Source organism: Ranitomeya imitator, chromosome 2 (genome assembly GCF_032444005.1).
Source record: "Ranitomeya imitator isolate aRanImi1 chromosome 2, aRanImi1.pri, whole genome shotgun sequence".
Lineage (NCBI taxonomy): Eukaryota > Metazoa > Chordata > Amphibia > Anura > Dendrobatidae > Ranitomeya > Ranitomeya imitator.
The window spans coordinates 363,863,035-363,935,123 of record NC_091283.1 but is presented as its reverse complement, the minus strand read 5'-3'; the positions used below and the strand labels follow the sequence as shown (position 1 = coordinate 363,935,123).

Below are 72,089 nucleotides of genomic sequence, written 5' to 3'. Positions count from 1 at the left end.
AATGTATTTATTTCCATTTTCCCGTTAGCGCTAGGGTTAGGGTTAGGGCTAGGGTTAAGGCTACAGTTAGGGTTAAGGCTACAGTTAGGGTTGGGGCTAAAGTTACGGTTTGGATTACATTTGCAGTTGGGAATAGGGTTGGGATTAGGGTTAGGGGTGTGTCTGGGTTAGAGGTGTGGTTAGGGTTACCGTTGGAATTAAGGTTAGGGGTGTGTTTGGATTAGGGTTTCAGTTATAATTGGGGGGTTTCCACTGTTTAGACACATCAGGGGCTCTCCAAACGCGACATGGCGTCCGATCTCAATTCCAGCCAATTCTGCGTTGAAAAAGTAAAACTGCTCCTTCCCTTCCGAGCTCTCCCGTGTGTCCAAACAGGAGTTTACCCCAACATATGGGGTATCAGCGTACTCAGGACAAATTGGACAACTTTTGGGGTCCAATTTCTCCTGTTACCCTTGGGAAAATACAAAACTGGGGGCTAAAAAATAATTTTTGTGGAAAAAAAAGATTTTTTATTTTCACGGCTCTGCGTTATAAACTGTAGTGAAACACTTGGAGGCTCAAAGTTCTCACAACACATCCAGATAAGTTCGTGGGGGGGTCTAGTTTCCAATATGGGGTCACTTGTGGGGGGTTTCTACTGTTTAGTTACATTAGGGGCTCTGCAAACGCAATGTGACGCCTGCAGACCATTCCATCTAAGTCTATATTCCAAATGGCGCTCCTTCCCTTCCGAGCCCTCCCATGCGCCCAAATGGTGGTTCCCCCCACATATGGGGTATCAGCGCACTCAGGACAAATTGCACAACAACTTTTGGGGTCCAATTTCTCCTGTTACCCTTGGGAAAATACAAAACTGGGGACTAAAAGATAATTTTTGTCGGAAAAAATTTTTGTTTTATTTTTACGGTTCTGCATTATAAACTTCTGTGAAGCACTTGGTGGGTCAAAGTGCTCACCACACCTCTAGATAAGTTCCTTAGGGGGTCTACTTTCCAAAATGGTGTCACTTGTGGGGGGTTTCAATGTTTAGGCACATCAGTGGCTCTTCAAACGCAACATGGCGTCCCATCTCAATTCCAGTCAATTTTGCATTAAAAAGTCAAATGGCGCTCCTTCGCTTCCAAGCTCTGTTATGCGCCCAAACAGTGGTTTACCTCCACTTATGGGGTATCGGCGTACTCAGGACAAATTGTACAACAAGGTTTGGGGTCCATTTTCTCCTGTAACCCTTGGTAAAATAAAACAAATTGGAGCTGAAGTAAATTTTTTGTGAAAAAAAGTTAAATGTTAATTTTTATTTAAACATTCCAAAAATTCCTGTGAAACACCTGAAGGGTTAATAAACTTCTTGAATGTGGTTTTGAGAACCTTGAGGGGTGCAGTTTTTAGAATGGTGTCACACTTGGGTATTTTCTATCATATAGACCCCTCAAAATGACTTCAAATGAGATGTGGTCCCTAAAATAAAATGGTGTTGTAAAAATGAGAAATTGCTGGTCAACTTTTAACCCTTATAACTCCCTAACAAAAAAAAATTTTGGTTCCAAAATTGTGCTGATGTAAAGTAGACATGTGGGAAATGTTACTTATTAAGTATTTTGTGTGACATATCTCTGTGATTTAATTGCATAAAAAGTCAAAGTTGGAAAATTGCGAAATTTTAAAAATTTTCGCCATATTTCCGTTTTTTTCACAAATAAACGCAGGTAATATCAAATAAATTTTACCACTATCATGAAGTACAATATGTCACGAGAAAACAATGTCAGAATCACCGGGATCCGTTGAAGCGTTCCAGAGTTATAACCTCATAAAGGGACAGTGGTCAGAATTGTAAAAATTGGCCCGGTCCATAACGTGCAAACCACCCTTGGGGGTAAAGGGGTTAATAGCCAGTAAAGGCTACGCAGACAGCTGCGGGCTGATATTCATAGCCTGGGAGGGGCCATTGGTATTAACCCCTTCCCAGGCTACAAATATTGGCTCCCGGCTGTCGGCTTTCCCCTGTGGTGCAGAAAATTGCCATTTTTTTTTTCCAGTTTTTTTCTTTGTTCATTAATCAACATCGGCCTATCTATGGATAGATATATCTACAGATATATCTATAGATACATAGATGTTTCTATCCATATATCTATCTGGCTAATTTCACACATCAGGTTTTTGCTGTCAGGCACAATCCGGCGAGTTTTGAAAAAAAAAGATCCGTTTTTTTTCTGCTGGATCCGTTTTTTCTCATAGACTTGTATTAGCGCCGGATTGCACCTGATGGCCACACATTTCATCAGTTTTTTGCCGGATAGGTCAAAAAAGCTGTTTCCGCTGATCGGAAAACACATACAGAGGAACGGTTTTTTAGCCGGCGAAAAAACGCACAGCGACGGATCCGGCGAAAAACGTATGAAACTGAGATGTGAAATGATGAATCCGGCCTCCAAATCCGTTTTTTCATGCATGTTTCCATTCAAATAATGCACATTTTCCATTTATTTATTTATTTCCAAAAACTGCATCAAAACCGCGCAAAAACCGCACTAAAAACTGCATCAAAATTGCACCAAAACTGCATCAAAAACGCATCAAAACTGCACCAAAAACTGCATCAAAAACGCATAAAACAGTGCACCAAAACTGCATCAAAATCGCACCACAAACTGCATCAAAAACGGCATCAAAACTGCACCACAAACTGCATCAAAAACGCATTAAAAACTGCACCAAAACCACACCAATATCTGCACCAAAACTGCATCATAACTGCACTAAAAACTGCACCAAAACTGCATCAAAAACGCATCAAAAAGGCACCAAAAACGGCACCAAAACTGCATCAAAAAGGCACCAAAAAATGCACCAAAACCCGCATCAAAAACTGCATCATAACTGCACCAAAAACTGCATCAAAACTGCACCAAATGTATGTATGTAGTATGTTATGTTTGTATTGTATGAATGTACTGTATGTATGCATTTAGTATGTATGTTGTATATACTGTCATATGTTGTATGTACTGTCATATGTTGTATGTTCTGTCATATGTTGTATGTACTGTCATTTGTTGTATACAAAATACACTTAGTACACATTTCGCTGCCTAAGCATGCACCAGGTATAACAATACTAATAGTGTACATACATAGTTCACGACCCTGGAAGAAGCCTGGTGCGAAACGTGCGTTGGGGTGAGGTGGAGTGCCGGGCTATCTGCAGGTAGATATGACCTTATGAACTTTGTATGTACACTGTTAGTATTGTTATACCTGGGGCATGCTTGGGCAGCGAAATGTGTACTAAGTCTATATAATGGTTTAAGAACACTACCGTGGAAATGATGTACTATAATGATATACTGCACATAGCCTCCACCTTGTGTTTAGGTGCTTGGGCATTTTTATGCATTTTAATAGTTTTTCAATAAAGCCTCTATTCATATTTATCTGGATCTCTTCGTTATGGTTCCCCTTTGGGAGACTTATGGGTGTTTATAGTTTATTGGAAGTGCCAGCTTTGTTACTTTTTGGACATTGGTGATTATGGACTGTCATATGTTGTATGTTGTAGTATTTTCTGTCATATGTTATATGTTGTATGTTCTTTTTTTTTTTTTTTTACATTCAACACATTAGCCGGATGATGGGACTACTACTGTCCGGTTTCCGGTATCGGAATCGGCGATATCCGATATTTTTTTGGGTATCGGTCCGATCCAATCCGATCCGATATTTCCCGGTATCGGAAGGTATGGCTCAACACTAGTTATGACTGAATATGCCTGTACAGATGATGGGATTCTGTTTGCTAATTTTCATCTGGTTCGGACAGCATCACATGAAAATATGATCCATCGTTTATATATATACTGTACTAGCTTCTCGTCTTTTATAACTTACAACAGTCTTGCCCCTGCTCTGCTTTTGGGCTTTATACGAAGAAAAGTGTTGAGTCAGCAGGTAGTGGAGTGAGTTCTCCTTATTAAACCTGTGGGTGGCAGCCGTCAGCTCTCCGAAAGCTTAATCAAGTAGGGAATAGTGATGAGCGAGTGTACTCGTTGCTCGGGTTTTCCCCGAGCATGCTCGGGTGACCTCCGAGTAATTATGACTGCTCGGAGATTTAGTTTTCATCGCGGCAGCTGAATGATTTACAGCTACTAACCTGCTTGATTACATGTGGGGATTCCCTAGCAACCAGGCAACCCCCACATGTACTCTGCCTGGCTAGTAGCTGTAAATCATTCAGCTGCCGTGATGAAAACTAAATCTCCAAGCAGTTACAAATACTCGGAGCTCACCCGAGCAACGAGTACACTCGCTCATCACTAGTAGGGAACACAGCTTATCTTGGTAAAAAGCAAATTCACCCTCCACAAAAAAATCAGTAATAATTTCGACAAAAATTTTGAATTTTAAAGAAGAAAATTTAATTGTGGAATTACAAGCATTTTTTATTTACAACTTGCAACAATATTTCCCTTTGTGCCCTGCCCTTTCCCCGGCAGCACCCTGCGCAGGATTGGGTCTCTGCTTAAGTTGCTACCAGGAAAAGTTCCTCTAGATGAGAGCTTCATAAGTTTCCATTTCACCAAAAATTCTGAAACATATTTAACATTTGGTGCCACAAGATCAATTTTGTTTTGGTAAAAATGTTGCCTTTCGTGCCAAAACATGGTAGGCATGTTTTTTGTTTTTTTTTCATAAAATAATAGCAGCATGAAGACAGAAGTAGCATGGTAGAAAAGGAAATATGCGGTATTACGATATCCAAAACACATATAGCATATTTGGGTATCAAGCTGGGTAGAAAACCAGAGTCAATATATAATTTAAACTTTCCTTCAGTCATCTCCAAAATCCAACAGGAATTAGAGAGGTGGCAAAATTTGCCTTTGAGTCTTTTGGGCGGGATTCACCTTTTGAAAATTATAAGTTTCTCAAAACTTGTGTGTCCATCACAGACCATCCCTGTTCTCCTAACACAGATGGACGTGGGAAAAGTATACTTGGCTTTTAGGAAATTAATCTGGAGAGGTCGAAGACGCTGTATAAAACTGAGTACACTGATCGCATCCAAGGAAAGGGAGGGTAAACTTGCCAGACATAAGAGGCTATAATCTAGCGTGTATTTCCCATCACATGGTAGATTGGTGTAAAGACACTTATGGGTTTTCTGATACAGCCTTAGAAAAATCGAATGCATACCTGTGGAACTTAGTTGCCTTATTACACACGCCACAAAACCTAATGAATAAAAAAAATTAAAAATTCAATAGTGTACCGAGACACAATAGCCAGATAGAAGGAACTTAGGAGAAACTTCAAATTATCATGGAAGATCTCGAGAGATTAACCCATATGGGGAAACCCAGGGTTACAACAAATAGCAGAGAACAAACTATTTCCGGAATGGAGGGTGAAAGGAATCCACAAAATTGCTAATCTACTTCATGAAGAAGAAAATAGGTGGCTGACTAGGGAAGACATAATATCAAAATTCACGCTAAGTGAACAACAATTCCAAAAATTTTGACAAATAAAAGGAACAATTATGACACATTTGATAAATGTGAGGGAAGAAACGAGAAGGCATGCAATGGATAATCTATTATTTGACCGAGTAGGCACTCATAATATATCTACAATATACAAAGGTTTAAAAGACAACCTTGGGAAAATGGACATAGAGCAAACATTTAGATCCTGGGCTAAACAAATAGAAGGTGAGGAAATTGGGGAAAAAATACCAGCATGTTGGCAGGCAGTAAGGAAGTGAAGTTTGGAGAGACACACAATTTAGGATTATGCACAAAGCTATACTAGCCTTTAACATACCAGTATCTAGAACAATGAGGGATCGCCTGATACATTGTCCAAAATGCAAACTTATAGAGCCCAATTTATTACACTGACTTTGGGGATGCCCTAAAGTACAAGAATTCTGGAAAGACATCAAACATATGATGGAAAATATAAGCATTGGGAATACATCATTGCACCCATTACCGTTCCTTTTCCATTACTGGAAAGGAGATGGAGCCACACAACAAATAGGGAAGGAAACATGTCCAAACATGCCCTGCACTCTCCCTGTATAGTCCGTCCCGACGCGTTTCATCCAAGCCAAATCTTCAGGGGACTTGCTTGGCAAGACAGCATTGAGGGTGGCAGGACTTTTTGTCCCTCCTTTTTAGCATACAGGCACTCTATCTCCATGCACAAGCAAGTCCCCTGAAGATTTGGTTTGGATGAAACGCGTCGGGACGGACTATACAGGGAGAGTGCAGGGCATGTTTGGACAGGGGTAGCTGTGGACTGCCATTGTAAGGGCAGGAGCTTTGGGGATAGTCTATCGATAGCCCCATAGGGACTGACATAGGGACTGTCGTCTCCGCTACTATTCCGGATTACCTTCTGACCAGAAACTTTCCGGCGCTCCTGGGCCCTCATCTTGGAACCGGTGAGATTGTTCCTTTTTTATGTTATCTATAGCCATCAGTGGCACTGTCTATATGCGACTTTTGATGGTTTTTATTGTTCGTTCATGTAACTAGTCTGACGTCAGGTGCTGTTGATGTTATTCTACTCCAGCCCCATATGTCATTATCTAGTCTTCATGATATCTCCAATACGCTGTGGAGGATATCATCTTGTCCTTTCTGGGGATAACTAGTCTCTGTGGTCACCATACCATTTGTCTGAGACTTTGCCCCAGTGTTTTTATTCACTTGGGTATAAAGGCACAGATGATTGGCCTCGGGGAGACCAAAACATCCAACACTGCGGAGACACCATCACGTGTTTCTCAACGCAGTGATTCCAGAACACTGCCCCCATCCCTTATGGGAAATATGCAGATGCATGTCAAGAAGCTGCGGAGACACCATCACGTGTTTCTCGATGCAAGCAGTGAATAGCCAGGCCTTTCCCCGGGAAGGAACAACCACGGGAAGGGCAGCATCCTATGAAGGAAAGCCACCTATGCCAAGCATGGTATCCATCCACAGACAGCTGTTTCGGGGTTTTGCCCCTCATCAGTGTGGAGTAGGAATCTGGCTATTAGGAGCAGTGCCTAGTAAAAAGGCTATAAAGGCACAGATGATTGGCCTCGGGGAGACCAAAACATCCAACACTGCGGAGACACCATCACGTGTTTCTCAACGCAGTGATTCCAGAACACTGCCCCCATCCCTTATGGGAAATATGCAGATGCATGTAAAGAAGCTGCGGAGACACCATCACGTGTTTCTCGACGCAAGAAGTGAATAGCCAGGCCTTTCCCCGGGAAGGAACAACCACGGGAAGGGCAGCATCCTATGAAGGAAAGCCACCTATGCCAAGCATGGTATCCATCCACAGACAGCTGTTTCGGGGTTTTGCCCCTCATCAGTGTGGAGTAGGAATCTGGCTATTAGGAGCAGTGCCTAGTAAAAAGGCTATAAAGGCACAGATGATTGGCCTCGGGGAGACCAAAACATCCAACACTGCGGAGACACCATCACGTGTTTCTCAACGCAGTGATTCCAGAACACTGCCCCCATCCCTTATGGGAAATATGCAGATGCATGTAAAGAAGCTGCGGAGACACCATCACGTGTTTCTCGACGCAAGAAGTGAATAGCCAGGCCTTTCCCCGGGAAGGAACAACCACGGGAAGGGCAGCATCCTATGAAGGAAAGCCACCTATGCCAAGCATGGTATCCATCCACAGACAGCTGTTTCGGGGTTTTGCCCCTCATCAGTGTGGAGTAGGAATCTGGCTATTAGGAGCAGTGCCTAGTAAAAAGGCTATAAAGGCACAGATGATTGGCCTCGGGGAGACCAAAACATCCAACACTGCGGAGACACCATCACGTGTTTCTCAACGCAGTGATTCCAGAACACTGCCCCCATCCCTTGTGGGAAATATGCAGATGCATGTGTCTCCGCAGCTTCTTTACATGCATCTGCTAATAGCCAGATTCCTACTCCACACTGATGAGGGGCAAAACCCCGAAACAGCTGTCTGTGGATGGATACCATGCTTGGCATAGGTGGCTTTCCTTCATAGGATGCTGTCCTTCCCGTGGTTGTTCCTTCCCGGGGAAAGGCCTGGCTATTCACTGCTTGCGTCGAGAAACACGTGATGGTGTCTCCGCAGCTTCTTTACATGCATCTGCATATTTCCCATAAGGGATGGGGGCAGTGTTCTGGAATCACTGCGTTGAGAAACACGTGATGGTGTCTCCGCAGTGTTGGATGTTTTGGTCTCCCCGAGGCCAATCATCTGTGCCTTTATAGCCTGCTCCTAATAGCCAGATTCCTACTCCACACTGATGAGGGGCAAAACCCCGAAACAGCTGTCTGTGGATGGATACCATGCTTGGCATAGGTGGCTTTCCTTCATAGGATGCTGCCCTTCCCGTGGTTGTTCCTTCCCGGGGAAAGGCCTGGCTATTCACTGCTTGCGTCGAGAAACACGTGATGGTGTCTCCGCAGCTTCTTTACATGCATCTGCATATTTCCCATAAGGGATGGGGGCAGTGTTCTGGAATCACTGCGTTGAGAAACCCGTGATGGTGTCTCCGCAGTGTTGGATGTTTTGGTCTCCCCGAGGCCAATCATCTGTGCCTTTATAGCCTTTTTACTAGGCACTGCTCCTAATAGCCAGATTCCTACTCCACACTGATGAGGGGCAAAACCCCGAAACAGCTGTCTGTGGATGGATACCATGCTTGGCATAGGTGGCTTTCCTTCATAGGATGCTGCCCTTCCCGTGGTTGTTCCTTCCCGGGGAAAGGCCTGGCTATTCACTGCTTGCGTCGAGAAACACGTGATGGTGTCTCCGCAGCTTCTTTACATGCATCTGCATATTTCCCATAAGGGATGGGGGCAGTGTTCTGGAATCACTGCGTTGAGAAACACGTGATGGTGTCTCCGCAGTGTTGGATGTTTTGGTCTCCCCGAGGCCAATCATCTGTGCCTTTATAGCCTTTTTACTAGGCACTGCTCCTAATAGCCAGATTCCTACTCCACACTGATGAGGGGCAAAACCCCGAAACAGCTGTCTGTGGATGGATACCATGCTTGGCATAGGTGGCTTTCCTTCATAGGATGCTGCCCTTCCCGTGGTTGTTCCTTCCCGGGGAAAGGCCTGGCTATTCACTGCTTGCGTCGAGAAACACGTGATGGTGTCTCCGCAGCTTCTTTACATGCATCTGCATATTTCCCATAAGGGATGGGGGCAGTGTTCTGGAATCACTGCGTTGAGAAACACGTGATGGTGTCTCCGCAGTGTTGGATGTTTTGGTCTCCCCGAGGCCAATCATCTGTGCCTTTATAGCCTTTTTACTAGGCACTGCTCCTAATAGCCAGATTCCTACTCCACACTGATGAGGGGCAAAACCCCGAAACAGCTGTCTGTGGATGGATACCATGCTTGGCATAGGTGGCTTTCCTTCATAGGATGCTGCCCTTCCCGTGGTTGTTCCTTCCCGGGGAAAGGCCTGGCTATTCACTGCTTGCGTCGAGAAACACGTGATGGTGTCTCCGCAGCTTCTTTACATGCATCTGCATATTTCCCATAAGGGATGGGGGCAGTGTTCTGGAATCACTGCGTTGAGAAACACGTGATGGTGTCTCCGCAGTGTTGGATGTTTTGGTCTCCCCGAGGCCAATCATCTGTGCCTTTATAGCCTTTTTACTAGGCACTGCTCCTAATAGCCAGATTCCTACTCCACACTGATGAGGGGCAAAACCCCGAAACAGCTGTCTGTGGATGGATACCATGCTTGGCATAGGTGGCTTTCCTTCATAGGATGCTGCCCTTCCCGTGGTTGTTCCTTCCCGGGGAAAGGCCTGGCTATTCACTGCTTGCGTCGAGAAACACGTGATGGTGTCTCCGCAGCTTCTTTACATGCATCTGCATATTTCCCATAAGGGATGGGGGCAGTGTTCTGGAATCACTGCGTTGAGAAACACGTGATGGTGTCTCCGCAGTGTTGGATGTTTTGGTCTCCCCGAGGCCAATCATCTGTGCCTTTATAGCCTTTTTACTAGGCACTGCTCCTAATAGCCAGATTCCTACTCCACACTGATGAGGGGCAAAACCCCGAAACAGCTGTCTGTGGATGGATACCATGCTTGGCATAGGTGGCTTTCCTTCATAGGATGCTGCCCTTCCCGTGGTTGTTCCTTCCCGGGGAAAGGCCTGGCTATTCACTGCTTGCGTCGAGAAACACGTGATGGTGTCTCCGCAGCTTCTTTACATTTATTCACTTGGGTGTTCGGTTAAAGTTTTTTGTGTGGCTTTAGTTATAATAAAAGTTACGTTTTTTTTTTTTCCACTTATGCTTTGTTAGATATATGATTTATAGTGGTACCGTCTACGTGACCTACAGTCATTATATAGACTCTGCTTTGTTTCCATTATTCTGGCCATTGCAGAGCCAGTAACATGTCTTTCTGTCAGAATCATGTCCTTCATCTCCTCCAGCCCCATGTCATCTAAATACGAAAGCTGACTGTTCATCTCTTCTAATAAATCAACTGGAAGTTGATTCTATTGTAGCATCTTCCTAAGCTCTTGGTGTGCTGTTGGATAGAGGACTATGAAGCAAAACAGTAACAGGTGTCATTAACGGATTGGAAATTCTGCTATGTACAACAATAAGTTCCCCATTAATGAAAACTGGCGTTGACACAAGTCTTGATCAGAAGCACTTGATTCAGACGTGACTTAAAGTCGTACACCTCTAAGCACTTTGCCACATATCTTACTGCAGTTAAGGACTGTAGTAAGTCCTCCTGCCCATAAATGACCATAATTGTACTACAACTGATTGTCCGCCACCAGCAGGCGAACCCTCCCAAAAACTATGCACAACAGAGCGCACGTTCGCTGTGTTGGCACCATTACAGTCTATGGCCCGCCGGCGCCTAATCCTGAATACTATTTAGCAGGGGGTCACCTGTCACCCTTGTGACTGAAACTGGAATGCTGTCGAGGGGAATACAGTTGACTTTTACCAAAGGGTTCAGTTACATGTGGGCACTGGCCAGCTTAATAATGCTATTAACCTGCAGATAAACACCATATTTGCAGGTTAATAACATGTTCTCTAGTGACAGGTAAGTGGTATGGCAGACAACGCCACCAACAACTTGGCCAACTGGATGACTAGATGCGTATTATTGTTTTCTGGCCACCCAATCAGGTATTGATAAAGAGGAACAGGAAAGAAGGAGTACAATAAGCAATATATAATGATGATACAAATGATGATGAAGACCAGATACTACTAAGATGTGTATGCAGCCTGGTTGCTATAAAGATGATGACTGAGACTATAGACTGAGATGACCTCTTTTCTATGTTGTCAGAGGACCATAGTCACTACCACGGCCACATCAACAAAACAGGTATTTCAGGCACTTTGAGCATACTACACTAGCAGTGGCTGTAACTTCACCACATGCTCACCAATTGACCTAAGTGGAAGCAGTATCGCTCTTGGAAAATGTAAATCTTTTGGATGAACATTAGCTAATTTCTTCATTGCCGATGCACCAACTCTCCTTCATCTTCACCCTGACTTGGCTCCCAAGTCCTGTCCACCACACAATTTTCATCATATTAATTAAAATAACTGAGATAACTGGCAGGAATGATATGTCCTGATTCCCACCTCTAGTATTTCCCTTGATTCTGAGTGACAATACCAACTTGGATGCCAATGCGCCTACCACCTTCACACGGTTCACACCTGTCAAATATTCCTATTAGCAATAGAGCTAAGAAATTGATTCATATTGTTCTGCACCTCCTCTGCTTTATTTCAGTCCAAGTGCTAACTATTCAATCCAATGCATAACCTGGAATAATCTGTTGTGAAATATTTTCCTTAGCACCTCTCTAGGAGACAAGGCACCTTACAGTCACTAGGAGACACTGAAGTCAGAAATGTTATTGAAGGAACTGAAACTCCTGCTGTCAATCCCACTCCTATCTTACTTAACAAAGTACTAGAAAACGATTTCACTGTTGGGTTAACATTAGGCTTTTTATTACCACAGTAACATAAGAAAGTAGACAAAAGCCTACGGCTATTTCCTGTGATGTCACTGTGATAGGGTATGCGACAGAGCAGGAAGAGACACCAGGCCGATAAACAATCCAACAAGATTTATTGGAACAGGTAGCTGGGCAGCACAAATGAGGGTAATGCTGCAGTGTCCGTAATGAGTCCACACAAAGGGAGCCGACCCAGGTGCGCCACCCGGTAATCCGACACCAGGGAAAGATAAAAATAGTGAATGGATGAGTTCAATGTATCCAGCAGATGAGGGATACAACCCGGTCCTAACAATATGCACGGTCACCGGGATCTCGCCTCAGCATAAGATCCCAGCCCTTCGCAGGTTACCACCAACTGACCCAGCCAAAAACATGAGTCTATTGTCTTGTATCCTGGGATCAGCTCATCCAAAAACAAAAGAAAAAAAGCGAAGGTCATACAGATGGGGATCACCACGCATTGGATTTAGCCAAAATAGAATAATTTTTATTACACTGCAATATACATGAAACAAGCAATACAGAAAACAGACAGTTTAAAAACAATTAAAAAAGGCAACACACTTGTTCCTTAGAAACAGAGCCCATAATAAGGCCTACAACTGCGCTAAAGCAAAACAGGCTATACCCAATAGGAAAAATGCCTATATGGACACCACTGTGCATACACTTGTAATACAATAGAATAGACCCATAGGTACGTATAGATGGACAAAATAAAGGACAATCCTATAACATAATCGCACTTGCACGGTTTTCACCACAAGATGCTGCCGTAAATACAGCCATAAATGCTAACCCTCATGTCGACATGTCCCTTGCTTTGGCATACACAGAGGCAAAAAGCCTCACTCATATCACCAGATAAGACTGCAGGTAACTAAGCCTGCACAAAGTCCCATGTGCAGCCATATAATACAATACCAATAATGTGTATGACACAGTTGAAAGCGCAGGTGAAGCGGAGACCCAACGCGTGTCGCCCCTGACGAAGCCTCCTTTGTGGGGCGACACGCGTTGGGTCTCCGCTTCACCTGCGCTTTCAACTGTGTCATACACATTATTGGTATTGTATTATATGGCTGCACATGGGACTTTGTGCAGGCTTAGTTACCTGCAGTCTTATCTGGTGATATGAGTGAGGCTTTTTGCCTCTGTGTATGCCAAAGCAAGGGACATGTCGACATGAGGGTTAGCATTTATGGCTGTATTTACGGCAGCATCTTGTGGTGAAAACCGTGCAAGTGCGATTATGTTATAGGATTGTCCTTTATTTTGTCCATCTATACGTACCTATGGGTCTATTCTATTGTATTACAAGTGTATGCACAGTGGTGTCCATATAGGCATTTTTCCTATTGGGTATAATAATAATAATAATTTTTATTTATATAGCGCCAACATATTCCGCAGCGCTTTACAAATTATAGAGGGGACTTGTACAGACAATAGACATTACAGCATAACAGAAATCACAGTTCAAAACAGATACCAGGAGGAATGAGGGCCCTGCTCGCAAGCTTACAAACTATGAGGAAAAGGGGAGACACGAGAGGTGGATGGTAACAATTGCTTTAGTTATTCGGACCGGCCATAGTGTAAGGCTCGGGTGTTCATGTAAAGCTGCATGAACCAGTTAACTGCCTAAGTATGTAGCAGTACAGACACAGTGGGCTATTAACTGCATAAAGTGAATGAGAACATGATGCGAGGAACCTGATAGTTTTTTTTTTTTTTTTTATAAATAGGCCACACAGGGATAGTTAGGTTAATGCATTGAGGCGGTAGGCCAGTCTGAACAAATGAGTTTTTAGGGTACGCTTAAAGCTGTGGGGATTGGGGATTAATCGTATTAACCTAGGTAGTGCATTCCAAAGAATCGGCGCAGCACGTGTAAAGTCTTGGAGACGGGAGTGGGAGGTTCTGATTATTGAGGATGCTAACCTGAGGTCATTAGCGGAGCGGAGGGCACGGGTAGGGTGGTAGACTGATACCAGGGAGGAGATGTAGGGTGGTGCTGAGCCATGGAGTGCTTTGTGGATGAGGGTAGTAGTTTTGTACTGGATTCTGGAGTGGATGGGTAGCCAGTGTAATGACTGGCACAAGGTAGAGGCATCGGTGTAACGGTTGGTGAGGAATATGATCCTGGCTGCAGCATTCAGGACAGATTGGAGCGGGGAGAGTTTGGTAAGAGGGAGGCCGATTAGTAGAGAGTTACAATAGTCCAGACGAGAATGAATAAGTGAAACAGTAAGAGTTTTTGCAGAGTCGAAAGTAAGAAAAGGGCGAATTCTAGAAATGTTTTTGAGATGCAGGTAAGAAGAGCGAGCCAGTGATCGGACGTGGGGGGTGAATGAAAGGTCAGAATCAAGGATGACCCCAAGGCAGCGGGCATGTTGCTTTGGAGTAATGGTGGAACCGCACACGGAGATGGCAATGTATAGCCTGTTTTGCTTTAGCGCAGGTGTAGGCCTTATTATGGGCTCTGTTTCTAAGGAACAAGTGTGTTGCCTTTTTTAATTGTTTTTAAACTGTCTGTTTTCTGTATTGCTTGTTTCATGTATATTGCAGTGTAATAAAAATTGTTCTATTTTGGCTAAATCCAATGCGTGGTGATCCCCATCTGTATGACCTTCGCTTTTTTTCTTTTGTTTTTGTTTGATATACTTGGTTGTAGGTCAGGGTGATCCCACTGTATAGCCCGTGGTGCCCCCTTCTTATTTATTTTTTGGGATCAGCTCATCCATGGGGGAGGTTCACATCAACTTTTAACATGTGGCTTCATTGAGAAGTTTCCAGAAGCTACTAGCTCTGTTCTATCTTATAGGTTTTTGTATTGGATGAGTCACATGTTGAGAAGAACAAATACAGAATCCCCCACTAGATGCAGTACACGTGAGGTGGACCTATGCCTGATTACATTACAGTCCAGGAACACAGGCTGGCGAAGGGACACGCTGCTACAACCACGCATTGTCAAAGCCTCAGTGCTCTATCATTCCCCCAGCCCTTTAACTACACATAGCTTTATTACACCTGACATTAAAAGTAGGCACATTTTTGAAATTGATATAAAAAAAAAAAGTGACAGCACATTGCTAACAGGACTGAACAAATATACAAAGTCCAAATAATACCAACATATAGTGCTCAAAATGTTCAAAAAATGTCAAAATACAGTGCTCAAATACTAATACGCAGTGAAACCATTACAAACATACAATGCCCAATTAATGAGTATGAGCTGCTCAAAAAATGCCAATATACTGACAAAATAATGCAAAACTATACCACTATAGAAGGCAAATATACACTGCTCAAAAAAATAAAGGGAACACTAAAATGCCACATCCTAGATATCACTGAATGAAATATTCCAGTTGTAAATCTTTATTCATTACATAGTCGAATGCGTTGAGAACAATAAAACATAAAAATGATAAACGTAAATGAAAAATAATATCCCATGCAGATCTGCATTTATAATGATACTCAAAATCAAAGTGGAAAATCAAATTACAGGCTGATCCAACTTTAGTGGAAATGCCTCAAGATAAGGAAATGATGCTCCGTAGTGTGTGTGGCCTCCACGTGCCAGTATGACCTCCTTACTACGCCATGCTCCTGATGAGGTGGCGGATGGCCTCCTGAGGGATCTCATAACAGAACTGGATTAAAGCATCAGTCAACTCCTGGACAGTCTGCGGTGAAAAGTGGCGTTGGTGGATGTTACATCATTCCGAGACATGATGTCCCAAATGTGCTCAATACGATTCAAGTTTGGGGAACGGGCGGGCATAGCATAGCATCAGTGCCTTCATTATGCAGGAAATGCTGACACACTCCAGCCACATGAGGCCTAGCATTGTCATGCATCAGGAGAAACCCAGGGTCCACTGCACCTGCATATGGTCTCACAATGGGTCTGAGGATCCCATCACAGTACTTAAAGGGGCACTGTCACCTGAATTTGGAGGGAACAATCTTCAGCCATGGAGGCGGGGTTTGGGGGTTTTTGATTCACCCTTTCCTTACCCGCTGGCTGCATGCTGGCTGCAATATTGGATTGAAGTTCATTCTCTGTTCTCCGTAGTACATGCCTCCACAAGGCAATCTTGCCTTACGCAGGCGTGTACTATGGAGGACAGAGAATGAACTTCAATCCCATATTGCAGCCAGCATGCAGCCAGCGGGTAAGGAAAGGGTGAATCAAAAACCCCGCCTCCATGGCTGAAGATTGTTCCCTCCAAATTCAGGTGACAGTGTCCCTTTAATGGCAGTCAGTATATAAAAAAGGAAAGGAGAATGGGAGAAGTCAGCTCTCCATTTGCAGTCTCTCTCCAAGAATGAATTCCACACACAAAGCCGCCTGGGCTTGGGCATGCAAGTTCCAAAGAATGAAGAAAAAAAGGTACCCAAGAGTAGAAAATCATAAAACTTCGTCTTTAATGGAAAATATTCATAAAAACAGGCACAAGGCGGACAACGTATAGATCCCAGAGAGCTACAAACCGACGCGTTTCAACACTCCAGTCTTAATCATGGTTCGTATAGGTTGTCAGACTGGAGGCTTAAAAACCTTTCGTGAAGCAAACAGGTGAAAAAAATCAGTGCTAATTGCAATTAAATCACATTGTAACAAGAGTCTGTCTCATTCAGATCTCACATTTCATTATGATTTATAAGGTTTTTTTGTTTTTTCTTTAGTTTGTCTTTTCCACGTTTGATTTCTTATCAGTCTAGGTATGCATCATAATAAAGGTCTGTCTCATTCATGGTATTAATTATTTTGTATCTGCATATTGTCTTTTCATGATTTATTGTTTTTATGTTATATGGTACATGCATGTTGAAGTGCTTTCACAAAGAGTTAAATCTACTCACCTTGTGGCTTAATTAACAATTAGCCCTGACTTTTTCACCTGTTTCCTTCACAAAATGTTTTCAAGCAGGAGGTAGCAGTCCTGCTGCTAGATTGTTGCCCTCCTATGGCTCCCTCCACATCTCCTGGTATACTGGCCTGTCTTCCTGGTATTTGCTCCATTCTCTGGACACTGTGCTGACAGACACAGCTACCCTTCTTGCCACTGCTTACATTGATGTGCCATCCTGGAGGAGCTGCGCTTCCTGAGCAACTTCTGTGGGTTGTAGACTCCACCTCATGCTACTGTACTGTACCTCTAGGGAGGAGAGCAATGACAAAATGCAAAAGTGACAAAAACAACAGCCAAAAAGGATGAGAGCAGAGAAATGGGCTGTGGTCACCACCTGCAGAACCACTCATTTATAGAGGTTGTCTTGCTTATTGATGATCATTTCTACCTGTTGCCTGGTCAATTTGCACAACAGCAGGAGAAACTGATTCACAATCAGTGTTGCTTTATAACTGGACGGGTTGATTTCACAGAAGTGTGATTGACTTGGAGTTACATTGTGTTGTTTAAGTGTTTCCTTTAGTTTTTTGATCAGTGTACTATCAAAAAAATAGCAACATATTGTGCTCAGATAATATGTACCAAAAAACCTCCAGCTAACTAATTTCAACACACAATGCTCAAATATTACCAACCAAATAATACCAATATACAGAAGCCAAGAATACCAAATATCAATATACAGAGGGTAAATAATGCCAACCAAATAAAACTGACATACAGTGCCCATATAGTGCAAACCCAATAATGATATCCAGTGCTCAAAAAACAACCAAATACCAACATAAAGTGCAAAAATAATACCAAAATATAGCAGTATACAGTGCCTAAATATTACATACCAAGTAATACAGTGTCCATATAATACCAACAAAACAAACACCAACATGGAATGCCCATGTGTCCTAACGAGGTCCCTCAGGACGACAATGTCTGGATGTCTATTAGGCTGCACACAAAAAAGTGCTATCATTCAGCAGCTTCAAATCTATAACTAAATCTCTCATAGGCATAAGGCATTTCCTCGCAGTACACATATAGCTCCTCTCCACACACGCGGCTCTGTTCCGCACATGACGCGACACACGGCTCTGCTCCGTACACCTCGTAAACACATGGCTCTGCTCCGTACACCTTGTATACACGTGACTCCGTTTCGTGCACCTCGTACACACGCGGCTCCGCTCCATACACCTCGTACACACACGGCTCCGCTCCGTACACCTCATACACATGCGGCTCTGCTCCGTACACCTCATACACACACGGCTCCGCTCCGTACACTTCGTACACACACGGCTCCGCTCCGTACACCTCGTACACACACGACTCTGCTCTGTACACCTCGTACACACACGGCTCCGCTCCGTACATCTCGTACACACACGGCTCCGCTCCGTACACCTCGTACACACACGGCTCTGCTCCGTAGACCTCGTACACACGCGGCTCCGCTCCGTACACCTCGTACACGCGCGGCTCCGCTCCGTACACCTCGTACACACACGGCTCTGCTCTGTACACCCCGTACACACACGGCTCCGCTCCGTACACCTCGTACACACACGGCTCCGCTCCGTACACCTCGTACACACACGGCTCTGCTCCGTACACCTCATACACACACGGCTCCGCTCCGTACACCTCGTACACGCGCGGCTCCGCTCCGTACACCTCGTACACACACGGCTCTGCTCCGTACACCCCGTACACACACGGCTCCGCTCCGTACACCTCGTACACACACGGCTCCGCACACCTCGTACACACACGGCTCTGCTACACCCACACTGTAAACCCCTCCTAACCCCACACATAAACTTCCCCTCATCCAGCACCATGACAACCAGCACAGCAGAGTCCTGCATACACTGAGGCCCCTGATCATGTGACCACTGACTCCTCCCCTCCTGTGACCTCATCACAGGTCCTGTGCGCACAGAACAGCCATATATGTGGTGTGCGGCTCTGCAGGTGGAGGTAGGTGCTGGAGATTCCCCATTACTGGGCGGGGGCAGGGGGCAGTAACCCCTTCAGCATTAATATACGTTTCTCCTGTGGTGTTTTGTTGCTTTTGGTGTGACAGTACGTGACTCGTCTAAACTTTCTTGATTTTTTTTTATGGTAATAGGGAAATAAATCATTTTTTTATGAGTTCCTTTGATTGGATTAACCCTCCGTCAGGGGTAACTGATCTGACAGGCGCAGCTCACTTAGTTTCATTTCTCTATTTTACATAGTAACATAGTAACATAGTTAGTAAGGCCGAAAAAAGACATTTGTCCATCTAGTTCAGCCTATATTCCATCATAATAAATCCCCAGATCTACGTCCTTCTACAGAACCTAATAATTGTATGATACAATATTGTTCTGCTCCAGGAAGACATCCAGGCCTCTCTTGAACCCCTCGACTGAGTTCGCCATCACCACCTCCTCAGGCAAGCAATTCCAGATTCTCACTGCCCTAACAGTAAAGAATCCTCTTCTATGTTGGTGGAAAAACCTTCTCTCCTCCAGACGCAAAGAATGCCCCCTTGTGCCCGTCACCTTCCTTGGTATAAACAGATCCTCAGCGAGATATTTGTATTGTCCCCTTATATACTTATACATGGTTATTAGATCGCCCCTCAGTCGTCTTTTTTCTAGACTAAATAATCCTAATTTCGCTAATCTATCTGGGTATTGTAGTTCTCCCATCCCCGTTATTAATTTTGTTGCCCTCCTTTGTACTCTCTCTAGTTCCATTATATCCTTCCACATTTTCAGTGGTTTGTCTGGGAAACACCCTCCTCCCAGGACCTTCCTAAAGGCTGTGTGAAACCTGAGAAGCCTCTTGTGCTGCAGGAGATCAGATATCAGTGTTTTGGCTTCCCAGGCTCGGAATTAACCCCTTCATGACATTTGAAGTACCCATGTGTCAGAATGTAAATGTTATTTTTTTCCTTCCACATTTCTTTCTCTCTCTCTCTCCCTCTATATCCCCCTCCCTCCTGTACAAACTCCAAACTTTAAAGTTGGAACTCTCTTATATCTAGAAATAAGCAACCCTGTAATAGATCTGGCCAGAGAAATCTGCTGCTTTGTCCTTATGATTTTTCACTCAATTCAGAGGTAAAATCTGTCCATTCTGTATTCAGTGAAGACAGATTTTTCCATTGCTGAGATAGAAGGTGAGCGTTGGTGCTCCTAAAATTATATGCAAGAGAAGACAGTAAGCATCAGTTATAATTCTCCATAGAACTTTATGATCACTAACTGCCGCCCCCTACCTCAGTAATGGCAAAAGTCTGTATTAGGGAAAAGACAGACGGCTGTATTTCTCGTGCGAGAATCGCATTGCACTGCCTGAACTGCCCGGCACCTCTCCTGACCTGAGCAAGACATTATGATGGATTTCTATGTAGCTGTCAAGTTCAGGTCAGGAGAGCCGACAGCCAGTACGAGGTTTACGATGCGATCCTCGCACGAGAAATACGGCAGTCTGTCTCTGCCCTTTAGGCCGGTTTCACACGTCAGTGGCTCCGGTACGTGAGGTGACAGTTTCCTCTTGTACCGGAGCCACTGACACACGCAGACACATTCAAATAAATGCATCTGTGCAGATGTCATTGATTTTTTGCGGACCGTGTCTCCGCGTGCCAAACACGGAGACATGTCAGTGTTCGTGGGAGCGCACGGATTACACGGACCCATTAAAGTCAATGGGTCCGTGTAAAACACGTACCACACAGGGACGTTGTCCATGTGCAGTCCGTGTGCTGTGCAGGAGACAGCGCTACAGTAAGCGCTGTCCCCCCCCACTGGTGCTGAAGCCGCCATTCATATCTTCTGTGCAGCAGCGTTTGCTGTAAAGAAGATATGAATAATCCATTTGTTTTGTTGTTTCTCGTGTTTAAAATAAAGGTCCATTTCCCCACCCCCTGTGCGCCCCCCCTTCCCCCCCCCCCCCGCTGTTCTTAAAATACTCACCCGGCTCCCTCGCTGGCTGGCGCTGCTTCCTGGACCTTTATTTTAAACACGAGAAACAAAAAAAAAATGGATTATTCATATCTTCTCTACAGCAAACGCTGCTGCACAGACGATATGAATGGCGGCTTCAGCACGATGCAGGGGACAGCGCTAAACTTTAGCGCTGTCTCCTGCACGGTGCGTGTGGTACCCAGTGGGCACACGGGCGGCACACATGTGCCACACTGATGTGCCACAGAAACGCAGGGGCACACGGACACGGATAATTCCGGTACCGATTTTTCCGGTACCAGAATTATCTGGACGTGTGGGACTGCCCTTAGGCCTCTTTCACACTTCAGTTGTGTGGCGTCAGTTAGGTCAGACATCGTGGCGGATCGACGGATCCGTCAAATTTGGTGCAAAAACGGTTCTAACGGATCCGTTTTTTTGACGGATCAGCTGCCTTGATCCGTTAAAAAAACGGATCCGTTAGAACCGTTGCGACCGTTTTTACATCCGTTGTAACCGTTTTTTGACGGATCCGTTTTTTAAAAGGGGAGGATTTCAATGTGATTGGCTACTGGAAACTACTGGAAAACTATATATAGCGTGTATTTACACCACATCTTTGAAAGGTTGTAGAGAAAGTGGCAGAAATGGAAGGAGTCCTGGCGAACATTGCAAAGATCTATGCGGATTTTACTTTTGAGGCAAATCAGTTGGCAGTCAGCGTTCGAGAGAGGGAGGAAGAAAGACTGTGCATCCTACGGCAGCGGCGGAAGAGAAGGCTGTGCATCCATCCCATCACAGCACAACGTATGACCCGTGGTGTTTATTCCACGCTTTACATCGAACTAAGGGAAAACCCTCAGAAGTTCTTCAATTATGTGAGGATGAGAGCTGAAAATTTCGAATTTTTATTGGGCTATGTGGAAGACTGTATACGGAGACGAGACACCCAGATGCGATTCTCCATATCACCAGCAGAGCGTCTCATGGTGACTATTCGGTAAGTAATTTTTTTTTTTAAATGATTCTCATTCATCATACTTTTAACTGCAATGTTGTTTTTTGAATTTTTTTATTAATTATTGTCTTTTCGTTTTGTTAACAGATTCCTTGCAACTGGAGAGTCGTTCTCATCCCTCCATTTTCAGTTTCGGCTTGGGATATCCACTATCTCGGGGATCATCAGAGATACTTGCTGGGCATTGTGGGAGTGCCTACAAGCGGAATACATCCCAGAGCCATCACAGGAGAGGTGGCTGGAGATTGCCCAAAATTTTCATCAAATTTGCCAGTTTCCAAATTGTGTTGGAGCAGTTGATGGAAAGCACATACGGATCGTCAAACCTTCAGGCTCTGGATCACAGTTTTATAACTATAAGAAGTACTTCTCTATTGTGTTGATGGCCATAGCCGATGCACAATGCAAGTTCATCGCTGTTGATATCGGTGCGTATGGACGCGCAAATGATTCACAAATCTTTAAAAATTCACCAATGGGGCGCCGTTTATATGGAGAGACATTTGAGTTTCCGCCCCCTAGACCTCTCCCTGGAACCACTGGTCCACTATTACCATTTTTTTGCGTTGGAGATGATGCGTTCCAGCTTTCCCCACATTTGCTGAAACCCTTTGGAAGTAGTGGACTGACCCAGAGGAAGAAAATTTACAATTACCGCTTAACCAGAGCACGAAGAGTAGTGGAATGTGCTTTTGGAATGGAGAGTCCTGCTAACTGCAATTAAACTGCAGACTGAAACTGTCGATGATGTGGTCAAAGCGTGCGTTGTCCTGCACAATTTTGTTTTATCAAAAGAACAAGTTTCCCTGGAGGATAATGTGTCAGAAAGCACCTTACGGGATTACCAAAACCCCACTTTTCGCAGTCCAGTAGCAGTCTCCAGAATGCGGGACAGTTTTGCAGACTACTTCATGTCTCCTGCAGGATCAGTTGACTGGCAGTATGAAATGGTGTAAAAAATTTTTTCTTTTTACACTTGTAAAAATACCATTTTTTTGTTTGCTTACAAAATCTTTGTACTTTAATGCAGCATTGTATGTTTTGCAACGGTACCCTTTAAACACTGTTTATTGTTACTATTGCCATAACCTTGGTGACTTAAAAACTTTTTTTTAAAAAAAGAGAAAGACAATAAAATTGTTTTTAAACCAAAAAAACTGTTTATTTATTTACAAATTCTCATATTTTGGGGTGGAGATAGTAGCGGAGGGGCTGACAGGGCGGACCACGTCGAGAGTGGGGGACAGGACATCACGGGGAGGAACAGAAGTGGAATGGGTGGTGAAAACATGAGGTTGTGTAGAGAGTTGAGGTGCAGATGTGGTGTGTGTGAGGTATGAAGGTGTTGGTGGGATTGGGAACGGAGAAGTTAAAGGGGAAGAATGGAAGGGGGACGGTAAAAACTGTGAAAGACTAAGGGGGGAAGGAACAAATGACGAAGGAGTAGAATGGACGGGAGGAGGACGGACGGGAGGATAGACGGTGGCTTGAGAGGGGAAAGGTGTTGAAACATGAAGGGTAGGTGGAGGGGCATGGGACATCGCCTGCGCTAGAGCAGTGTGGCAGCCTTGCATCACATGCATCTGCAGGTCAGGAGTTAGATTTTCCATGTGCCTGAGGACCGACTGAAAAAAACAGTGCCTTGGTGACTGGTTTGCATCTGATTGCATCCTATCAAGACGACTGCTGAGTTCAAGTATGCTTTTGTTAAGCATATTGTACCCAGCAGACATTTGCTCACTCAAAAGCTTGATGGCACTGTGAAAGGATGCATTCAGCTGCAAAAAGTCAGGCGCATAGCTCCTTTCCTGACCTCTCTGGCGCTGCCGTCCTGACCACAAAGTTGGTCTAGATGTTGCGGCAGTGGCAGAGGGGTGGGGTAAAGGGAACTCTAACTCATCACCTGCAGCTTCAAGTGACGAAGTCCGCCCTGCTGCTCCAGCGCTGGTGGATGAGGCTGAGGGATCAAACGAAAGGGAAGGTGCAGAAACAGAGGGGTCGACGTGGTCCCCGGTGGCGGACTCTTGAGGGATCGCTCCAGAGGGGTGCAACTCTGATGCAGGCTCCCGAGTGCTGCAGAAAGTGCTGTTAAAGAAGAAAAAAAAAATTAGTATCTGGATATTACAATTGCCCTTGCTGCAAAAAAAATTGAAGGTTACACATTTTTACAGTTTGACTGAAAATATGTGGTGTTGAATATTTACCTTCTGCTCAGCAGCGTCGACCGGAGGAACAACAGGGCTCTGGCATGTTTGTATCTGCTCCTGCGTCCTCTAGATCCACTCGGGGCCTGCATCTCCTTATTAAACTCCCTCTTGAAGCGATCCCTGAGTGACTGCCACTGCACGATAATCCTGTTACCTGGAAAGAGAAAGCAAAAATTGGTTACTATACACCACATTAAATCATGCTAACATAAGGTTATGAAGTGTGAATACTTACGCGCTAGATTCTGGGCCCCAGCATCGAGTTCCTCCCAGTTATCCATAACAGCACTGCACACTTCCTCCCATAGCCGTCGGGTGATTAACTGGTCAGCATGGCGGCGGTCCGACATGTTCCACAGCGGCTCCCGACTTTGTACTGCTTCGATGAGGGTGTTCACATCGATGCCCTCCTCTTCATCATCTTGTTCGGGAGCACGCTGTGAAGCCTAACAAAAAGATAAGAATAAAAAGGGAAAGATTACAACACATGAATTTTACATTTTACTAAACACCAAAACAAAAAGGAACTTACTCTTCGGCGACCGCCGCGATTATCATTCCGACGACTATGGGAGGTGCTTTGAGGAACTCTACGTCGAGCCCCGGATTGTGAAGACTAATTTAAAAAAAAAATAAAATTAATAATGTTCTTTGATCGAGGCATATGTATTGTGTGCTGTGCTGAATGTTTGTGTTGGGTGTAGTGCATTGTATGTGAGGATCGGTCTGTTCAAAACTTACACTATGCGCTCCCGCTCCTTGTATTTCTCCACCCTGTCCGTCTCCTTCTGTTAGCCCCTCTGCTTCATATTCCTGTGAATACAGAACACATAAAGGGTTAAAAAACAATTACCATAGTTGTACCCCAAAAAAATATTTTAGAAGGAAAAAAAAAAAAAAGACACCTCAGTTTGCTGCTGATGTGCTGGGGGGCTCTCAGAAGAAGACATTATGGTCTTGCGTCAATCTTGGGTTGGTCAGTCCCTTGCGTCCCTCTTGGTCCCTAGGATCTGTAAGTATACAGAGAGTTCTAAGCTACTATACAAAAGGATAGTTGCAGCTGTAGGGACTTTACACTTACATCGTTTTAAAAAGCTTTTAGATTTCCTCCAACACAAAATGAAAAAATTTTTTTTAACAGTGATACTTTATATGGTAGATATGCTTGATGCACAAGCTGCCAAACCCTCTAGCCCCTGTTTCCCCACCAAAAAAAACCCCAAAAAAACCCTTTAAAGCAACACCAAAACTTAAATTGATATGCGCAATGCGCATGTTGGTAAAACCCACCTAAACAAAGTTTCACCTTATAAAAAATGTTCCTCATTCGAAATTAAAATACCAATTCCCAAAATTGTTAATTATGATTACCCTACAGTTTGTATTTTCTAAAACCAGATAACATATTCTATAGCAAAGATTTGCATTACACATTTGTATATATAACCTTTACTGCATGTTTACCCAATATTACATTTATCTTGAAATGAGACTACTGACAGTTTTGTGAAATTTTTATTACTATATTTAAAAAAATTTTTTTTTTTTTTTGGTACAGTAGGAGCTACACTGCTCTTTATTTGAAATACAAGTACATTATGGAGAACAACAAAAATGCAGAACACATCACACATCATTTATACACACACACAAAACACATTTTACACCTCAGCTATTCAAAATACCAGCATAGTATGAAAAACATATAAACAAGGCAGGCAGGCGCACGCACACAAGCACGCACGCACACAAGCACACACACAAGCACGCACGCACACAAGCACACGCACGCACGCACGCTGGATGGCAGTACTCACATGGCTGTCTCAGGCAGGGTCTGGCTTGCAGGGCCTCTCTGGCTGGCTGGCTGGCAGGGCCTGGCTCGCAAGGTCTTGCTTGCTGGGTCTGGCAGGGTGTCTATGGCTTGCAGGGCCTCTCTGGCTGGCTGGCAGGGCCTGGCTGGCAAGGTCTTGCTTGCAGGGTCTGGCAGGGTGTCTCTGGCTTGCAGGGCCTCTCTGGCTGGCTAGCAGGGCCTGGCTCGCAAGGTCTTGCTGGCAGGGTCTGGCAGGGTGTCTCTGGCTTGCAGGGCCTCTCTGGCTTGCTGGCAGGGCCTGGCTGGCAAGGTCTTGCTGGCAGGGTCTGGCTGGGTCTCTCTTGCATGGAAGGGTCTCTCTTGCTGGCTGGTACATTTGGGAATGACCTGTCCTCTTTATATAGTTTTTGGGTTGTCTGGGCAAAGTATCCACTTTTTGGAGCATGCTCAATCAAAAAAAGCGGATTGAGGCGACGGATCCGCCAAAAAGCGGATCGCGACGGATCCGCCGCGGTCCGCCTTTTAGGCGGCGCCAAAAAACGTTACAAAGTCCGTCAATGTCTAGACAACGTCCGCCAAATATCGATGGATCCGTCGCATGGCGGATGGAACGGACGACCATCCGCCACAATCCGTCTCTAATGCAAGTCAATGGGAAAATAGCGGATCCACCAAAAAAAAATGGCGGATCCGTCATTTGACGAAAATGGCGGTTTTTGACTGACGCCGAAAGACTGAAGTGTGAAAGAGGCCTAAATACTGAATACTTTTACTCATGAGCTGATAATCCTGAGACTGAATGATCAGTTTCAGAACAGAAAGAATCAGATTTCTATAAGATTAATAAAGAAATATTGCAAAGTTTCTTATTTTCAAGTGTACTATTGATTTAGGATGAAAAAATTTTTAACAGCACTTATGCTTTAAACTTTGTTTTATTGTTGTTTTATTCCCACTAGGGGCGGAGAAATTCTGTCATACAAACATTGCAGGCTTAGGGGCATTAGGTAGGACCTCAACTGCCATGGCAGTACATTAGCGGTCCACAATAATGTCTCAGGTCACAAACAGGAGGCTGCCTTCGTTTTTCTCCACAGCTTAAGGCCTTGTTCAGACATCTGTTCTTCTCACGTTCGCGAAAAACTAGCTGATTATTTTAATCATACTTTGATCATGTGGTCCAAGCATCATCAATTTTCTTGCACATGGAGAAAAAATGTTTCTCCACCTTCTCCTTTGTCGGACCATACTTGAATGTCAACTGGCTCCTGTCCAATTTTTTTTTTCACAGGCCTGTAGACTTGCATTGTGGACATCCAGATGAAAACCAGACTTGTCTCCACAATTTTGCACAAACTACTCGGTCCATGGAAAATCACAAATTTGTGAATGGCCCTGTGAACACCACAGATAGCACCCGCAAAAGCGGAGTTTGAATGAAATCTAATGCTGACAGCCCTGATGACTAAAAGTATTTTGAACTTGGCTGTCTCCATCAGATTCCTAGACTATAAGTGAAGTAGCACTGAGCATATGAATTATGTCTTCAGTATAATCTTTCAGCCCCCCAACCTGACCGACCCTTATACACCATAACCAATGTTATATAACAGTGACAAAATGCATTGAAAAATTAGTGATCCATACAGTATTATGTGCTTTCTGTGACATTTCTTTGGTATATAAAACTCCAAAAAAGCATTGAAAAATTTGTCTATATTTAATTAGTCATCCATAGAGTATTAGGTTCTCTAAGTAACATTAGCGTGTTATAGAACACTCCAAAAATGCATTGAAAATTTTGTCTGGATTCAGTTATTCATACACCCTGTATTATGTGCTTTGTGTTAAATTTTGGTGGTATATATATATAAAACTCAAAAAAACCTTCCAAAAATGTTTATGGATTCAATTATTTACCCATACAGGTTAACACGGTTCTTGTTACATTACGGTGGTATATAAAACTCAAAAATATTCCCAAACTTTTTATGGATTCAATTAGTCATCCATACAGTTTAACAGGCTTTGTGTAAAATTATGTTGGGTTCAAATTTTTATGAACCACTTGACCTGGTGCAGTTCACAAAATTTTTTTGTTAAAAAATTGACTAGATCATATGTGCTGTAGAACCTGCTTTGTGTGAAAATTTGTTGGTTTGAAATAAAAAAACAAAATTGGCCTGGCACAAATTTGGTCCCACAGTGCTTGGTCCCCAGCTACCACTATTTATCCCAGTTTGGCATCCCTGCCTTGTACCAGCACATGTCCTTACCAACATGGTTGCTGGAATTATCCACTTAACGACCAACACATGGACAAGCTGATGTGGCCAGGGACACTATATTTCATAGACGGCACATAGAGTTAACATTGTAGAGATCAGGATCGAGTCCCACCCTGGCACGGCACATGTGCTACTTATACCAAGGATTGCTGGTCCTACTGTTACCAGGGTTTCCTCCACCTCCTACACCAGTTCTTGCACCCCTGCTATTTGTAATCATCCTCCATTTTCGACGTGCTACCTCAGAGCACACATCAGCTGGAAACTCTGCATCACTGCCCTCAGTGAATCAGCAAGAGGCTCTGCTGAAGCTAATTTGTCCAGGAGACAAACTGCACGTCACAGAACAGTTATTGAAAGGAATAACAGACCAGACAGATCTGTGGCTCTCGCTGCTGACATACCATGCTTGGCCAACGTGCTCAACTTGGGAGTTCAGCAGTTTATGAAAACCTACCCATGTTTGCCAGAGTTCCAGGCCAAGGTATGCCGCGTCAGCAGCTTTATCCACAAGTCGGCTATCGTTGCCGCTGCTCTGGCGGTGCTGCAGCAGCGCATGCAAGTGCCAGCTCACCGACTGGTGTGCGACTTGACCACGCGCTGGAACTCCACACTGCGCATTCTGCCAAGGCTTTGTGAGCAGCAGAGGCCAGTTGTGGAATACCAGCTCCAACACACCCATCGGCATTCTGGTCAGCCTCTGCACATAACTGAAGAGTGGGCATAGAGGTCTGACATTTGTGCATTCACCAAGACTTTGAGGACTCCACAAAGATGGTGAGCGGCAATGTCTCCATCATTGGCGCAACAATCCTGCTTCTGTGCCTACTTAAATGGAACATGTCAGTAGGATTGTACATAGTAAACTACAGACTGTCAGGTTGGCGCTGTTATACTGATTAAAATGATACCTTGGTGGATAAAAATCCGTCTTGTGGTTGTTTAATCTTTATTTTCAGTTTTTTAGTTAATGATATGCTCGTGCTTTGGGCGGGCCTGTGGGGGGTCTTCATGTGGTGCGCTAATTAGGTATTCATCAGTATTGCTTATGACAGGTCACTGACCTGCCCCCTAGGTTACATAATGAATATTATATATATTAAAAAAAATCCCCTTCTACAGGCAGATGCCGACGGCAGTGCCTGCGCTGATCCATGATCACATCCATAATGTGGAAATAATTATTCTTTTTGACGGTGTCCATAAATTCCCAAAACAAACAAAAAACTGTTTGAAAATGGCACCGGCCGTGCCTGCACAGTAGCAGCTATCGGCGATTTGATAGCTACTACGACGCAGGCATGAAAAAAATAATTGCCTCCTCCAAGATGGGGCCTCCGGCACCTGCGCAATAGCATCTATCGGATCGCAAACTGTCCCCTGTTTTATTATAACACCATTTATTCCATGGTGCTTTACATGTGAAAATGGGTATACATAAAAAAAGTACAATAATCTTCAGTTCAAAATAGATTCCAAGAGGAATGAGGGCCCTGCTCGCAAGCTTACAAACTATGAGGAAAAGGGGAGAGGTGGATGGTAACAATTGCTTTAGTTAGTCGGATCAGCCATAGTGTAAGGCTCAGGTGTTCATGTAAAGCTGCATGAACCAGTTAACTGCCTAAGTATGCAGCAGTATAGACACAGAGGGCTATTAACTGCATAAAGTGTATGAGAACATGATGCGAGGAACCCAATTATGTTTTTATTTTTTTGAATGAGCCACACAGGGATAGTTAGGTTAATGTTTTGAGGCGGTAGGCAAATCTGAACAAATGAGTTTTTAGGGCACGCTTAAAACTGTGGGGATTGGGGATTAATCGTATTAACCTAGGTAGTGCATTCCAAAGAATCGGCGCAGCACATGTAAAGTCTTCGAGATGGGAGTGGGAGGTTCTGATTATTGAGGATGCTAACCTGAGGTCATTAGCGGAGCGGAGGGCACGGGTAGGGTGGTAGACTGAGACCAGAGAGGAGATGTAGGGTGGTGCTGAGCCATGGAGTGCTTTGTGGATGAGGGTAGTAGTTTTGTACTGGATTCTTGAGTGGATGGGTAACCAGAGTAATGACTGGCACAAGGTAGAGGCATCGGTGTAACGGTTGGTGAGGAATATGATCCTGGCTGCAGCATTCAGGACAGATTGGAGCGGGGAGAGTTTGGTAAGAGGGAGGCCAATTAGTAGAGAGTTACCATAGTCCAGACTAGAATGAATAAGTGAAACAGTAAGAGTTTTTGCAGAGTCGAAAGTAAGAAAAGGGCGAATTCTAGAAATGTTTTTGAGATGCAGATGAGAAGAGCGAGCCAGTGATCGGATGTGGGGGGTGAATGAAAGCTCGGAATCAAGTATGACCCCAAGGCAGCGGGCATGTTGCTTTGGAGTAATGGTGGAACCGCACACGGAGATGGCAATGTCAGGCAAAGGTAGGTTAATAGAGGGAGAAAACACGAGGAGTTCAGTTTTTGACAGGTTCAGTTTCAGATAAGGGAGGACATGATGTTAGAGACAGCGGTAAGACAATCACTGGTGTTTACTAAAAAGGTCGGCGTGATAACAGGAGAAGTGTATAATTGGGTGTCGTCAGCATAGAGATGGTACTGGAACCCAAATCTACTGATTGTTTGTCCAATAGGGACAGTGTATAGAGAGAAGAGGAGGGGGCCCAGGACTGAGCCCTGCGGAACCCCAACAGTAAGGGGAAGGTGAGAGGAGGAGGAACCAGCAAAAGATACAGTGAAGGAGCGGTCAGCGAGATAGGAGGAGAACCAGGAGAGAACGGTGTCCTTGAGGCCGATGGAGCGGAGCATAGTGAGGAGGAGCTGATGATCCACAGTGTCGAATGCTGATCCAAGAGAATTAGCATGGAGTAGTGACCATTAGATTTAGCTGTTAGTGGGTCATTAGAGACTTTAGTGAGGGCAGTTTTAGTACAGTGTAAAGAGCGGAAACCAGATTGAAGAGGGTCTAAAAGAGTTATCTGAGAGATAGCGGGTAAGACAGGAGTGGACCAGGCGCTTGAGGAGTTTAGAGATGAAGGGAAGATTAGAGACAGGTCTATAATTAGCAGCACAGTTTTGATCGAGGGATGGTTTTTTTAAGTAATGGATGTATGATGGCATGCTTAAATGAGGATGAAAAAATACCGGAAGTGAGAGAGAGGTTGAATATTGTTGTTAGGTGAGAGGTGACAGCCGGGGAAAGGGACTGGAGGAGATGGGACACTGGTGCAAGTGGTTGGGCGAGAGGAGGATGCACGGGAGAAATCTTGCATGCGATTGTTGGAAGAGGAGATAGGAGGGGAGTAGAGAAGGAGATCTTGCAAGGATCATAGGTTGCGAACAGGTAAGTATCGAGAGACTAAAATGGTCCTGATGCCTAAAATTCTTTATGTTCTACATAACGCACCAATTTGGATCCCGCGTGGGAAGTTCAGGCAGATTAACGCCCTTTTTAGAAGTTTGATATGGGGAAGACAATATCCACGTATTAGCCTGGAGACGCTTCAGCGACCCAAGGAAGATGGTGGTTTGGCTTTGCCCAACCCGGAAATATACTTCCTTGCGGCCCAGAGCCAGCATTTGAAGGGCTGGGCGCGAGGGGCGTCATCCAGTGCAGTACAACAGCTAATGGAAGAGGTGATGGACCGACGACCGATGGCTAGGTGTTTGGAAGATGGCTCTTTGAGCGCTTTGGGGAAAGTATACCCAACCCTGTTCCTGATTCGTAAATTGTGGAATAGACTAAGGCAGATTCGTGGGGTTAAAGGGCTGACTAAATTCACACCGATATGGTCTAATAACAATTTAAAGGAATTTGAGGCCCTGGGAGGACTGATGGAATGGCAGAATAAGGGAATTTGCTTTGTTCACCAGATAATCCAGCGACAGGAACTGAAGTCCTTCTCCCAATTGCAGGAAGAATTTGGTTTGCGATCCACAGGGGAATATCAGTATGCGCAGATGAGACATGCCTTTAGAGCTCAGAATAAGAAGGCTGATATCAGGGTTCAAGATGATATAGTGTTGGAGTATGTGTGTGGTGACGGAACTACAAGGGGAGTTATTTCCACTCTGTATAAGGACCTTATGCACACGTTCCTGCTAGATTTCCCTATAAAGGCGAGAGCCAAGTGGGAGAGAGAAGTGGGACCGATGGAAAATGAAATCTGGGAATCGGTGATGGAGTGGGTTCCGCGACTATCCTTGAGTGAACCATATAGGATCTCGCAGCTATACATTCTGCATAGGGTATATAAATCTCCGGAAGTGCTATACAAAGCGGGATTGCGTGCCAATTCTGAGTGTCCGAGGTGTGCGAGTGAGAATGCAGGAATATATCACATGATGTGGATGTGTCCGAGACTGGCTGCCTATTGGGTGGTGGTTTTGAGCCGAGTTGAAGCAGCGTATAAGTGCAGAGTTCTTAGAGACCCGATAGTATGCGTGCTGGGATATGTGGAAGAAATTGGAGTTGACAATACTTGGAAAATTGCAATCGCTAGGCTACTCTACATGGCCAGGAAAGTAATAGCACGAAATTGGATAAATGCGGAACCACCTGTGAGAAGGGAATTTCTCCAATATGTTCAACATGGTCTAAAATTGGAAAAGGGGGTGTACAAAAAAGGGGGAAAATAGAAATGTTTAATAAAATATGGTCTCCTTGGCTTGATTTGGATTGAGGAGTATAGTCGTCGAGTTTCCTAAGACCTGGATGAGGATAAATTACACGAGGCAGAGATGGCCTCAGTGAGGTGAAGATTGGGACTGAGCTGTCGTAGGGGGGAGGGGGGTAGTTGGGGTAATGTTGGGGTTTATTAAAACAAGAAAATGTGTATGTGATATAATGCAATGTAAATGGCATTCTGATGTTCTTCTTTATATTGTTAATAAAAATCTATTTAAATAAAAAAAAAAAAGTATCGGGAGACTAGGTCACAGATGTATGGAGGAGACGACAGGTTGATTATGGCTTTGTATTCCATGGTTAGGGTTTTGAAATTGAGTCTTTGTAATGGAGAGCGGATGAAGGGATTGACAGAGAGGAGAGACTAGAGAATAGTGGGGGGCTAGGTGGATTAGTTGGGCCTCAGAGTTTAGGATAGTTAGTCATGGTGCGAGAATGTTAGAGGGGAGGCCACAAAGCAGGAGATTGCAATAGTCAATTCAGAAGATTATGAGGGCATGCACTAGTGTTTTTGCAGATCTTGGTTAAGGAATGTGCGGATCCGAGAAATATGTGTGAGTAGGAGTAGGCACGAAGTGTGAAGGGCTTGGATATGTGGTTTGAAGGAGAGATGAGAGTCAAGGGTTACCCGGAGGCAGCGAGCTTGCTGGACTGGGAAGAGTGAGCAGTCATTGCCTTTGATGGATAGGTTTGTTGAGTAGGGAGAAGTTTGAGATGGGGAAAACATGATAACTTCTGATTTATACATGTTAAGTTTTAGAAATCTAGCAGAGAAGAAATATGAAATATCGGACAGACATTCTGGGATTCTGTTTAGTAAGGAGGTGATATTGGGTCCATAGAGGTAGATCTGTGTGTCATCAGCATAGAGGTGATACTGAACGCCATGGGAGTTTATGACCTGTCCCAGGGCAAAAGTGTAGCTGAAGAAGAGCAGAGGTCCAAGAACTGAACCTTGGGGAACATTGGCCAATAGGGGGTGAGATGAGGAGGTGGTGTATGAGTGGGAGATTCTGAATGCCCGGTCTGTTAGGTATGAGGAGATCCAAGATATGCCCAAGTCTGGGATGCCAAAAGAGGAGAGAAGCTGTAGTAAGAGGGAATGGTCCACTGTGTCAAAGGTAGAGGGCAAATCGAGGAGGAGGTCAGAGGAGTGTCGCTTGGATTTGGCAGTTAGTAGGTCATTGATAACTTTAGTCAGGGCAGTGTCAGTAGAGTGATGCGGTCAAAAGACAGATTGTAATCTGTTGAAAAGGGAGTGGGAGGAGAGGTGGGAGGATAGTTCATAATGGACATGTTTTTTCAGTAGTTTTGAGATATAGGGGAGAAGTAATATGGTGCTAAACAAAGAGGATGGGTCAAGTGAGAGCTTTTTGGGGATGGGTGTGATCAAGGCTTGTTTGAAGCATGAGGAAAAGTGTTGTGAATTCTGTGGCTGAATTCACTCCTGTGGTCACAAGTGGTACTGCAGCTTCTGAGCTTCCTCCCTCAGGTGTTCTGGTGAGCTCGTTAACTGCTTCATTACTTAACTCCGCCTGATGCTGCTATCCTTGCTCCTTGTCAATGTTTCAGTGTTGGATCTGAGCTTCTCCTGATTGTTCCTGTGACCTGCTGCTCTGTATAGCTAAGTGCTTTTTGTTTTTTTGTTGCTTTTTTTCTGTCCAGCTTGTCTTTTGTTTTGCTGGAAGCTCTGAGACGCAAAGGGTGTACCGCCGTGCCGTTAGTTCGGCACGGTGGGGTTTTTTTTGCCCCCTTTGCGTGGTTTTGCTTTAGGGTTTTTTGTAGACTGCAAAGTTCGCTTTACTGTCCTCGCTCTGTCCTAGAATATCGGGCCCCACTTTGCTGAATCTATTTCATCCCTACGTTTTGTCTTTTCATCTTACTCACAGTCATTATATGTGGGGGGCTGCCTTTTCCTTTGGGGAATTTCTCTGGGACAAGTCAGGCCTATTTTTCTATCTTCAGGCTAGCTAGTTTCTTAGGCTGTGCCGAGTTGCCTAGGTAATTGTTAGGCGCAATCCACAGCCGCTTTTAGTTGTGTTTAGGATAGGATCAGGTGTGCAGTCTACAGAGTTTCCACGTCTCAGAGCTCGTTCTTGTATTTTTGGGTATTTGTCAGATCACTGTGTGCGCTCTGATCGCTAAGCACACTGTGTTTCTGGATTGCCTTCATAACACCTGTCATTAGCAAACAAAACAGTACAAGGAGCCTAACTAATGATTCTCAATAGAGGGAAAGAAAAAGTTCTGACATCATTTTTTTTTTTTTTTTCTGCTCTGTGTTCACTTTTTTTTTTTCCCCTAGACATTTGGGTGATTCTGGACACAGGTGTGGACATGGATATTCAGGGTCTGTGCTCTTCAATGGATAATCTCGTTATAAATGTACAAAAAATTCAAGATACTATTGATCAGAAATCTATGTTAGAACCAAGAATTTCTATTCCTGATTTGTTTTTTGGAGATAGAACTAAGTTTCTAAGTTTCAAAAATAATTGTAAGCTATTTCTGGCCTTGAAACCTCATTCTTCTGGTAATCCTATTCAACAGGTTTTGATTATTATTTCTTTTTTGTGCGGCGACCCTCAAGACTGGGCATTTTCTCTTGCGCCAGGAGACCCTGCATTGAGTAGTGTTGATGCGTTTTTCCTGGCGCTCGGATTGCTGTACGATGAGCCTAATTCAGTGGATCAGGCTGAGAAAAATTTGCTGGCTTTGTGCCAGGGTCAGGATGATATAGAAGTATATTGTCAGAAATTTAGGAAATGGTCAGTACTCACTCAGTGGAATGAATCTGCGCTGGCAGCTTTGTTCAGAAAGGGTCTCTCTGAGGCTCTTAAGGATGTCATGGTGGGATTTCCTATGCCTGCTGGTTTGAATGAGTCTTTGTCTTTGGCCATTCAGATCGGTCGACGCTTGCGCGAGCGTAAATCTGTGCACCATTTGGCGGTACTGCCTGAGGTTAAACCTGAGCCTATGCAGTGCGATAGGACTATGACTAGAGTTGAACGGCAGGAATACAGACGTCTGAATGGTCTGTGTTTCTACTGTGGTGATTCCACTCATGCTATTTCTGATTGTCCTAAGCGCACTAAGCGGTCCGCTAGGTCTGCCGTCATTGGTACTGTACAGTCCAAATTCCTTCTGTCCATTACCTTGATATGCTCTTTGTCGTCGTTTTCTGTCATGGCGTTTGTGGATTCGGGCGCTGCCCTGAATCTGATGGATTTGGATTATGCTAAACGTTGTGGGTTTTTCTTGGAGCCTTTGCGGTGTCCTATTCCATTGAGAGGAATTGATGCTACACCTTTGGCCAAGAATAAACCTCAACACTGGGCCCAGCTGACCATGTGCATGGCTCCTGCACATCAGGAAGTTATTCGCTTTCTGGTGTTGCATAATCTGCATGATGTGGTCGTGTTGGGGTTGCCATGGCTACAAACCCATAATCCAGTATTGGATTGGAATTCCATGTCGGTATCCAGCTGGGGTTGTCAGGGGGTACATGGTGATGTTCCATTTTTGTCGATTTCGTCATCCACCCCTTCTGAGGTCCCAGAGTTCTTGTCTGATTATCAGGATGTATTTGAAGAGCCCAAGTCCGATGCTCTACCTCCGCATAGGGATTGTGATTGTGCTATCAATTTGATTCCTGGTAGTAAATTCCCTAAAGGTCGATTATTTAATTTATCCGTGCCCGAACACGCCGCTATGCGCAGTTATGTGAAGGAATCCCTGGAGAAGGGACATATTCGCCCATCGTCATCACCACTGGGAGCAGGGTTCTTCTTTGTAGCCAAGAAGGATGGTTCGCTGAGACCGTGTATTGATTACCGCCTTCTTAATAAGATCACTGTTAAATTTCAGTATCCCTTGCCATTGTTATCTGACTTGTTTGCTCGGATTAAGGGGGCTAGTTGGTTCACTAAGATAGATCTTCGTGGTGCGTATAATCTGGTGAGAATCAGGCAAGGAGATGAATGGAAAACTGCATTCAATACGCCCGAGGGTCATTTTGAGTATCTAGTGATGCCGTTCGGACTTGCCAATGCTCCATCTGTGTTTCAGTCTTTTATGCATGACATCTTCCGTGAGTATCTGGATAAATTCCTGATTGTTTACTTGGATGACATTTTGATCTTCTCAGATGATTGGGAGTCTCATGTGAAGCAGGTCAGAATGGTTTTTCAGGTCCTGCGTGCTAACTCTTTGTTTGTGAAGGGATCAAAGTGTCTCTTCGGTGTGCAGAAAGTTTCATTTTTAGGGTTCATCTTTACCCCTTCTACTATCGAGATGGATCCAGTTAAGGTCCAAGCCATCCAGGATTGGATTCAGCCGACATCTCTGAAAAGTCTGCAAAAGTTCCTGGGCTTTGCTAATTTTTATCGTCGCTTCATCTGTAGTTTTTCTAGCATTGCCAAACCATTGACCGATTTGACCAAGAAGGGTGCTGATTTGGTTAATTGGTCTTCTGCTGCTGTGGAAGCTTTTCAGGAGTTGAAGCGTCGTTTTTGTTCTGCCCCTGTGTTGTGTCAGCCAGATGTTTCTCTTCCGTTCCAGGTCGAGGTTGATGCTTCTGAGATTGGAGCAGGGGCGGTTTTGTCACAGAGAGGTTCTGATTGCTCAGTGATGAAACCATGTGCTTTCTTTTCCAGGAAGTTTTCGCCCGCTGAGCGTAATTATGATGTGGGCAATCGAGAGTTGCTGGCCATGAAGTGGGCATTCGAGGAGTGGCGTCATTGGCTTGAAGGAGCTAAGCATCCCGTGGTGGTATTGACTGATCATAAGAACTTGACTTATCTCGAGTCTGCCAAGCGCTTGAATCCTAGACAGGCCCGTTGGTCGTTATTTTTTGCCCGCTTCGACTTTGTGATTTCGTACCTTCCGGGCTCTAAAAATGTGAAGGCGGATGCTCTGTCTAGGAGTTTTGTGCCCGACTCTCCGGGTTTATCTGAGCCAGCGGGTATCCTCAAGGAAGGAGTCATTGTGTCTGCCATCTCCCCTGATTTGCGGCGGGTGCTGCAAAAATTTCAGGCGAATAAACCTGATCGTTGTCCAGCAGAGAAACTGTTCGTCCCTGATAGGTGGACTAATAAACTTATCTCTGAACTTCATTGTTCGGTGTTGGCTGGTCATCCTGGAATCTTTGGTACCAGAGAGTTAGTGGCTAGATCCTTCTGGTGGCCATCTCTGTCACGGGATGTACGTACTTTTGTGCAGTCCTGTGGGATTTGTGCTAGGGCTAAGCCCTGCTGTTCTCGTGCCAGTGGGTTGCTTTTGCCCTTGCCGGTCCCAAAGAGGCCTTGGACACATATTTCGATGGATTTCATTTCTGACCTTCCCGTTTCTCAAAAGATGTCAGTCATTTGGGTGGTCTGTGATCGCTTTTCTAAAATGGTCCATCTGGTGCCCTTGGCTAAATTGCCTTCCTCCTCTGATTTGGTACCTTTGTTCTTTCAGCATGTGGTTCGGTTGCATGGCATTCCTGAGAATATTGTTTCTGACAGAGGTTCCCAGTTTGTTTCAAGGTTTTGGCGAGCCTTTTGTGCTAGGATGGGCATTGACCTATCCTTTTCCTCGGCTTTCCATCCTCAGACTAATGGCCAGACCGAACGAACCAATCAGACCTTGGAAACATATCTGAGATGTTTTGTTTCTGCAGACCAGGATGATTGGGTGTCCTTTTTGCCGTTGGCTGAGTTCGCCCTTAATAATCGGGCCAGCTCGGCTACCTTGGTTTCTCCATTTTTTTGCAATTCTGGGTTCCATCCTCGTTTCTCTTCAGGACAGGTTGAGTCTTCGGACTGTCCTGGTGTGGATTCTGTGGTGGATAGGTTGCAGCAGATCTGGACTCAGGTAGTGGACAATTTGATCTTGTCCCAGGAGAAAGCTCAACTTTTCGCTAATCGCAGACGCCGTGTGGGTCCCCGACTTCGTGTTGGGGATCTGGTTTGGTTATCTTCTCGTCATATTCCTATGAAGGTTTCCTCTCCTAAATTTAAACCTCGTTTTATTGGTCCGTATAGGATTTCTGAGGTTCTCAATCCTGTGTCTTTTCGTTTGACCCTCCCAGACTCCTTTTCCATACATAATGTATTCCATAGGTCGTTGTTGCGGAGATACGTGGCACCTATGGTTCCATCTGTTGAGCCTCCTGCCCCGGTTTTGGTGGAGGGGGAATTGGAGTATATTGTGGAGAAGATTTTGGATTCTCGTGTTTCTAGACGGAAACTCCAGTATCTGGTTAAATGGAAGGGTTATGCTCAGGAAGATAATTCCTGGGTTTTTGCCTCTGATGTTCATGCTTCCGATCTTGTTCGTGCCTTTCATGCGGCTCATCCTGGTCGGCCTGGGGGCTCTGGTGAGGGTTCGGTGACCCCTCCTCAAGGGGGGGGTACTGTTGTGAATTCTGTGGCTGAATTCACTCCTGTGGTCACAAGTGGTACTGCAGCTTCTGAGCTTCCTCCCTCAGGTGTTCTGGTGAGCTCGTTAACTGCTTCATTACTTAACTCCGCCTGATGCTGCTATCCTTGCTCCTTGTCAATGTTTCAGTGTTGGATCTGAGCTTCTCCTGATTGTTCCTGTGACCTGCTGCTCTGTATAGCTAAGTGCTTTTTGTTTTTTTGTTGCTTTTTTTCTGTCCAGCTTGTCTTTTGTTTTGCTGGAAGCTCTGAGACGCAAAGGGTGTACCGCCGTGCCGTTAGTTCGGCACGGTGGGGTTTTTTTTGCCCCCTTTGCGTGGTTTTGCTTTAGGGTTTTTTGTAGACTGCAAAGTTCGCTTTACTGTCCTCGCTCTGTCCTAGAATATCGGGCCCCACTTTGCTGAATCTATTTCATCCCTACGTTTTGTCTTTTCATCTTACTCACAGTCATTATATGTGGGGGGCTGCCTTTTCCTTTGGGGAATTTCTCTGGGGCAAGTCAGGCCTATTTTTCTATCTTCAGGCTAGCTAGTTTCTTAGGCTGTGCCGAGTTGCCTAGGTAGTTGTTAGGCGCAATCCACAGCCGCTTTTAGTTGTGTTTAGGATAGGATCAGGTGTGCAGTCTACAGAGTTTCCACGTCTCAGAGCTCGTTCTTGTATTTTTGGGTATTTGTCAGATCACTGTGTGCGCTCTGATCGCTAAGCACACTGTGTTTCTGGATTGCCTTCATAACACCTGTCATTAGCAAACATAACAGAAAAGACATCAGTTATTAGCGACAGGTTGAAGTTATGGGTTAGGGTTGGGATAAAGACTGGTGATGTTTTGGATTAGGTAGGATAGGATCGGGCCAAGTGCACAGTTGGTGATCTGGTAGTTTTGGAGTAGAAGAGTGTTATGAACAGGTGATTCAGAACCACAATGGACCTAGTGGTTAAGAGCACACAAAGTGACCTGATAGTTACTAACATAGGACGAGCTCTGAGACGTGGGAACTCTGTTGACTGCAATCCCTAATCCTATCATACCACACTAGAGGTAGCCGTGGATTGCGCCTAACGCTCCCTATGCAACTCGGCACAGCCTGAGAAACTAGCTAGCCCTGAAGATAGAAAAATAAGCCTACCTTGCCTCAGAGAAATTCCCCAAAGGAAAAGGCAGCCCCCCACATATAATGACTGTGAGTGAAGATGAAAATACAAACACAGAGATGAAATAGATTTTAGCAAAGTGAGGCCCGACTTACTGAATAGACCGAGGATAGGAAAGATAGCTTTGCGCTCAGCACAAAAACCTACAAACAACCACGCAGAGGGGCTAAAAGACCCTCCGCACCGACTAATGGTACGGAGGTGCTCCCTCTGCGTCTCAGAGCTTCCAGCAAGCAAGAAAAACCAATATAGCAAGCTGGACAGAAAATATAGCAAACAAAAGTAACACAAGCAAAACTTAGCTTATGCAGGGCAGACAGGCCACAAGAACGATCCAGGAGAAAGCAAGACCAATACTGGAACATTGACTGGAGGCCAGGAACAAAGAACTAGGTGGAGTTAAATAGAGCAGCACCTAACGACTTAACCTCGTCACCTGAGGAAGGAAACTCAGAAGCCGCAGCCCCACTCACATCCACCAGAGGAAGCTCATAGACAGAACCAGCCGAAGTACCACTCATGACCACAGGAGGGAGCTTGACCACAGAATTCACAACAGTACCCCCCCTTGAGGAGGGGTCACCGAACCCTCACCAGAGCCCCCAGGCCGACCCAGATGAGCCAAATGAAAGGCACGAACCAGATCGGCAGCATGAACATCAGAGGCAAAGACAGAGGAATTATCTTCCTGACCATAACCCTTCCACTTAACCAGGTACTGGAGTTTCCGTCTCGAAATACGAGAATCCAAAATCTTCTCCACTATATACTCCAACTCCCCCTCAACCAAAACCGGGGCAGGAGGATCAACGGATGGAATCACAGGTGCCACGTATCTCCGCAACAATGACCTATGGAATATGTTATGGATGGAAAAAGAAGCTGGAAGGGTCAAACGAAAAGACACAGGATTAAGAACCTCAGAAATCCTATACGGACCAATGAAACGAGGCTTAAACTTAGGAGAGGAAACTTTCATAGGAATATAACAAGATGACAACCAAACCAAATCCCCAACACGAAGTCGGGGACCCACACAGCGCCTGCGGTTAGCGAAACATTGAGCCTTCTCCTGAGACAATGTCAAATTGTCCACCACATGAGTCCAAATCTGCTGCAACCTATCCACCACAGTATCCACACCAGGACAGTCAGAAGACTCAACCTGCCCTGAAGAGAAACGAGGATGGAAACCAGAATTGCAGAAAAACGGCGAAACCAAAGTAGCCGAGCTGGCCCGATTATTAAGGGCGAACTCAGCCAAAGGCAAAAAGGACACCCAATCATCCTGATCGGCAGAAACAAAACATCTCAGATATGTTTCCAAGGTCTGATTGGTTCGTTCAGTCTGGCCATTTGTCTGAGGATGGAAAGCCGAGGAAAAAGACAAATAAATGCCCATCCTAGCACAAAAGGCTCGCCAAAACCTCGAAACAAACTGGGAACCTCTGTCAGAAACGATGTTCTCCGGAATGTCATGTAAACGAACCACATGCTGGAAGAACAATGGCACCAAATCAGAGGAGGAAGGCAATTTAGACAAGGGTACCAAATGGACCATCTTAGAGAAGCGATCACAAACAACCCAAATGACCGACATTTTTTGAGAGACGGGGAGATCCGAAATAAAATCCATAGAGATATGTGTCCAGGGCCTCTTCGGGACTGGCAAGGGCAAAAGCAACCCACTGGCACGAGAACAGCAGGGCTTAGCCCGAGCACAAATCCCACAGGACTGCACAAACGAACGCACATACCGCGACAGAGACGGCCACCAAAAGGATCTAGCCACCAAATCTCTGGTACCAAAGATTCCAGGATGACCAGCCAACACCGAACAATGAACCTCAGAGATAACTCTACTCGGCCATTTATCAGGGACAAACAGTTTCTCCGCTGGGCAACGGTCAGGTCTATTAGCCTGAAATTTTTGCAGCACCCGCCGCAAATCAGGGGAGATGGCAGACAAAATTACCCCCTCTTTGAGAATACCCGCCGGCTCAGACAAACCCGGAGAGTCGGGCACAAAACTCCTAGACAGGGCATCTGCCTTCACATTTTTAGAGCCCGGAAGGTACGAAACCGCAAAGTCAAAATGGGAGAAAAACAGCGACCAACGAGCCTGTCTAGGATTCAACCGTTTGGCAGACTCGAGATAAGTCAAGTTCTTGTGATCAGTCAAGACCACCACGCGATGCTTAGCTCCTTCAAGCCAATGACGCCACTCCTCGAATGCCCACTTCATGGCCAACAACTCTCGATTGCCAACATCATAATTACGCTCAGCAGGCGAAAACTTCCTGGAAAAGAAGGTGCATGGTTTCATCACCGAGCCATCAGAACTTCTTTGCGACAAAACAGCCCCTGCTCCAATCTCAGAAGCATCAACCTCGACCTGGAACGGGAGCGAAACATCTGGTTGGCACAACACAGGGGCAGAAGAAAAACGACGCTTCAACTCTTGAAAAGCTTCCACAGCAGCAGAAGACCAATTGACCACATCAGCACCCTTCTTGGTTAACTCAGTCAACGGTTTAGCAATACTAGAAAAATTATTGATGAAGCGACGATAAAAATTAGCAAAGCCCAGGAACTTTTGCAGACTCTTCAGAGATGTCGGCTGAGTCCAATCATAAATGGCCTGAACTTTAACAGGGTCCATCTCGATAGTAGAAGGGGAAAAAATGAACCCCAAAAATGAAACCTTCTGAACACCAAAAAGACACTTTGACCCCTTCACAAACAAAGAATTCGCACGCAGAACCTTGAACACCATTCTGACCTGCTTCACGTGAGACTCCCAATCATCCGAGAAGACCAAAATATCATCCAAGTATACAATCAGGAATTTATCCAGGTACTCTCGGAAGATGTCATGCATAAAGGACTGAAACACTGATGGAGCATTAGAAAGCCCGAATGGCATAACCAGGTACTCAAAATGGCCCTCGGGCGTATTAAATGCTGTTTTCCATTCATCGCCCTGTTTAATACGCACAAGATTATACGCACCACGACGATCTATCTTGGTGAACCAACTAGCCCCCTTAATCCGAGCAAACAAATCAGACAGCAGCGGCAAGGGGTACTGAAATTTGACCGTGATTTTATTTAGAAGGCGGTAATCTATACAAGGTCTCAGCGAACCATCCTTCTTGGCCACAAAAAAGAACCCTGCTCCCAATGGCGACGACGACGGGCGAATATGACCCTTCTCCAAGGATTCCTTTACGTAACTCCGCATAGCGGCGTGTTCAGGCACAGACAAATTAAACAGTCGACCTTTAGGAAACTTACTACCAGGAATCAAATCGATAGCACAATCACAATCCCTATGCGGAGGTAGGGCGCTGGACTTGGGCTCATCAAATGCATCCCGGTAATCCGACAAGAACTCTGGGACCTCAGAAGGGGTGGATGATGAAATAGACAGAAAAGGAACATCACCATGTACCCCCTGACAACCCCAGCTGGACACAGATATTGATTTCCAATCCAATACTGGGTTATGGACTTGTAGCCATGGCAACCCCAACATGACCACATCATGCAGATTATGCAACACCAAAAAGCGAATATCCTCCTGATGCGCAGGAGCCATGCACATGGTCAGCTGGGTCCAGTACTGAGGCTTATTCTTGGCCAAAGGCGTAGCATCAATTCCTCTCAATGGAATAGGATACTGCAAGGGCTCCAAGAAAAACCCACAGCGCCTAGCATACTCCAAGTCCATCAAATTCAGGGCAGCGCCTGAATCCACAAATGCCATGACAGAATAGGATGACAAAGAGCAGATCAAAGTAACGGACAAAAGAAATTTCGACTGTACCGTACCAATGGTGGCAGACCTAGCGAACCGCTTAGTGCGCTTAGGACAATCGGAGATAGCATGAGTGGAATCACCACAGTAAAAACACAGCCCATTCTGACGTCTGTGTTCTTGCCGTTCAGCTCTGGTCAAAGTCCTATCGCACTGCATAGGCTCAGGTCCATGCTCAGATAATACCGCCAAATGGTGCACAGTTTTACGCTCACGCAAGCGTCGACCGATCTGAATGGCCAAAGACATAGACTCATTCAGACCAGCAGGCATAGGAAATCCCACCATGACATCCTTAAGGGCTTCAGAGAGACCTTTTCTGAAAATTGCTGCCAGCGCACATTCATTCCATTGAGTGAGCACAGACCACTTCCTAAACTTCTGACAATATATCTCTACCTCATCCTGACCCTGAGACAGAGCCAGCAAATTTTTCTCTGCCTGATCCACTGAATTAGGTTCATCATACAGCAATCCGAGCGCCAGAAAAAGCGCATCAATATTACATAATGCAGGATCTCCTGGCGCAAGGGAAAATGCCCAGTCTTGAGGGTCGCCACGTAATAAAGAAATAATGATCTTAACTTGTTGAACTGGGTCACCAGAGGAGCGGGGTTTCAAAGCCAGAAACAGTTTACAATTATTCTTAAAACTCAGAAACTTAGCTCTATCTCCAGAAAACAAATCAGGAATAGGAATTCTTGGCTCTAACATAGAATTCTGAACCACAAAGTCTTGAATATTTTGTACTCTTGCAGTGAGATGATCCACACAAGAAGACAGATCTTTAATGTCCATCACTACACCTGTGTCCTGAACCACCCAAATGTCTAGGGGAAAAGAAAGACAAAACACAGTACAGAGAAAAAAAAAAGGTCTCAGAACTTCTCTTTTCCCTCTATTGAGAAGCATTAGTACTTTGGGCCTCCAGTACTGTTATGAACAGGTGATTCAGAACCACAATGGACCTAGTGGTTAAGAGCACACAAAGTGACCTGATAGTTACTAGCATAGGACGAGCTCTGAGACGTGGGAACTCTGTTGACCGCAATCCCTAATCCTATCATACCACACTAGAGGTAGCCGTGGATTGCGCCTAACGCTCCCTATGCAACTCGGCACAGCCTGAAAAACTAGCTAGCCCTGAAGATAGAAGAATAAGCCTACCTTGCCTCAGAGAAATTCCCCAAAGGAAAAGGCAGCCCCCCACATATAATGACTGTGAGTGAAGATGAAAATACAAACACAGAGATGAAATAGATTTTAGCAAAGTGAAGCCCGACTTACTGAATAGACCGAGGATAGGAAAGATAGCTTTGCGGTCAGCACAAAAACCTACAAACAACCACGCAGAGGGGCAAAAAGACCCTCCGCATCGACTAACGGTACGGTGGTGCTCCCTCTGCGTCTCAGAGCTTCCAGCAAGCAAGAAAAACCAATATAGCAAGCTGGACAGAAAATATAGCAAACAAAAGTAACACAAGCAAAACTTAGCTTATGCAGGGCAGACAGGCCACAAGAACGATCCAGGAGAAAGCAAGACCAATACTGGAACATTGACTGGAGGCCAGGAACAAAGAACTAGGTGGAGTTAAATAGAGCAGCACCTAACGACTTAACCTCGTCACCTGAGGAAGGAAACTCAGAAGCCGCAGCCCCACTCACATCCACCAGAGGAAGCTCATAGACAGAACCAGCCGAAGTACCACTCATGACCACAGGAGGGAGCTTGACCACAGAATTCACAACAGAAGAGCTGAATAGTTATGAGAAGGGGCTGTGGGCACTTCAGGCAAAAGCTTTGTCTGATATTATCAATCTTCTGCTTGAGTAATGAGGCTAAGTCTTCAGATGAGATTAGAGGAGAGGGAGGGGGTTCTGGGGGTTGGAGGATGAATTGAAAGTATTGAATAGCTGTTTAGGGTTGTGAGACGGAGGAGAAGTAGGTTTGTTTTGCTGCAGCTAGTGTGGACTTGAAAGTAGTGAGGGACTGTTTGAATGTGATGAAGTGCTTGTTGGAAAGAGATTTTTTTTCCATCTCCACTCAACAACTCTGAAAGCTCACCTCTGTTCTTTAGACAGGCTGGAGTGCCAGGGTTGCCTGTTGATTGTGCAATCTTTGGTATGTGTGAGGGATTCAACCAATTCAAGAGCTGTGTATTGATGTTATATAAAGCGGCAGCAGCATCTGCATTGCGTAAGGAAATTATGTCTGCAAGAGGGAGAAGGGATTCAGAGAGTAAGTCATGGATTGTGCACCTGGAGAGGAGAGGGAAGTTTATGTAAGTAGGTTGTGGTCAGAAAGAGGGAGAGGTGAGTTAGAGAGGTTAGATAGGGAACAGAGGCGTTCCCATCCTCATGTAGCTTCACTATATGACATCTGGCTTATAGAATCATAGAATGTTAGAGTTGGAAGGGACCTCCAGGGTCATTATGTCCAAATCCCTGCTCATTGCAGGATTCACTAAACCATCTCAGACAGATGTCTGTCCAGCCTTTGAAGACTTCTATTGAAGGAGAGCTCGCCACCTCAACAGCTTTTTGGTGTCTGTAATGCGATGTTCACACATAGCATAAATACTGTGGTTTTGTTTTCTGCAGGATCTGCACCAAACTACACAATAACAATATTCTCTTACTATTGCATTTTTATGCCTTCTCCCCCTTATTTGATGTATTTTTCATGCAGATGTGAAGCTGCATTTTTAAGTGTTTTTTTTATAGTATAGAAAAGCTTTGATTCTGCAAGTAAAAAGTAATGGCAGTTTTTTACATCTTTCTTTTTTAGGCTTCACATAAAAGCCTGTAGAGAAAAAAGTGCCCAAACCCCACAGTTGAGTCATACCTTTAGACACAAAGGGGGCGCAGTTTTCATGAAATAACATCCACTTTGCTTGGACAGTTAAAGACAACAGAATTTCTGTGCATAAAAGCAGCAGAAAATAGGCAACATTTATGGTAAATGTGAACACGGTTAAAATGTTTAACCAAAGTGCTGTGATTTCATGAAATCTTCACCCTTGGTGCGTCTAAAGAGGCTTCTGTACTGTGCGGTTTTAATGCATTTTTTCTCTTTAGGCTTCTATGTGGAGCTTCGAAAATAAAACGCTACTGCATTTTTAAGTGCAGAATTAAAGCATTTCTGTATCATTAAAAATGCATTCAAAACGCAGCTACACATCTGCACCAAAAACGCATCAAATATGGGGGAGAAAGCATAAAATAAACACAGCAAATACACAATAATCACGCAAGTTATTGCGTCGTGTGGTGCTAACACCTGCAGAAAACGTGTATGGAAAAAAAAAAGTAGCATCTACGCTACGTGTGAACACGGCCACAGTTTTTATGTGTTTATCGTTCTGCATAAATCTGATTGCGGTGTTGTGCGAGTATTTACTATTACAGGGACACTAAATATGTATGCTATTTGCTGATTTATGATGTTTCTTATTTTTTTTAAAGTGAATTAAAACTAACATTTATGTAATTGTTTTTAATAGTTTTTTTTTTTACAAATTTTATAGGATGAAAAATGTCTTTTTTTATTCTCCCCCTAGAATACAGAGACATAAAAATACACTGCTGTGTACAGATGTATCTCTATGTAATCTGCATATGAGCCTGCAAAGCAGATCAATTTTACCAGTAACATCACCAGAACCTGTGGCTCAGTAGCTTTAGCTCCTGCCTGTAATGTTCAGAGTTGTGGGTTTGAGACCTGGGGACACTCAGAAGAAAAAAAAAAAAAAAAAAAGAGAAAATTAAATTTTCCTTTCACCCATGACAGCACACCTGAGAGAGGGATCTGCCCATCAAGTACAGGGAACCTACTGACATAAAGGGGTAGTACCTCTCCCCTGCATCACTTGATTTCCGGTCCTTGATGGGGACCGTTTGCTGAAAGTATGGCGATGGAAGAAGCACTTACCCAGACTTTTCCCGGCATCTGTAAGAGTGCATGCAAGCCGCAACGCTGGTTTCAGGTGGTGGTGGCGCCGTCCGCTGGTCCACTGGGGGCTTGTGCAGTCTACAGAGACTAATGCCTCGCATGTCTCCAAGACGCCTGGTGACGTCAGAGCAAGGGGCGCCCTGGGAAGATGGCGACTGTGTGCTACGCTGACATCAATGAAGCAGGGCACACTGGGGATGCCTGGTGACGTCGGGCGGCGCTCTCCTCCGACGTAGCTGAAGCATGGCGGTCTGGGAAATGGTGCACCATGGGGAGTCATGCAGAGAGGCATGTGACCGGAAGTAAGACTCTTCTGGGTTGGAGCCAGAGGAGGCTTGTTCAGGAGGGAGATGCTTTGGTGGTCTCTCATTCAAAATGAGGTCTGACCATAGGTAGAGCTCTTGTGCTCCAGCTCTCCTTACTGATTACCATGAAGGATCAGCAGCAACATCAGAAGCGTGGACACAGTGGGGGCAGTCGTTCAAGTTGCAGGAGCGGCAGCAGACCCAGCCAGATAAGCAGCATGACTTCTCGGTGTCCAGTCAGGATCAATACCCTTGAAGTGACCACAAGTGCTGAGTGACCTGTGTGAATGTTCATACCATTTTAATGGGCTCCCCTTTTCTTGTTTTGTCACTAGGAAAGGCCTAAAAAAGCCAGTGTTAAAAGAAACAAAAGAGAATGTGCCCTCTGTAAAACTGCACTCATCAAGTGACGAGCAGAAAAACATACAGAGAACAATCTGTGAGGAAACTCCTAACTTTTGCTTTGCTTGGAATTTTAAATCTGTTATAAGGGCAGAGCTGGAAAGTTCCCTTAAGTCACTGATGAGGAAAGAGAAAAAGAGATCTAGAGAAGTTTCCTCCGAGCCTGATAATTCCCCGGAGTCCAAAGGAGAATACGAATACTAGTCCTCCTCGTCTTCTTCAGATAGTGATAGGGGGAGGGCCATATTTTCTTATAGAGGATAAAGACAAATTTATTAAGGCAATTAGAACAACTATGGGCTTTAAAGAAGAAAAAGTTACTAGATCCCTAGAAGATGTAATGTTTGGAACAAAGGAAACGGTGTACCTTCCTAGTTAATAACCAGAAAAAGATGCTTATTATTATTATTATTATTATTAATAAGGAGGTCAGAGAAGAGGAGATATCCTTTTGAAGAAGAGAATTCAGAGATGTGGGACAAAGTCCCCAAAATATACCGGGCAGTGTCAAAATCTTCACAAAAAAAATCTACCCTGCCCTTTGAGGATACTGGTGTCTTGAGGGACCCTCTAGATAAGAAAGTAGAGGTACTTAAGGCACACTTGGTAACCTGCAGCAGGCACTTTGAAACCTGCAATTGCAGGTCCCTGCACTGCTCTTTTGTTAATGAACTGGTTGCAGCAATTGCAAGAACAATTAAAGGATAAGGCCCCGAGGGTTAAAATTCTGCCCAAACTGCCATTGATGAAGGGAGCTGCAGCTGTTTTAGCAGATGCCTCGGCGGATTTAGTAAGGCTATCAGCAAGGTCTGTAGATCTGTCCAACACGATTAGGCAAGCCTTGTGGCTAAAGGACTGACCAGGTGACTTTCAATAGAAAAATAGGCTATGCTCTATCCTTTGCGATGGTCATGATATACTAGGTTAGTCTGGGGATAAAAAGAAGGGTTTTCCCAGGCAGACCTGAAGACTGAGTCCTTTCAGAGGAGAAAATATAATAAGAGGATGGCCTCCTGGAGAAAAAAGAAGATGTTAAGATAAGAACAGGAAAAATCCCAGATTCATGTGCGGTGGCCACTCTTTGGGTGGGTAAAAAATCCTCCCAATTACACCAATCCACACTTAGTGGGAAGGCCTTCCCTCTTCATCCAGGCCTGGGAAAACCTCTCTTCCAATACCTGCATATTAGAAGTAATAAGGACAATGTTAAAGTTAGAATTTTGTCATATACCTCGTGGGACCTTCATTCTCACACTCCACAGGAGATCTTTAGAGGAATTAGAGCCATAGAGTCGTCAGTTCTGGGTCTAGTCAGGAAACAGGTTTTGAGCAAAGAACCAGCAAAAGAAAAGGAAAGGGGATTTTTTCCACCCCTTTTAAAAAAACAAAAAAAAACCAGACCATACATTCAAGGCTATTATCAATTTAAATACCTAAACAGAATCCTAAAGTACTGTGCCTTCAAGATGGAATCAATAGGCACGGCTTTAAAGCTTCTATTTCAGAACTGCTACACGGCGGTCATATAGACAAAAAAGGCGTCCGTAAAAAGTACTGTATGCACATATATGGCGACTCTTAATTACATAATCAAAATGGGAGAACCAAGAGTCAAAACTGGCCACAACAATTCACAAAAAGTAATATTTATTAAATAAATCATAAACAGAAATACAATAAATAATAATCAATAGTATATAAAGTGCATAGCAACTATATCCATAAATACATCCGTGTCATCCAGGTACACAGGACAGGACCAAGGTAAGTATACAAAAACAGTACCGTATATTTAATCATAGGAATCAAAATGAGGTACTACCCACACATGAGCTGTACTACCTCAGACATGTGGCGATCAAATTAGATGGTATACTCCCAGTGGCCACACTCCAAAGATCACCACATGAACTAAGTGTACCGATAATCACATTTAGAAGAAGTTCAGATAGATAAATTACCCATGTGTGCAGAGGAGTCCTGTCAGGGTCCTGGATCACGTACCCCTGATCCAGGACCCTGAAGATTAATCAAGATTAAAGCCGGTAAGAAACAAATCGTTTAGGTCTTATACTAGACTCCAAAAGTTAGGGTTGCCTATTTCCCAAAGGGAAAAAAGGTAAAGTGGTATCACTGGTATCAGAAGAAGTGGGCAATCTGGGAATGACATTGAGGAGGACAATGTCATTGTTGGGGACTTTGACTGCCTGTATCCTGCCTGCACAAGATTGCCTTGTGCAGGCGTGTACTACGGAGGACAGAGAATGAACTTCAATCCAATATTGCAGCCAGCATGCAGCCGGCGGGTAAGGAAAGGATGAATCAAACACCCGAAAACCCCGCCCCTATGGCTGAAAATTGTTCCCTCCAAATTCAGGTGACAGAGTCCCTTTAACCAAGTTTGCACACACCTTACAGGGATTTTGGCCCACTTCTACATACAGATCTTCTCCAGAACTCTCAGATTTCGAAGCTGTCGCTGTGCGACATTGAGTTTCAGCTCCCTCCAAAGATTTTCTATTGGGTTCGGGTCTGGAGACTGGCTAAGCCACTCCAGTACCCTAAAATGCTTTCTACGGAGCCTTTGTTGCCCTGGCTGTATGTTTTGGGTCCTTGCCATGCTGGAAGAACCAACTATGACCCATCTTCAAAGCTCTCACTGAGGGAAGGAGGTTGTTGGCCAAAATCTTGCGATACATGAACCCACCATGTTTCAGGGTTTGGAATGTATTCTTGGGGTTGCACTCATCTTTCTTCCTCCTTCAAACACGGCGAGTGGAGTTGATACCAAAAAGTTCTATTTTGGTCTCAGCTGACCACATGACCTTTTTTCATGCCTCCTCTGGATCATCCAGATGGTCATTTGTGAACTTCAAAGAGGCCTGGACATATGCTGGCGTAAGCAGGGGGACCTTGCATGCTCTGGCGGATTTTAATCTATGATGGCGTAGTGTGTTATTAACAGTTATATTTGAAATTGTGGTCCAAGCTCTCTTCAGGTGATTGACCAGGTCCTCCTGTGTAGTTCTGTCACGGGAGTACTGGGTAGACTAAGGCTGGTTACCCGGGCCCCTGTGATATCCCTCAGGCTAGGGAAACCCTGTTTGTCCCTCTCCCAGAAGTTACACTAAAGGTGTGCATGTCTGGGCCACCAGGCCTGACCCTGTCTTCTGTTTCAGCCCTAAGCTGAAACCACCACCCGCCACCCAGTGAAGAGACCACACACCAATCCCCACAGTAAGCACACACAGGGAAAACTGAAAAACGCACCACGCCGAAGTCACACAGGAATACACTATAATGTGCACAGGGCAAAACAAATACAAATATAGGAAGGAGAAATATGACAAAGGATAATACACCACCAGATACGATATTCCTCTCCTAGACCACCACTCCAGACCGAGATCACCAGGCACAAGACACAAGCTATAATCGGCGACACCCCGAAGTCCAGCACAACTATTTAAAGGCCGTGGGCGTGACCCAGCCTCCAACAAAATTACCAGCTAGATTAACAAGATTAGCAAGCTGGATAAAGTCTAGCCAACGCCACTGAGTGTGTAGTGGACGTAAGTGGAATTACCGCTGTCTGTCGGACGCCCTAGTGTGAACAGCGTCCGACATGACAGTACCCCGCCTTCTACGAGGGACCCCAGGGTCCTCACGACTTATAGGACCCGGCTTGTCCAGATGGCGGCGGTGAAACATACTGACCAGCCGGTCCGCATGTATGTCCGAGGCTGGTACCCAGGACCTCTCTTCCGGCCCATAACCACGCCAGTGTATCAGGTACTGTAATGTGCGGCGCACTACTCGAGAATCAACCACCTTGGAGACTTCAAACTCCAAATTGCCATCCACCAACACTGGAAGTGGCATAGGCGCCGTGTCCACAGAACCCACCACCTTTTTTAATAAAGATCTGTGGAACACGTTGTGAATTTTATATACCGTAGGGAGCGCCAAACGGTAGGCTACCGGGTTAATGATGGTGGCAACCCTAAATGGACCAAAAAACCTTGGACCCAATTTCAAGGATGGAATCTTGAGTTTTATGTTTTTTTGTGGACAACCACACCCAGTCACCCACACTCAGGTCCGGACCTGTCACACGTTTACTGTCAGCCACTCGTTTGTACCTTGCACCTACACTAAGCAAGCACTGTTTCACTCTCCTCCACACAGATGCCAGTTGTGCTCCTAACTGGTCCTCCTCCGGGACGACAGTAGAACCCCCTTGACGCAGAGTACAAAACTGAGGATGGAGCCCGTAAACACAAATGGACGGGGACTCCCCAGACGATTCCTGACGGTGAACTCAGCCAAAGGAAGGAACGTCGACCACTCCTCCTGATTGTCAGAAACAAAACAGCATAAGTACTGCTCCAAATTCTGGTTCATACGCTCGGTCTGACCATTTGACTCAGGATGAAACACAGAAGAATGCGACAACTTGATCCCCAGCCGTGAGCAAAAAGCTTTCCAAAATTTTGCCACAAACTGAGTACCCCTATCAGACACGATGTCAGACGGGTCCCCGTGAAGTCTGACCACCTCCTGCACAAATACCTGAGCCAGAGTCTTAGCGTTAGGTAATGAAGGCAAAGACACAAAGTGCGACATCTTTGAGAACCGATCAACAACCACCAGAATGACCGTGTTCCCAGCAGAGGAGGGCAAATCTGTGATAAAATCCATGGAAATCTCCGTCCATGGCCTACTGGGTACCCCGAGAGGATGTAGTGTGCCAGCAGGACGAGAGCGGGACATCTTAGCCCTAGCACACGTGGTACATGCTGATACGTACAAGACCACGTCCTGTCGGATTTTGGGCCACCAAAACCAACGCGATACCAACTCCAAGGTAGCCCTAACCCCTGGATGGCCAGCCAAGACAGCATCATGATGCTCACCCAACACCTTTAGGCGAAGATGGAGCGGTACAAACGATTTATTAACGGGAAGCTCTGGTGGTACCTCCTCCTGAGCCTCGGCAATCTCAGCCTCAACTTTGGTCGTGAGAGCCGAGACCACTACACCCTTTTGGAAGATGGGTACCGGATCTTCCCAAGGTTCTCCCCCCGGAAAACACCTGGGCAAAGCATCCGCTTTAGTGTTCTTAGACCCAGGTCAGTACGTAACAAAAAAGTTGAACCGCGTGAAAAACAATGCCCAGCGAGCCTGCCTGGGGGACAGACGCTTGACTGACTCCAAATACAGCAGATTTTTATGGTCGGTGATAACTGTAACCTGATTGCCGATATTGTAATTACGTTCGGCAGATGACAGCTTCTTGGAAAAGAAGGCGCAAGGATGCAACTCGCCCAAGGATGAGCCTTGAGACAGCACTGCCCCCACTCCAACCTCAGACGTATCAACTTCCACGGTAAATGGTTTGGATACGTCCGGTTGCACCAGAATGGGGGCTGAAGCAAAACTGTTCTTCAGAAATTCAAATGCACGCACAGCAGCCTCAGGCCAGGCGGAGAAATTGGTACCCTTTTTCGTCATGTCAGTAAGCGGTTTAGCAATGGTAGAAAAATCCTTGATAAACTTTCTATAATAATTGGAAAACCCAAGGTACCGCTGGAGTGCTTTTAGGTTATCAGGCCGTTCCCAATGCAGCACCGCTTACACCTTAGCAGCGTCCATTTTAAACCCTGAAGCAGACACAATATAACCCAAGAAAGCCAACTGCTGAACCAAAAATACACATTTCTCAAGTTTAGCATAGAGCTTATTTTCCCTGAGTAGCTGTAACACCTGCCTCACATGCTCTAAATGGGTATCACGGTCGCATGAATAAATGAGAATGTCATCTAGGTACACAATAACGAACTTCCCCAGAATATGCGAGAAAACATCATTTATGAAATGTTGAAAAACTGCAGGCGCGTTTGTCAACCCAAATGGCATCACCAAATTTTCAAAATGACCCTCAGGAGTATTAAAAGCCGTCTTCCACTCATCACCTTGACGGACTCTTATGAGGTTGTACGCCCCCTGAGGTCAAGCTTGGAAAACCACTTAGCACCAGCCACCTGGTTGAACAAATCAGGTATCAGAGGCATAGGGTATGGATCACGAACCGTAATCTGGTTTAACTCCCTGAAATTGAGACACGGGCGTAGTCCGCCATCTTTCTTTTTAATGAAGAAGAACCCTGCTGCCACCGGCGAGGACGAAGGCCTGATATGCCCTTTGCTCAGACTCTCAGCAATGTAGTCTTTTAATGCTTGCCTCTCAGGACCAGAGATGTTGAACATCCTAGCTTTCGACAATTTGGCCCCTAGTTTAAACCTAATAGTACAGTCATAGGGGCGATGTGGTGGCAATTCTGAGCAACCCTTCTCTGAGAACACATCCGCAAAATCCAGCAGTGACTCAGGAATGCTTGGAGTCACAGCGGACACACATGTGGCCAGGCAATTCTCCTGGCAAAATTCGCTCCACTGAATTATGTCCTGAGTTTTCCAGTCAATCACCGGGTTGTGCATAGACAACCATGGAAAACCAAGAACCTTTTGTGCAGGAAGATTACTGAGCACCCTACATGTAACCTGCTCAGAATATAGGACCCCAATGTGGAGTTTAACCTAAGCCACAAACTCAGTAATCTCCCCCTGTGGGAGAGGGGTGGCATTGATGGTGACCACCCGGATAGGATGAGGCAATTTTTCGACCGTGAACCCGGCCGTGCGCGCAAACTCCTCATCAATGAGATTAGTGGCCGAACCACTATCCACAAAAACAGTGATTGGCAGCTCTCTGCCAGCGACAATAACTCTGGCAGGAAGCATACATTGAGAGACCACCATGGAGGATATGCATAAGCTCAGATTGGCCTCTTCCACACCCTTTGAGCTTAGAAAACAGAGGACAAGCATTTACATAATGCCCCTTTTTACCACAGCAAAAACAGAGTCTCTGCTTCCTGAGCGAGGGGGCTTGATGATGCGACACCCCTGCGATTCGCATAGGCTCTGTGGGCTCACCTGCAGCAACCTCACGTGCACCTACAACCTCCACCAAAGGTGGCGTCTCTAGCGCCCCCTGACGCAAACGGCGATCAATGCGAACAACAAGACTCATGGCAGACTCTAGAGAAGCAGGAGTCTCATACATCAGAAGGGCTTGTTTAACCCTTCTCGAAACCCCACATACAAACTGACTCCACAGCGCCGGGTCATTCCATTGAGTGTCCACCGCCCAGCGGCGAAATTCAGAACAGTAATCCTCCGCCATTCGCTCCCCCTGGTAGAGAGCGCGTATTTTAGATTCTGCTAGAGCCAATCTGTCAGGATCATCATAAATGAGTCCAAGAGCAGAAATAAACCTCTCTACTGAGTTAAATGCAGCTGAATCAGAAGGTAATGAAAACGCCCATGCTTGGGGGTCTCCGTTCAGTAATAACAAAACCAAGCCCACACGCTGAGCCTCATTACCTGAGGAAAGCGGGCGCATACGAAAATACAATTTGCAAGCTTCACGGAAAACAACAAATTTACTGCGTTCCCCAGCAAACCTCTCAGTTAAAAGGGATTTTTGGCTCTGCAACTCTCCCTGCAGTTTCCACCTGCGTATTAGATACCACAAGACCCTGTTGCTGAACTGCCCCTTCAATTCAGAGACCTGTAAGAACAGCGCCTTCAACTGGCGGGTTATGGAAGTCATGGGATCCATGACATAAAAAAAAAATACTTGTTTTTTTTCTTTTTGGGCCGATTATAATGTCACGGGAGTACTGGGTAGACTAGGGCTGGTTACCCGGGCCCCTGTGATATCCCTCAGCCTAGGGAAACCCTGTCTGTCCCTCTCCCAGAAGTTACACTAAAAGTGTGCATGTCTGGGCCGCCAGGCCTGACCCTGTCTCCTGTTTCAGCCCTAAGCTGAAACCACCACCCGCCACCCAGTGAAGAGACCACACACCAATCCCCACAGTAAGCACACACAGGGAAAACTGAAAAACGCACCACGCCGAAGTCACACAGGAATACACTATAATGTGCACAGGGCAAAACAAATACAAATATAGGAAGGAGAAATATGACAAAGGATAATACACCACCAGATACGATATTCCTCTCCTAGACCACCACTCCAGACCGAGATCACCAGGCACAAGACACAAGCTATAATCGGCGACACCCCGAAGTCCAGCACAACTATTTAAAGGCCGTGGGCGTGACCCAGCCTCCAACCAAATTACCAGCTAGATTAACCCCAAGCAAGCTGGATAAAGTCTAGCCAACGCCACTGAGCGTGTAGTGGACGTAAGTGGAATTACCGCTGTCTGTCGGACGCTCTAGTGTGAACAGCGTCCGACATGACAAGTTCTTAGCTGATTCCTGACCTTCTCAGAATCATCCTTACCCCACCAGATAAGATTATGAATGGAACCCCAGACCAAGAAAGATTGACAAACATCTTGTGTGTTCTTTCCATTTTTTAATAATTGCGCCAGCAGTTGTTGCCTTTTCACAAAATTGCTTGCCTATTGTTCTGTAGCCCATCCCAGCTTTGTGCAGGTCTACAGTTTTGTTCCTGGTATCCTTAGACAGCTCTTTCGTCTTGGCCATGGTGGAGAAGTTGAATCCCTAATTTAAGATTCCTCCTTGGGATCTAAATTTGGTTCTTTAAGCATTAACCAAGGATCCATTTGAACCTTTGCAAGAATCATCTGTTAAGAATCTTAGCCTGAAAGCAATACCATTGGTAACATTGACCTCGGCTAGGGTTAGTGATATCCAAGTCCTTTCGGAAAACCCTCCTTATACTCAGGTTTATGATGATAGAATAGTGTTAAGATCTGATCTCCCCAAGGTAGCTATGAGGCTTCATAGGAGTCAGGAGATCATTCTACCTTCCATTTGTAATGATCCTAGAAACTTAAAAGAGGTTAATATAGATATTTTTATAATTGCTATTTGTTATTTTTAGTACTTTACGTGGACACAAAAATCTGACTTTTTGTTCATCTCAGTATACAAGTACAAAGAAATACACTGCTGTATACAGTGTACATGTATAATCTGCTTCTGGGTTCACTGTCTGCAATACATCTGAAAATGATCAAATTCTCCTATGTTTATCATTATAGGCTGTGGCTCATACCTAAAGCTGCTGCCTGAGAACATGGAGACATCAGTTTGAGGTAGAACCAATCACAGGTAAAGTGTTAATATTATAATTTAATTTATTTCAGTGCAGAGAGATGCAGCCCTGCCCCCCTGAAGAGAAGCTACAGAGCGATGAAGACTTCAGAAAGAGGTGAGTAATAGAAGTTGGGGAAAAGCCTTTCTTTATGATGATACATCGGTTCATCTACTTCCCATTCAGGCTTCTATAATTTTGAATCCTCTCATTGGAGATCTTCTGTATAAGAGAATTTTCCTCATTGACATGTGAAAGATGAATAAGGTCCAGGACAGGATAGTGGAGAGGATATTACACCTTACCCTAGAGATCCTCTTCCGGCTTACTGGTGAGGTGAGAGATCCTGATGACGTCACATTACATCATTCTTATCTATGGGAATAACAAATGGACAGAACTCTAGAGGTGAGGACTCTGGAAATGTCTGTAGTGAGATTTATTAATGTGTCTCTCCATAACCAGGATTACACAATAGTGAAGAAGACCTCTAGTGAGCGCTGTCAGGCCCCTGTGCCTGAGGGATGGGGAAGACCCCTGAGCCCAATCACGTGGCCTTCACCTTACCCCCTAATATATGAGGACATCAATCACCAGAAGATTCTAGAACTTGCCTACAAGATGATTGAGCTGCTGACTGGAGAGGTGACACTGCTGGGAATGCTGGGACATTATACAGTAATGCTATGAGGGATCGGGGTGATAATGGTATCATGATATGTGTCAGGTTCCTATAAGGTGTGAGGATGTCGCCATCCATTTCTCCATGGAGGAGTGGGAGTATTTAGAAGGACACAAAGATCTGTACAAGGACGTCATGATGGAGATTCCCCAGCCCCTCACATCACCAGGTAATAGGAGTAAATGCACACGACGAATAATTATCTGTATGTGAAAATTGAATTCAGTCCCTCTGTGTTTCCTCCAGGTCTATCCAGTAAGGAGACGACACCAGAGAGATGTCCTCGTCCTCTTCTTCCTCAGGACTATGAAGAAGAAAATCCCAATGTTCCTCAGGATCATCAGGTAGATGGAGAGAAGGTGTCATGAGATCTCCCCTATGATGTGTAGACGGCTGTGAAGATCTTGTGCTCAGTCTTGTGTTATCCACCAGTATTATATGTCTTATACTTGTGTAATGAGAACGGTGGAGACGGCAGGATTAGAGCTGATCATAGATGTGACTTCTCCATCTGTCTGTGACTTTTACAATATTTGTTTCAGGGTGAAGATCTGACCCATATTAATACTATAGAGACATATGTGTGGTGTAAGGAGGAGATTCCTACAGATGACCACCCAGGTGAGAAGTAACCACTAAATGCAGAGAAGTCACAGATTCTCAGTCACCGGCTACAGTGATTTTGCGCTGATATATTTTACACTCTTGTTTTTCTGTTTTTAGTTGTTTGTTTTCCCTCCTTTAGCCAGAATACTAATTAAATAAGGATGTAATTGTGATTCTGTATAGACAATAACACATGCTAGGTATTTAGAATGCAGAATATGGTCATCAAATATTTCCATGTAAATGAGGATTCTTTTTTCACTGTCAACTGGAATCATTTTAAGAGCTTAGGAGTCATTAACACCTGTATGGCGAGTTTATAAATCCTGTGTGCTACCAGAATACAGAAGATGGAGACATACTGTATGTGAGGACTTGTGTTTTTTCGGAGCTATGAGATAGATTCTGATTTTACAGATCACACATCTTATGGAAAGTCACTCTACCATATTCTCCACATCTGAGAAAATCGGTCCTTTTCGCGCTAGTCGCACTTTGATCCGAGTTTGATTTGAGTATGATGAGAATGGGATCCATTTTTCTTGGATATGGAGAATTTAAAAAAAAAAAAAAAAAGTTTCTCCATTTTCTTCATTCTGTCAGTCCATGAAAATCGAGCTGCGGTCCAATTATTTTCCTGGACCCATAGACTTGAATCACCAAAGTACTGTCTGATAATTGGAGGCAGATCATGATGTTCTCTGCCTCATTGAATGACTTTGGTCCAAGTGTGATCCGATATTTGTACGGATCCATTTCGGACCGAAACTACGATCGTCTGCATGAGCCCTAAGAGAAATAAAATAATAATCTCATAGATATGATACCTTTTAATGGCTAACAAAAATGTAAAGATTTTATGTTACAAAGTACTCTTCATAAAGCATAGTTTTACCCCTTCCGCTTTCATTTTATCCTCTGCCGTATGAGGGCTTTTTTTTTGCGGGACAAGTTGCATTTTTGAATGACATCATCCATTTTATCATGTGATGTACTGTAAAGCAGGAAAAAGATTCCAAGTCTGGTGAAATAGCAATAAAACTAAATTTTGTAATTTTTTAAAAAAAATTAATTAATTTTTTCTATTTATATCTCCAATGACCCTTCTCAACTTTTTTTTTTTTTTTTTACATATTTTTGAGTTATGTCTTCATACGCTTTGGAGCAGTACCAGTACTTTGCTTTGGTTTTACTTTAAACATTATAGCATGAAAGACAAATGTTACCATAAGGATAAGATGTCTAAGTCCTAGTAACAGAATTCTGATACAGGGAGGTCAGGTGTTGAGGGGAGGTGTTGTCTAGGTGGCAAGGTGGAAGAGTTAAAGGATTTAGTATTTCCCAGCATTCTGCCTTTCTTCCTATACAGATTTGGGGTAACCGATCTGTTGATCAGATTGATTCCAATGGGTTTTGTTTGTGGGAATTTTCTTCTGGGTGAAAACTTCTGTTACTGACTTGACCATTCCTTGAGAGATCCATAGACAGATTTATGGCATATAAAAATTTTCCATCGATATAGGTCCCCAATATGTAATGTAGCCATAGTGCTGTTCTTGTGACATGAGCTATGAGAAAATATGGATATAATTTGTATTATGGAAATTCTGAATCATAGAAGAACCTTCTGATGAAGATCATTTGTATCGGGGTAGTGCAACTGGTATTTCAGTCAAAGGCCCTATAAAAAGTGGAACCCATCGTCTCCAGCTGTTTCAACCTCTAATTCTTGTAAACTAACTCTGCAGATTCTTGTGAATCAAAGTGATTGGCCCCAGACAAATCAATGCTCCATTATTGTTCCACATAACATAACTGAACTGAATCAAATCGTGAGGTCGGAGGCTTTAAAGTTATCTTATGTCCTGAAGAGCTTCCCCTTCTTAGCCTGGTTCTATAGAATGTACCTGATCCAGCATGCAGCTGCATTGAGTTTTTGTCAGTGCTGTGACTTTGGGTCCTATCACAGCACTTGGTTTGTCTGCTTTTTGTTGCTTAGTCTGGGTAAAGGTATAATGGAAGAGCAGGAAGGGACTCTGAAATGCTCCATTGAAATAGAGCAGTGGCTCCACAAGTGTTCATCTGCTCCATTCATTGTTTATGGGACCATCACATGTTGTACACCCCAACATCTACCATTCCCATAGACATTGAATGGAGCACTTCAGAGCTTATTCCCTTGATCAGTGAGGGTGTGTCCCAGCAGTCTGACCCAGAACAATCTGCAAGTTATCATCTATCTCATTTGTAGGTGAGAACGTGGAGAGAGCTTCTTAGTAGGAGTGGTGACAACTTTCTGTACTTTCTACTAATCATCCTGCACACCCCCTGCTGCTAGAGACCTCAACACTATTGTCCACCAATCCTCTTGGGGCAATGAACACAAATCTCATGATAGGTAGTCCTTAAAACTCTCTAGGTGGTTCTGTCTAATGGTCCCTTGTAGGCACTTCATGAATTAAATAAATGGGCTTAGTCACCGTTTCACATTACTGTAGTGATGAGCTAATTATTATTATTATTTATTTAGATAGCACCATTGATTCGATGGTGCTGTACATGAGAAGGGGTTACATACAAATTACAGATATCACTTACAGTAAGCAAACTAACAATGACAGACTGATACAGAGGGGCGAGGACCCTGCTCTTGCGGGCTTACATTCTACGGGATTATGGGGAAGGAGACAATAGGTTGAGGGTTGCAGGAGCTCCGGTTTTGGTGAGGCAGTATCTCCAGTAGTGATGAGGAGGCAGTGGGGTCAGAGCAGGCTGTAGGCTTTCCTGAAGAGGTGGGTTTTCATGTTCCGTCTGAAGGATCCGAATGTGGTTGATAGTCGGATGTGTTGGGGCAAAAGAATTCCAGAGGATGGGGGATATTCGGGAGAAGTCTTGGAGGCGGTTGGGTGAGGAGCGAATAAGTGTGGAGGAGAGAAGGAGGTCTTGGGAGGACCAGAGATCACGTGAGGGAAGATTTCGGGTTTGATATCTAATCAGTTTGAGTTTAATTAAATTTGCCTCAAATTTTCCACAAAAAAAAAGAAGATTCTCCTGATTCAGTTTTCTTTTGCGAATTGCTTTGTGTGAATTCAGCAAAATGATTGCTGCCATTTTGAAAATTTCTAGAGACCTGGAAAAAGATGTGTAAAAAGAAAAAAAGGCTCATATTTCACTAGTTCCATCCGGCCATACGGACCTCTCAGAAACTCCCTCTGGCACTGCGTTCATGTTGTCCACTTCAGATCTTCTGGCATTTCTGGAATCGCTCATGCAGTTTTTGGTGATTTTATTTTTAACATTTATTTGCCAAATACAGGAGAAGATAGGACTGGTCTTCCATTTTTGTTTCGACTTACAGTTTCTGCTAAAAATTGTACGTGTTACTTCAGTCTTTCACTTGCTCTAAATCCATTGCTTCTTTGTGTATGACCATACTTCTCCACTTTAACCTTATCTGCGATGATGCATGTAGCTTACAGTTAGTGTATAGTATAAACTACACCTCACAGCATTGACTAATGGGTCCCTTTTATGATTCTTCTCCACTGAATATTTCACTACAACTTAGTAGCTACATGCAATCAAATATGAACCTGAATATACTGACTTCAACAGAGAAGTGAAAAGCTAAATTCATGATCTGTTGGTCCTACCACTAAAGTTAACTGCTGCACAATAATGAGAAAACGTTTCTCACTCAATCTTAACCCCTTTCTGCCATCGGACGTACTATCCCATCCATGTGACCTGGGACTTAATTCCCATGGACGGGATAGTACGTCCAATGCAATCAGCCGTGCTCACAATTGCGGCCAGGTGTCAGCTGATTATCACAGCTGACACCCGGTACTATGTGCCAGGAGCGGTCACGGACCACTCCCGACACTTTAACCCACGGTGGTGCCCCAGTTCCGGTGGCATAGGGAAGCATCTCTGAGACCCTCAGACGAGATTGTGTTGTTCCGAGGGTCTCCTCCGTTCTCCTCCCTGCAGGCCCTGGATCCAAGATGGCCACGGGGTCCTACAGGGAGGTGGCTTCTCAGTGCCTGCTGAGAGCAGGTGCTGAGAAGCCTCCTGCACTGCCTGTCAGTTCGCTGATCTGACACAGTGCTGTGCAAAGTGTCAGATCAGCGATCTGACACTATATAGTGATGTCCCACCCCGGGACAATGTAAAAAACTTTAAAAAAAAAATTAACATGTGTAAAAATATTTTTTTTAAAGTTCCTAAATTAAGAAAAAAATAAATATTTTTCTAAAAAAATACATTTCTTTATGTAAAAAAAAACCAATAAAAGTACACATATTTAGTATTGCTGCCTCCGTAACGACCCAACCTATAAAACTGTCCCACTAGTTAACCCCTTCAGTGAGCACTGTAAGGAAAAAAAAAAAAGGCAAAAAACTTTATCATCTTATTCATCATATTCCACCAAACAAAAAGTGGAATAAAACGCGATCAAAAAGACGGATATAAATAAACATGGTACAGCTGAAAGCGTCATCTTGTCTCGCAAAAAACAAGCTGCCATACAGCGTCATCACCCAAAAAATTATAAAAAAGTTATAGCCCTCAGAATAAATCGATGCAAAAATAATTATTTTTTATATAAAATAGTTTTTATTATATAAAAGCGCCAAAACATAAAAAAAATATAAATGAGGTATCGTTGTTATCGTACTAACCCGAAGAATAAATCTGCTTTATCAATTTTACCACACTCTGAACTGAAATGCCCCACCCAAAAGAAATTCATGAATTGCTGTTTTTTTTCATTCTGCCTCCCAAAAATCGCAATAAAAAGCGATCGAAAAATGTCATGTGCCCGAAAATGGTACCAATAAAGACCTCACATGACTCTGTGGGCCAAAATATGGAAAAATTATATCTCTCAAAATGTGGTGATGCAAAAACTATTTTTTGCAATAAAAAGCATCTTTTAGCATGAGACAGCTGCCAAACATAAAAACCCGCTATAAATAGTAAATCAAACCCCCCTTATCACCCCCTTAGTTAGGGTAAGGCTTCTTTTACACATACCGTTGTTTTGAGGCCCGTTTTTGCAGCCCCAATAGTTTCACGGTGCGCTGTATGGCCGTAAAAAAAGATCGAGCCTGCTTAATCTTTTTCCCAGCTTACAAACACAGAAATTTGTTTTTGCGGTGCACCGTGTCTTCCGGTTTTGCGGAACGCCGTTTATTTTTCCAATACTATTTCCATAGTATTGGAAACCCGAAAAACGGCAATCCGCAAGTTTTTTTGTTATCAGTTATTGCGGCAGACCGTGAAAATTGCGGCGATATGGCCCGCAATAACGGGAGTCAAAAAGCCCAGAATGTGTATAAGAAGCCTTAGGGTTAGGGCTAAAGTTAGGGTTGGGGCTAAAGTTAGAGTTAGGTTTGGGGCTAAAGTTAGGGTTGGGGCTAGAGATGGGGTTAGGGTTTGCATTACTTTTACGGTTGGGATTAGGGTTATGGTAAGGGTTGGGATTAGGGCTGGGGCTGTGTTGGGGTTAGGGGTGTGGTTAGCATTGGGATTAGGGCTAGGGGCGTGTTTGGGTTATGTGTGTGGTTAGGGCTATGGTTAGGGTTGGGATTACTGTTAGGGGTGTGTTTGGGTTAGTGTTGGAGTCAGAATTGGGTGGTTTCCACTGTTTAGGCACATCAGGGGCTCTTCAAACGCAACATGGCGTCCAATCTCAATTCCAGCCAATTCTGCGTTGAAAAAGTAAAACCGTGCTCCTTCCCTTCCGAGCTCTGCCGTGCGCCCAAACAGTGGTTAACCCCCAGATATGGGGAATCAGCGTACTCAGGACAAATTGGACAACAACTTTTGTGGTCCAATTTCTCCTGTTACCCTTGGTAAAATAAAACAAATTGGATCTGAAGTAATTTTTTTGTGGAAAAAAAAAAGTTAAATGTTCAGTTTTTTTCTTTAAACATTCCAAAAATTCCTGTGAAACACCTGAAGGGTTAATAAACTTCTTAAATGTGGTTTTGAGAACCTTGCAATTTTTAGAATGGTGTCACTTTGGGGTATTTTCTATCATATAGACTCCTCAAAGTGACTTAAAATGTGATGTGGTCCCTAAAAAAAATGGTGTTATAAAAATGAGAAATCGCTGGTCAACTTTTAACCCTTATAACTCCTAACAAAAAAAAATTTTGGTTCCAAAATTGTGCTGATGTAAAGTAAACATGTGGGAAATGTTACTTATTAAGTTTTTTGTGTGACATACTGTATCTCTGTGATTTAAGGGCATGAAGATTCAAAGTTGGAAAATTTCGAAATTTTCAAAATTTCCAGCAAATTTTCATTTTTTTCACAAATAAACACATGTAATAATGAGGAAATTTTACCATTAACATGAAGTACAATATGTCACGAGAAAACAGTTTCAGAATCACTGGGATCCATGAAAGCGTTCCAGAGTTATAACCTCATAAAGGGACAGTGGTCAGAATTGTAAAAATTGGCCCGGTCATTAACATGCAAACCACCCTTGGGGGTTAAGGGGAATAATTGAGTTTTGCTAAATACTGTATATACTCGAGTATAAGCCGAGATTTTCAGCCCATTGTTTTGGGCTGAAAGTCCCCGTCTCGGCTTATACTCGAGTCATACCCGGGGTCGGCAGGGGAGGGGGAGCGGGGGCTGTCTAGTTATACTCCCCTACTCCTGGCGCGGTCCCTGCAGTCCCTGCTTCTTCCAGCGCAGCAGATTCTTCCTGTGCTGAGCGGTCACATGGTACCGCTCATTACAGTCATGAATATGCGGCTCCACCTCCCATAGAGGTGGAGCCGCATATTCATGACTGTAATGATCGGTAACTGTGACCGCTCAATACAGGAAGAAGATGCAGAAGCAGGGACGCTGTTATGATCCGGTGACCTTGGAGCTGCATTAGAACTTTCACTGGAGAAAGTGGCCACTGTACTGACCGCAATCCTGAACTTAACACCGCAACTAGAAGTAGCCGTGGAGTGTACCTAACAAACCTAGACACCCCTAAAGATGGAAATCGGAATACTATCTTGCCTCAGAGAAAATCCCCAAAGGATAGACAGCCCCCCACAAATATTGGCGGTGAGTCGGAGAGGAAAAAACATACACAGGCAGAAAAACAGGATTTAGCACAGGAGGCCACTCTAGCTAGATAGGACAGGATAGGACAGAGTTCTATGCGGTCAGTATTAAAACCCTTCAAAAAATCCACACAGAATATACAAAAAACTTCCTACATCTAACTAAAAATGTAGGAGCGTATATCTGCAACTCCAGTGAATCCTACAAACAGAGCAGGAATAAAACTGAAACACGCACACAGCAGTGTGCCACAGATACAAAAACAAAACACTTATCTTTGCTGAATTTGGCAGCAAGCAGGAGAAGCCAGAAAGAGATCCAACACTTCACAAGGAACATTGGCAACTGGCAAGGGCTAAAGGATCCTGCACACCTAAATATCCCAGTCAGAATTGTAATTATCCGATACACCTGGCCAGGACTGCGAGTCAGAGACAACTGCATTCCTACCAACAACCACTGGAGGGAACCCAAGAGCAGAATTCACAACAGGACGCGCAGGGACCGCGCCAGGAGCAGGTAAGTATACGGGGAGGGGAGCGCTGCGCGATATGTACCTGCTCCTCGTTCCGGTGCGGCTCCGTCTCCAGCGTCCTCTGGCTGTGACGCTCAGGTTAGAGGGCCCGGTGACGTAGTCAGTGCGCGCCCTCTGTTGAGCGTCAGTGCTGGAGACGGAGCCGCACGAGGAGCAGGTAAATATTGAAAGCGCCGGCGTCCTGAGCGAAGAGAGGTGAGTATGTGATTTTTTTTTTTTATTGCAGCATCAGCATTATATATGGCACAGCTTTATATGGAGCATCTTTGGGGCCGTAATGAACGGTGCAGAGCATTATATATGGGGCACAGCTTTATATGGAGCATCTATGGGGCCATAATGAACGGTGCAGAGCATTATATATGGGGCACAGCTTTATATGGAGCATCTATGGGGCCATAATGAACGGTGCAGAGCATTATAGGTGGGGCACAGCTTTATATGGAGCATCTATGGGGCCATAATGAATGGTGCAGAGCATTATATGTGGCACAGCTTTATATGGAGCATCTATGGGGCAATAATAAACAGTATGGAGCATTATATGTGGCACAGCGTTATATGGAGCATCTTATGGGGCAATAATGAATGGTATGGAGTATCTATTTTTATTTTTGAAATTCACCGGTAGCTGCTGCATTTCCTACCCTAGGCTTATACTCGAGTCAATAAGTTTTCCCAGTTTTTGTGGCAAAATTAGGGGGGTCGGCTTATACTCGGGTCAGCTTGTACTCGAGTATATACGGTAACTTGCAATTTCTATAAAATTATATATAAAATGTCAAGATATATATGTTTTAACATAACTTCAAATAATGCAGAATTTTATTTTTAGGAGGTGACTGTACTACCAAGAGATCTAAAGAGCATCTAAAATCATGGTCATCTGCTTTAAAATATGAAGATATCACTCGTGAAACATATGAAGAGCATTTATTTGCCTCCGATAAACTTTCAGCCCTACACAGTAAAGATCTATCTCCTCATCCTTTACAGACTGTTAGGCAAAAAAGAAATAACAGACGTGGCCATGGTGGTGAACATCAAAGACCTGACACAAACAAGAAGCCATTTTCATGTTCGAGATGTAGGAAATGTTTTACCCTTAAGACCAGTCTTACTAGACATCAGAAACTTCACACAGGGAAGAAGTCATATTCATGCACAGAATGTGAGAAATGTTTTAATCAGAATTCAACTCTTATTACACATCAAAAAACTCACACAGGGGAGAAGCCATTTACATGTTCTGAATGTGGGAAAAGTTTTATCCAGAAATCAGATCTTGTTAGACATCATAGAAGTCACACAGGGGAGAAGCCATTTTCATGTTCAGAATGTGGGAAATGTTTTAACAATAAATCGGCTCTTGTTCAACATTACAGAATTCACACAGGAGATAAACCGTTTTCATGTTTTGAATGTGGGAAATGTTTTAACCAGAGATTAAGTCTTGTTAGACATAGAAAAACCCACACAGGAGAGAAACCATATTCATGTCCTGAATGTGGGAAATATTTTGCAGAGAAATCAAATTTGGCCAAACATAAGAGAAGTCACACAGAGCACAAGCGATTTCCATGTTTTGAGTGTGGGAAATATTTTAATCAGAAATCAAGCCTTGATAGACATCAAAGAACTCACACACAATAATGTGGGAAATGTTTTATTTTAAATCAAGTCTTGAGCATAAGTCTTATTCATCTTTGGATATGGTAAATGTTTTAAGCAGAAATCAAGCCTTTATGAACATCAAAGAGCTCACAAACCATAACAATTATTTTTATGTCCAGATCGTGTGAAAGGTTTTACTTTTGTTGAACAAAAGAAAAAAAGAGGCGAGAAGTCATATTTGTATTTGGATGTTGGAAATATTTTTAGAAATTAGATCTTGTCAAACAACATACTCGTGTGGGGGGGAAGCCATTCTCTCATGCTGTAGGCAGAAAATAGTTTTACAAAAAGTCAGTTGTAATTGCACATCAAAGACCTCTCCCCGTAAAATACATTTTCATGTCTAGAACGTAGGAATTATGTTAACTACAAAGTACATCTTTGTTGTACACATTAGAGAAATCATACAACGAAGAAGACTTTTTTTAAGTAATTTTATTCACATATTGAACTAGAAAAAAAGAACAGTTAGTCACGTGTCATGCAATTTATAGTAGTAAATCATTAAAAAGTTGCTCCACTACTTTTCTCTTGATGACCTAACCTAACGAATTGAAGATAAGGAGATAAGCCAGTTGTCCAGAATAAAATCTTGGTTTTATTTGTTCAATTTAAAAGCATATCAGTTGGTCCCACAAACAGGCGATACAGACTTGGCTTACACATTTTAGACACAACTGGCTCTTAGTCAGTGCATAAAAGTAAATACAGAAAACAATGGTTTAAAAAAATTCAAGAGAAATCATGTGGTGAATAACATTGATAAATTACACCTGATAGATCATTAATATCAGATTAGTTGTTATCCTATCCTTAAGATAGGCCAACAATATAAAGATTAGTGGAGTAACCCTTTAACAAATGTTTGGAACAACTAAATGTCCGTTAACTAAAGGAGCGCCTAATAACCACATTTATCACTACTAAACATTTTACATGTAATCGAATCTTTAAACTTAGTTTATATATGCTCCTCAACATTGAAAATGCCATACCAAGAATGAAAATCCATGGAATTATGGTGCATCATATGTGGCCTAAATGTGCCTCCATAGCCTGCTACATATCCAGACTTGTCTCACATCTAGCTTGGAGATGCCTTTGGTCGGCAACTGCAAAGGGAGCTGCCATCAGGATCTTGATGATTTGCATGCCCAAATTCAGAACATTCCATAGACAACCATTAATAATCTCATTGATAGCGACTAACATATTTAGGTGGAGAGAAGTTTTGCGCAGACGCTCATTGTCGATATTGAATAAATCGACATGTTTTGAAAATTTTGTTTCCATTTTTTCATTACTGGCAAATCACTAGCATGTATATCCATCCTGTGGTTTACATAAATCCACAACTTTCTGGTATTGCCATTTGAATGTTGAGGAGTGTACATTGCCAAAAAAAGAAAATGTACGAAAGGATGAATTGAAAACTAATTGCTGGAAACAGGGCTATTTGTAACTAGAAAAAAAATCAGTCGATTGAGCCTTGCATATAGAGAGGTAAAACAAAAAAACAAACACTTAACACATAAACCATACAAAACACGGTAACGGTCTATAAAAGTCTGGACTGTGGATGATTGGATAAAACTGGTATTCAGTACAGAATCATAAATAATGTGTACTGGCCAGAGAGAAAATGCTCATGCTCTGCTCTCTGCCTTTTGCAATGAAACACACAAAGATGACTACCTAAAAAACAAAACCGATTTCTTCACTAATTTATAAGAAGCCAGACTGTGGGTCATGTACATTTAGCAATGACGTCATCAATGCTGCCTTAGGACCAGGATTACCAGAATATCACAGATTAATCTTGTTTTTGCCACAATTCCTCCTCTCATTGTGTCTTGGGCGCGGTGACTAACAGCTCGGTCATCTAATCTGATGCAACGTCGTGCTGAGCTGTTGGTGTTTTGATGGACAGCTCAGCCGTCCAAAGTGCTGAGCTTCTTTCAGATTTTCCCTGTTCCAGGTTATTACCCAGTTACTTAGCTAAGCTGCTCATCCCAGATCTCTGCCAGACATAGCATCGCTTAGTGGGTTGCCTTGTATTCCTGTACTCCATTTACTGATCTTTTGCTGCCTGACTTTAGACCTTGTTCTGACCATCCTTTTGCCTAGCTTCTTTGCTCTGATCCCATATCTTCCTGGTATTTGGACTGTAACTTGACTTCGCCTTTGTCTTTCCCCTTTAGTTTACTATGTTCTCCCTTGGTATCTGACCCTGGAATGTTTGGATACCCTGTCCCATGGCTTGTCTGTGAATGTTGACTAGTGTCACATTTTTGGGTAAATCGTTTTTTTCCCACTCTTTTACATGTATTTAAAAGTGGAAATGATAAATGCAATAAGCATCTGGCTTGCACCTGGGTTCAAGTCTAACCACAGCATCAGGGGCTCTAGTGAAGAACCAGGTGGTTGCTTAGTTAGTCCTCGCCAGGCTCTCCCTAGACCGTGGCACAGTGGTTCCACAACAGCGTGGGTAACACTCTTACTGCGAGACTAGGACACCCCCCCAACTTGTTAGCCCAAATTGAATCACGGCATGCCAGCCAATGTGTGTGTGTGTAATTGGGAGCCGATGAGAGCTTTTAGACAGCAGTGAGTAGAAAAGTGGAAGAAACATGATTGTTCCCATCTGTCAGACCATTGTGTAGGGGCCATTAACTGGAGGAAGGAACAGGATGGTCCATGAACATGAAGCATGGAAAAAGAAGGCAGACTGCACAAGAATGAAAGAAGTCAAGAAGTAGAAAGCAGAGAGGAGTTAAGCTTCAAGAGGCAGTAGAGAGGCTCCATAGGCTGTCACCTACCTGGAGGTCAGCAATATAAAAGAAAGGCATACCCACCATTTCAGGTGATCCAAAAGCAGCAGATAACATCACCCCCTTGGCAATTAACTTATCTGAGAGAGATAGTGCCTCCTCTATTTTATCTAAGGTACATTGATAGATAGTGCTGCCTCCATTTTATGTAAGGTACACTGAGGCCATGTGCACACGTTCAGGATTTTTCGCGTTTTTTTCGCGTTTTTTCGCTATAAAAACGTGATAAAAACGCGAAAAAAACGCTTACATATGCTTCCTATTAATTACAGTGTATTCCGCATTTCTAGTGCAAATGTTGCTTTTTTTTCCGCGAAAAAATCGCATTGCGGAAAAAAAAGCAACATGTTCATTAAAAATGCGGAATTGCGGGGATTCCACACACCTAGGAGTGCATTGATATGCTTACTTTCTGCATGGGGCTGTGCACACCATGCGGGAAGTAAGCAGATTATGTGCGGTTGGTACCCAGAGTGGAGGAGAGGAGACTCTCCTCCACGGACTGGGCAC

General features: G+C 44.1%; 2 protein-coding genes across 7 annotated transcripts; both read left to right on the top strand.

Moving 5' to 3' along the window:
• The first annotated feature begins 18,894 nt into the window (after window positions 1–18,894).
• Window positions 18,895–70,291, top strand: LOC138663869 (gastrula zinc finger protein XlCGF17.1-like). 6 transcript variants are annotated; one of them, XM_069750231.1, is made up of 9 exons: window positions 18,916–18,963; window positions 19,752–19,909; window positions 58,218–58,282; window positions 58,352–58,501; window positions 58,631–58,810; window positions 58,893–59,016; window positions 59,094–59,191; window positions 59,390–59,468; window positions 67,910–70,287. In XM_069750231.1, the coding sequence occupies exons 4-9, from the start codon at window positions 58,424–58,426 to the stop codon at window positions 68,725–68,727; spliced, it is 1,377 nt and encodes a 458-aa protein (XP_069606332.1). In that variant the 5' UTR covers window positions 18,916–18,963; window positions 19,752–19,909; window positions 58,218–58,282; window positions 58,352–58,423; the 3' UTR covers window positions 68,728–70,287. The 6 variants fall into 6 exon arrangements, with proteins under 6 accessions (XP_069606333.1, XP_069606330.1, XP_069606329.1 ...); XM_069750229.1 differs by lacking the exon at window positions 19,752–19,909 and having other exon boundaries at window positions 18,903–18,963; XM_069750233.1 differs by lacking the exon at window positions 58,352–58,501 and having other exon boundaries at window positions 67,910–70,291.
• On the top strand, window positions 21,351–23,087 carry LOC138667436 (uncharacterized). The gene is made up of 2 exons (XM_069755644.1): window positions 21,351–21,945; window positions 22,051–23,087. The coding sequence occupies exons 1-2, from the start codon at window positions 21,593–21,595 to the stop codon at window positions 22,685–22,687; spliced, it is 990 nt and encodes a 329-aa protein (XP_069611745.1). The 5' UTR covers window positions 21,351–21,592; the 3' UTR covers window positions 22,688–23,087.
• Window positions 70,292–72,089: the final 1,798 nt, after the last annotated feature.

Excerpts from the sequence above, each read along its gene's own strand:
- LOC138667436 (XM_069755644.1), top strand. The coding sequence starts at position 21,593 with ATGGAAGGAGTCCTGGCGAACATTGCAAAGATCTATGCGGATTTTACT. Across the intron at positions 21,946-22,050 it reads CGTCTCATGGTGACTATTCG|ATTCCTTGCAACTGGAGAGT; the intron begins GTAAGTAATTTT and ends TTTTGTTAACAG.
- LOC138663869 (XM_069750229.1), top strand. The coding sequence starts at position 58,424 with ATGAATAAGGTCCAGGACAGGATAGTGGAGAGGATATTACACCTTACC. Across the intron at positions 59,017-59,093 it reads CCAGCCCCTCACATCACCAG|GTCTATCCAGTAAGGAGACG; the intron begins GTAATAGGAGTA and ends TGTTTCCTCCAG. Across the intron at positions 59,192-59,389 it reads ATGTTCCTCAGGATCATCAG|GGTGAAGATCTGACCCATAT; the intron begins GTAGATGGAGAG and ends TATTTGTTTCAG.